The sequence below is a fragment of the Tachyglossus aculeatus genome, chromosome 6, assembly GCF_015852505.1.
Source record: "Tachyglossus aculeatus isolate mTacAcu1 chromosome 6, mTacAcu1.pri, whole genome shotgun sequence".
NCBI classification, from domain to species: domain Eukaryota; kingdom Metazoa; phylum Chordata; class Mammalia; order Monotremata; family Tachyglossidae; genus Tachyglossus; species Tachyglossus aculeatus.
In genome coordinates this window covers 33,423,002-33,495,090 of record NC_052071.1, presented here as the reverse complement: position 1 = coordinate 33,495,090, position 72,089 = coordinate 33,423,002, and positions in this window count along the sequence as shown.

The window sequence follows — 72,089 nt, the reverse complement described above, 5'->3', positions numbered from 1 at the left end:
CATTCATTCATTCAATCATATTTATTGAACACTTACTGTGTGCAGAGCACTGTACTAAGCACTTGGGAGTACAAATTGGATGGGTAAGAGAGAGGGAGAGAGGAAGAGGTCAACAGTGCTGGTATCATTTTTTTATGGTATTTGTTAAATGCTTACTATGCACCAGGCACTATATTAAGCATTAGGGCAGATAAAAGCTAATCAGTCCATGTCCCACACGGGGCTCACAGTCTTAATTCCCCATTTTACAGATGAGGTAACTGAGGTCCAGAGAAGTAAAGTGACTTGCCCAGGGTCACACAGCAGACAAATGGGTTGGGTCTGGATTAGAACCCAAGTCCTTCTGACCCCCAAGCCCGTGCTCTATTCACTAGGCCATACTGCTTCCACTCTTTCACCTGTCTTTATTCCACTCTATCTTTCCTCTCCCTTCCCTGCTCCCTCACCTCACACCCTACCCAAACCTTTAAAATGCAGCTATCACATCTCAATCCAGCACCATAAAAAGTGGTGAGACTTGGTAAGAGGGAACAAAAGCATACACTTGCTTCTGATATTTCTTGGCATCTGAACAGGCTCCTGATTTAGTGACTTAAACCTTAAAAAGAAAAGATGCCTAAATCAATCTATTTTGAGAGGTTTGCATTCAAAATCCAAGAGAGTTTAGCTGGCCCAAAATTCATTTTCAAATTTCAAATATAGTATGTTTAGAGATCCTGAAATAGAAAATCTTGTACATTTTATGAGGGAACAGGAAACCAACTTTGCTCATCTCCAATGGGCAGGCAAATGAGCAAATCCTGGATCAATAAAACTCGAGAGCGGCGTTTCTCAATCCTCCAGAGGAACACTTCCAACACTCAGGAAGTGATAAGGGCTGGAACAGCAGTGCTCCAAACTACTGTGAGGTGTTGGGGGTAGCGGCATAATTCCTCCCCAACTTGATCAGCACCGTATTCCTCTTTCCCTGGACTCTTGTCTATGACTGCCTACTCTTCTTTCTAACTTTTCCCCCACATGACCCCTAGAACCCACATGCCCAACCCTCTGAGCAGTAATAGAGCCAGGATTAGAAGCCGGGTCATCTGACTCCCAAGCCCATGCTCTTTCCACAAGGCTGTTCCCTAGTTAGGCATTTACTATGTGGCAAGGTCTGTATTAAGTGCTAAGCTAAGTTCATCAGGTCAGACATGGTCCCTGTTCCACAGGGGCTCATCATCTAAGTAGGAGGGAGAACAGGCACTGAAATCCCCATTTTACAGATGAGAAAATGGAGGCACAAAGAGGTTAAGTGACTTGCCCAAGGTCATATAGAAGGCAAGAGGCAGAGTAGGAATTAGAACCCAGGTCCCATGACTCCCAGGGCCATGCTCTTTCTGCTAGATCATGTTGCTTCACCATGGCCCTCTGTAGTGATGGGGGTCTTACCATGAGTGAAGTTTGGGAGGTCACTCTCTCTGAAGTTTGAGGTCACTTCTCTACCACCACCCATTTTTGATGAGTTTTTTTCTTTTTTTCGGAATGCAATCTCTTTTAAAATAGGAAGTATGCAGCACTTGAAGGTCAACTTGGTTTCGAGAATCATGTGGTCAAATCTTTGATGACAGCAAAGGAAAAGGGAACATGAAAGCATTTCTACAAGTATTTCTACAAGTATTTCACAAAGCCTCCAGGTGTGTAAAAGCAGCTGATGTGTGAGAACGGACACACTGGCAATAGTGACAGAAATCGATAAGCATCCTAGGTCCTCTGCCAGGCTTGAATCGAGTGGAGGAAATGGGCCCAGGAGAATAGGATCAGAGCAGAACCCCTCTTGCAGGAGGGCCCTGCATCCTGCAGAAAGACTTTGGGCTATAGAAGGGCCCACTTCCTCTGGAGATTCAGAGGACAACATGGCTTCTCATCTACCATAGGTCAGCATGTCCTTGTCCCCTACTTTTGGGAGAAATGAAACTCAAAAGCTTGGAAGGGTGACGCAGCAGCACAACTCATTTACAGATGAAACCAGGGTGATAACAGTATATTAGTCAGCACATCACTTGCCTTTTTATACTTTTAGGACATTTGGATACTATTTTTGGATGCTCCACTTGAAAAAAGTCAAAGCTCTTACTTCTAATTAAGGCAGAGCAACTGCCATCCTGTATCGTGTTCCTTCGCCTATCACGCTGTCTGTTCTGCTTACTGTCTGCCCCAATGACCACATTTGTCAAAGTACAGGGTGAGCTACCTACTTGTTGTACAATTGTCCGTCTCCATGTTAATCAGGGTATTGATGAGAGAGAATAATAATAATAATAATGCTTTTTGTTAAGCACTTACTATGTGCAAAGCACTGTTCTAAATGCTGGGGGAATACAAGGTGATCAGGTTGTCCCATGTGGGGCTCACAGTCTTAATCCCTATTTTACAGATGAGGTAACTGAGGCACAGAGAAGTTAAGTGGCTTGCCCAAGGTCACACAGCTGACAAGTAGCAGGGCCAGGATTCGAGAAATGTGGGACAAGTGAGGGGCAGATGCTAGAATGGGAACTTCATTACAAAGGACCCCTGCATCCTGTCTTTTCCACTGTAATGTTCATAATTAGGACACATTTCAGAACAGGTGCTCCTTTTAGAATGGGGTGCACATATGCCCCAAATGGTGAGCAGGCTTATTAATATCAGAAAGCTGGCATGATTCCTTCAGAGAAGTGGAGGCTGCTTGGTTAATGCTCATTCAAAATCTGACAGCAGGGCAGTTTTGGGCCCTTAATCCATGTGCAGAATATCTTAATGTAAGTTTGTGCAATATGGTGGGCTTTGGTCTGTTAAATCTTGAGAGCCTGTTCCAGTTAATGAGTACATAACTTAGATAGGTTCTGTGTACTGATTTACTGAGAACACTTACTCTGCAGTATAATTTTGGATATTTTACCAGTTCCTCCTCTTCTTTCCTAAATGTTATCTTGATAATTCCCATTTTGCTATCTGAATCTTATTGCAGAGCCAACAGAAAGGCATATATAACTCCTCTGCATTATTTACTTCTATTTTATCATTATGTTCCCACATCCATTTTAGAGATTTATACTCATTTCTTCCCTCATGCTCATTTTATAGTAGTACAGTGCCATCATTTAGAATGGCCAGAAGCAGGCAAGAAAATTAGGAAATTAAAATGCCAACATGTTCATAATCCTTTCAACATCCCTGTTAGAGGTTAGGGAAAGTTGAAACAATAATAAATAAGCAATGCCTAAGTGTCCCAGAGTCTTACCCATGCTGGGCTCTTTTAGGGTTTCCTGCAGGGCTGCCTCTGGCTTCAGAACCCTTCAACCTATCTCTCGCCCCCAAAAAGAACAGAGAAACAACTCCATGGGCTATCACTATAAGCTCTCTGACCATCCTCCTGGCAGGCCCCAGTTTCATGGATTATTTAACTTTCCTTTTCCAACAAAAGCTTATGGCATTTCTGCTCTCATGGCAATCAAACATTCTCATGCACTCTCCTTCAATATTTTTGATACCTACTTCCAAAATGTCATTATGAAAAAGAAAATAGTGACCTAGAATCCTGGGCAGAAGGCAGGTAGTACATAGGTGGCTCAGGACTTGCAATCATACATTTTTCTTCCCTGTGAAATTTAATTCTGTACGGTAGATTAGTCTAATAGCACATAGATCTGAAAACAGACTATCACTAACTTTATCCTTGGGACTAAACATTTTCGAAGATGAGGATGGTGTTAATGAGGGCGTTTATGCTTACACTGCAATTCAATGTTTTCTTTAAGGCACTATACAGTAATCTGATATTAAAGACAACAGGGACCCCCAGAATGAAAGTGGAGGAGAGAAAATCATCAGAAGCTACTTCATGCAAACTAAAAACAGCTTTGCAGAGAGATTTTTCTGCATCTCAGATTTTTTCCACGCTTACCCAGCCAATAACAAAGAAAAGATGAATGTGAGAGTAATGAGAAGCAGCAGCACTACTGGTTGACTTTAGTTCCATTTTTTTTATTGAGCTTTTTAACTGCAGAACCTCTAATCATGTCCTTACTCAACTCTTGATTTCCTTTAGGTTCGGCCTCATTTCTTCCTGGCTCTGGGCTCTTGCTAATTTACATGGTTGAATTAAATAAAGCATCTCTAGCAACCAGAAGTTAGAAGTATTTAGACAAGAGAACAAACCACTGGTAGCAACTACTTTAATAGGTTGTGTGTTCTACTGCAGTCTTTATAAGTGCTTCTCAATCCCAAACTGTTCAGAGTCTGGGGGAAGTGTAAAGCTCAGCATTATGAAAAATTGCATGCCAAACCCAAATGGGCAACCATTTCTCCATTCTTTACTTATCTGCCACTACCCAAGATCACTCTATTAAATCTCCTTGGCAGCATTTCATTATCACCACCACCATCTATGGCGATGTAGGGAATTCAGCTCCCTGCTCTGTTATTTTTAGATGTTACTAATGACAGACAGCTCAAGTACCTCTGTAAAGCTAAATACAGTCAATGGTCTACCAGGTTCTATAAAATAGCTTAGTGCTCCCTTGTATCCATCAATTTGTCCTGTCCTGGGAGATAGTCATGTATCATGAGTCCCTACTAAAAACAATTCACTCTACTGTTAGTCCAGTGGAAACAGCAGAGCTTTGGGAATCAGGAGACCTGGGTTCTACTCCCGGTTATGTCTGATGGGGCTAGGCCATCAGTGGTGAAGCTTTCTGACCAAACAACAACCCATGGCATTCCATGAGTTGGACAGATTCAGTAGAAATTGTGAATTTTTTCTCGCTAAAAGGGGCAGTAAAAACTGCAGCAGCTACCAAGCAACAACCTCCTGGGCTCTGGTGCACAGCACAGCATTGGTGCTTTGCTTTGGTCGTCTTGCCCGTAACTGGGCCCTCCGATCAAAAAATACTTTCCAATGTGCCGCTCTCTGGTTCCCCTTCTGCCTTTGGGAATATGACCTGCATAGACCAGAGAAGGCAATTCGTGCCATGCAAACCATTAGTATTCCAATTGATTCTTCCCCACAGGTTCTTGGCCTTGAAGTCTAAGACCAAAGCTTGTTCATTATTCCTGGCAGGGGCCTTTATAATCATCAAAATCACAGAAGCCGCATGGCCTAGTGGAAAGAACACAGACCCGGGAGTCAGAAGTTCTAATGGTTCTAATCCCATCTCTGACTCTTGTCTGCTGTGTGACCCTGAGCAAGTCACTTAACTTCTTTGTGTCTCAGTTACCTCATCTGGGAATTAAGAGTGTGAGCATTTGTGTGACAGGGCTGGTGTCCAACCTGATTATCTTTTATTTACCTCAGCATTCAGTACACTCCCTGGAACATAGTAAGTGCTTAACAAATACCACAGTTATTAATAATAATTATCATCATCATCAGTAGAAACACTATCAGCACAATCTGTGATCTTGAGAACTGGAAAAGTTTAAAGTTGTAGAAAACACAAAAGGCGACAAAGTGATGTCGAATGATGAAGTTTCCATGTGAGGTTGGAGTAAAAACATTAAATTTCTTCAGGCTGGAAAAATGACTGGGCAGGGCATGAGTGAAGTCTGCAATATAATGAAGGTTATAGATTTTGTTCACTGAATCCCACAGCAGGATGTACAAGCACTCGAAAAAGACAAAAAAACAGGACATCTTTAAATATCAGGTGGCAAAAATATGGCACTTATTTCCCTAGGGTATTGTGCAAGACAAAAATATCAGTAGCTTCAAGAAGAGTTTGGATAAATTCACGAGTGAGAGGTGCATAGAGAAAGTTAGTTATTTACTCAAGCTTCTCTCCTCTTCAACTTATTCTACCTATAGCTGCTCCAATCATCTTAAAACACCATTCCAAATGCATTTCTCCCCTCTTCAAAAACCTCCAATGGTTATGTATTTCTCTTTACATCTGACGAAAACTCCTCACCATTGGATCTAAACCTCTGCACAAGTTGTCTCCACACATGCCAAATTTTCATTTTGCATGCACAGATAGAAAGGGATCAGGGATCTACCTTATTAGATGGTAGGCTCCTCAAGGGCAGGGACTATGTCTGTCAACTCTTTTGTATTGTACTCACCCAAGCTTCAGTGAAACAGTTTCAATATATGCCAAAGCCTACAAATATGGAATGCAGGGACAAACCAAAAGACATAGAAGAGCAATGTACACAGGTGACTCATTGGTCTTTTCAGTCACAACCTATACCCAGAGTAGGAAATCACCGAAAAGCATATTATCATTCTGAAAATAAAACCTAGGTTGATTTTATGTTCAGCAGTCTAGTTTCCTCTATTGGATCATAAGCTCCTTAAAAGGGCAGACATCATGTCTTTTCTTTGAAGTTCTTCTAATATCTTGCACAATGCTATAGATTCTGTAGGCAGCAATAGACAGAAGATGATAGTGATGATGATCTTTGACCAAGAAATGGCAGATATATAGGTGTGAAGAAAGAAGATTTGTATTTTCAGTGGGGACAGCCTATGAGGTCTTTGTGGTTCTGGTCAACAATCCCCAAGATTTATCTCTAGAGGCAACTGGAAGCAAGATGCCTCTACATCTATTGCTAGGCTTAGTGGCAGGAGCACGGGCTTGGGAGTCAGAGGTCCTGGGTTCTAATCCCAGCTCCACCTATTATCTGCTGTGTGACTTTGGGCAAGTCACTTAACTTCTCTGTACCTCAGTTACCTCATCTGTAAAATGGGGATTAAGACTGTGAGCCCCACATGGGACAACCTGATTACCTTGTATCTACCCCAGTGCTTAGAACAGTGCTTGGCACATAGTAAGCCCTTAACAAATACCATTATTATTACTATTATTAGCATCTGTACAATTATGTGCATAATAAGTATTTTTGCAAAGGAGCACATTGGGATCACTGGTCAGTTAATCATATTTGTTGACTGCTTATTGTATGTAGAGCACTGCACTAAGCGCTTGGGTGAGTACTATACAACAATAAACAGACACAGTTCCTGTCCACAATGAGCTTACAGTCTAGAGGCAGTGAGGTGGAAAACATATGGAAGAGGCTTATTGGAGGGGTAGCCCTTGTACCATGATGATCAGCCTCTGGTTACTCAGTCCTGATAACAAGCACATAGGCATCCCTGCCGCTTGACACATTCTTACTGGAAAGACACAATTCCCTCTGTTAGGTCAGACTACATCGTCTTTCAACATAAGGACTTGTTTATGTAGTATATTTTTATTTTTCCAATTTCTCACCCTTCCTATTTCAGGCTAGCCGCTTCACTGGAAGTCATTGTTATATTTGAGTGCCTACTGCCAGATAGCTCATTCTTTACTGCGGTAAACTCCTAGCTATTGTTGATGGACCTGCCTTTTTATACATCCTCATTGTGTGCTCAGCAATCATCAGCGGGAGAGCCACCACTTTGTTAGGAAATGAAAAGTGCAAGGAATAAGTTCCAAAAAGTCATCCTGCCCCTATCACCACCCAATATTTTGGAAAAGCCACCAGTTCTCTCCAGGTTCATTATCATTGAGAAACATTACTGCCATTCTCGCCATAATCCATCCTTCCATCTCACAGTAGTCTTGGACAGAACTCAGGAATTTTGGAGTATTAACATATGTCTCCCCCTCTAGACTGTAAGCTCATTGTAGGCAGGGAATATATCTACCAACTCTGATGTGCTGTACTGTCAACACAATAAGTGCTCAAAAAGTACCCTCGATGGATTGACTGATTCTGGGACCCTTTCTAGTAGGAAAAAATCAGGCGTGACATTGGATTTATTTAGTACCTTAGCTCCAAAGTGACCAAATAATAGGGATGGTTATTGAACATGGAGAAATTGGGGCTGCATTACAGATGTTCAGGGATTTATTCAGGGACCAAGAGCCAACCCTCACACATTCTTCACAATGGGCTGCACCCGTTCTGCCTACTCGTTTGCTGCACTCTGTGCCCCACAAAGAAAATGACTGGCAGGGATAAGAGAGAATTAGTGGCTCTGTGCAAAGTACTATCACAGTAATCAATAATTTCACAAAGGCTCTTAGCCTGCCCTGAAGCTCCCTGATCAAGATTTCATTGTCATCATCATCATCAAGTCAAGACTAGAATCCAACAGACTCACTTAAACTCAGTCTTACAAATCATGAAACAACTGCCTTGTAAGTTTCTTCAAGCGCTTAGTACAGTGCTCTGCACATAGTAAGCGCTCAATAAATACGATTGATTGATTGATTGATTGATTTCTTCACTAGATTGTAAGCTCCTCGAGGGCAGGGATCATTTCTACCAACATCTATTGTGTTGTACTCTCCTCAACAGCTTAGTACAGTGCTCTGCACACACTAAGTGCTCAATAAATACCATTGATTGATTGATTGACTGAGCTATTTAATGAATAACAGCATTAACTGTTCAAGTCTGTCAGTCTTAATGGCAGTTTCAGTATTGTTGGTAAAGTGTTCTTTACCCCATCTTACTGGCGTAGGATTTCTATAAGTAATTATGTTACACTTCAATAGGGATAATTTACATAATTTGGTGAACAATGACAGAATTGATTCCTATGGGTTATATCCTTAAATATGAATATAACACACTGAAAAAAAGAAATGCCTCTCTGTGTCCCAAGATTGCCATGAATTGAGGAGAGGAAAAATTAACTGGTCAAAGTATGAAATTGGTAGATTTGTTAGTGTTACTTGGGGAGTATATTATTTCTTCCAAATCTGTTAAATAAATCTGACCAGACAACTTTTTATTTTATAATAATAAATGAAAATGGGAATATTTTATAACTCATAATTTAGCTTTCTTATTTAAACCGTTACAATGGAAGTGAAATATGAAGTGGGAATTAAGACTGAGGCTGATATAGCAATTTAATTTTAAATTTTTTTTAATTTAAGATTTCCCACTAATATATCCAATTAGCAAAAGTGTTGCTATACACCATAGCCAGGAATGCCTTTGCAAAGTGATGTCATGTTCAAGAATTGCAGTTTTCTTTACATCCTTTAGGAATTAATCAGACAAATTATTAATGTGTTCTGCCTAAACAACAAAATAATGGTATGAACCTGTAATATTTTTAATCAAACTATATCCCAGAGTGTTTCATTAAAATCATTTTTCAGCAGAGAAAACAGAGAGAGACTGAGATAACTGCAAACTCAGTGGCAGGTTCAGAATTAGGCCTTCACTTTCTCTAATTATTATGGTATTTTTTAAGCATTTACTATGTGTTGGGCACTGTTCTAAGCCCTGGGGTAGATACAAAGGTAATCAGGTTGAAAGCCATCCCTGCTCACATGGGGCTCACCATCTAAATAGGAGGGTGACAGATATTGCATTCCCAATTTACAGTTGAGGAGACTGAGCACAGAGGAGTTCAGTGATTTGCCCAAGGTCACAGCAGGCAAGTGGTAGATCTGGGTTTAGAACCCAGGCCCTCTGATTTCCAGGTCTATCCATTTGTGCTGATGTCTGTCTCCCCACCTCTGGCCTGTGAGCTCACTGTGCACAGGGATTGTCACTGTTTATTGTTTTATTGGTCTGTCCTGAGCACTTAGTACAGTGCTCTGCACATAGTAAGCACTTAATAACTATGATTGACTGAATGAATGAAAGGTCTGTGGTCTTTCTACTAGACCATGCTGCTTCCCAATTAACTCCTCCAATTCCATTCTTGCTCCTGTACATCTGGTTTCTTCCCATTCCAATCTCTAAGCTCACCAATGACCTCCTTCTTACCAAATCCAAAGGACTCTACTCTATTCTCATCCTTCTCAACCTCCTGGCTGCCCTTCGACACTGTGGACCACTCACTTCTTCCAGAAACAGTCTCTAAACTTGCCTTTACTGATTCACACTCCTCTTATACCTCTGACCTATCCTTCATGTTTCACAGGCTCTTCCTCTGCCTCCCACCCCCTCACTGTGGGTGTCTCTCAAGATTCCGGTCTGGGTTTCCTTCTCTTCTGAATTTACTCCCTCTTCCTTGGGGAGCTCGTCCACTACTCCAGTTTCAAGCTCAATATGTTTAAAGTGGAACTCAATCTTTCTGACCAAATCATCTCTTCCACCTCATTTTCCCATTAGAGTTGACTATTCTCCCCATATTTAAAAGCAGCGCCTTTACCTTGTCCTCGACTCCTTCTTTTTCAATCTTTACATTCAGTTTATCACCAAACCCTGTCACCTTTTCCTCATCAACATTTTCAGAATCCACCCTTTCACTTCATCAAGATGGCCATCACACTGGTCCAGGCACTATTCATACACTGGCTTGACTACTGCTTCAGCCTCCTCACTAATCTCCCTGTATCCAGCCTTTGCCCTTTCCAGTTCATACTTCCCCCTGCCCATACTGCTTAGTATAGTGCTTAGCACATAATTAAGGGCTTGACAAATACTATTCAGTCAGCTCTCTCCCTCCTATTTATCCACTCTCTTTGTTCACTACATCCCAGCTTAAAACCTAGGTTCCTCTCAAACTAACCTACTCATTGTGCTTCATTCTCATCTCTCCCATCCCTGACCTGCAGCTTCATGGAACTTCCCCCCGTAATATCTGATAGGTCACGACTCTTTCCATTTTCAAAGACTTTCTGAGATCACATGTCCTTCTGGATACCTTCTCTGAGAAATCTCTGATCTCCCCACCTGCCTCTTCAGTCAGTCCCCCCAAACCTAAGCACTTCAGTTTCCACAGCCCCTGTAAGAACTTAGAGCATATAAGGTTTGTGCCTTTACTCCCTGTACCTGTCATTTATTTAGGAGTTTATCTCCCTTGCTAGACTGTAAACTCTTGAGGGCACAGATTGTGTATTCTAACTCTTTTGTGCTCTCTCAAATGCTCAGAACAATGCTCTGCACACAGACAATTAATCAGTCAATGGTATTTATTTAGGGCTTACTGTGTTCAGAACTCATTACTAAGCACTTAAAGCAGCATGGCTTAGTGGAAAGAGCATGGACTTGGGAATCAGAGGTCATGGGTTCTAATTCTGGCTTCATCACTTGTCAGCTGTGTGACTTGGGGCAAGTCACTTCACTTCTCTGTGTCTCAGTTACCTCATCTGGAAAATGGGGATTAAGACTGTGAGCCCCACGTGGGGCAACCTGAGCGCTTAACAAATACCATCATCATCATCATCATCACTTGGGAGAGTACAACACAACAGAGATGGTAGATGCAATCCCTATTCCTCAAGGACCTTACAGATTAGAGGATGCAATCGATCGATTCATTTCAGACTCTATGCTATCTACACACATGCATACTCACTAGTACACCTTTGAAGAGAAAAGAGCTATACTCATATAATCATGCCGCTAAGGTGCCATTCAATGTTTAAAACAATGGCAAGTAGATTCAGGAACAGGAGGCTAAGGAAGGGAAATGCTTATTCAAGCTACTGTACCAGAGTTGCTGCGAATCATAGCCACACAGGGAGAAAATTGTCTCTCTGGGCTGGGTGCACTGCAGAATCAATCCTCAATTCACCCCAGGCACTTTGGCTGTACTCTATTGACCTGCTTAGAATAATAATTGATTCTTGTGTTAATCCTTTTGGACTGCTGCATGGTTGTATTATTTTACTGTTTGGTTGCTTGTAAACACCTCAGTGAAGCTGCAGCCTCTTCAACCATGTATTAAACTGTGTCCTGAATTACTGTTATTGGGTCAAAAGAGGTGGGGGAGGTGGTTCCCTATGTGAAGAAGCTGTGAGATGAAATGGCACACAAATCATCTCTAGTAAATCAGATTTAATACTTTTCCACTATTACAAGGTCCATTGAAAACAGTGCAAAAACTCTCAGTAAATCAGTCCCTAAGTGCCTTATATCAGTATTTGATTTATCTTCAGAAATGCATTCATTTACCCATTCCAGGGTTTGTTTGGGATTTGTTTATTCTCAATATTAGGGTTTAAAACTTGTGCAGGCTCTACAAATAGTTCATTAATTCAGTAAATTTTTCTGGTTTCAAATAGAAATTCATCCACATGGAAACAGTGACATCTTAAATAGGTGAAATTTAAAATATCTTTACACCCACCCCGGAGCTTAAATATATGTCAGCCATTAATAATCGAATGCCACCCAAAAAGTCAAAATTTCCCAAGATAAGAGAAAGTGATTTGGTTTTAGTATGCCTGGAAGGTAAATCAGACTGTCAAAATCCCGTCATTTATATGAGAAATTTACATAACTCACGTTAAACACATCAGATCAGCTGGAAAATGAGAGTAATTAAACATTATATGGTTAGGAATTTTATTAGATGTGCCCTTTTTGACAACTGAGAGCTTAGACTTCAGAACAGAGATTCCAGATATCTATAGAGCTATTATGGTAAAGGATATGATAAAGCTGAACTTACTTTCTGGAGATGGAAAATATATTTGGGAAAAAGAATAGGAGTTAGAAATGTGGAACTGGAGAACGGTGTATCATAAAGTATTCAGGAAAGAACTTGAGAATGATTATTTAATTAAATGTTACAGTCAAATCCACAAACTTTGATGATGTACTTCCTGAGACCTCAGTGGTAATCAGTGGTATTTATTGAGACTTACTATGGGCAGGACATTGCACTAAGCACCTGGGAAAGAACAATACAGTTGGTAGACTCTATCTCAAGGAGCTTATAATTTAACAGAGGTTAGACTGACATGTACATGAGTGTTTTGGGGGTGGGGATGGGAAGATGTCTAAATGCACAGAGGGCAGGACTAAGTATACAGGTGTGGTGGTAGGGAGGGAAAATAGGGTGGGGTGGGTGAGAGTTTAGGTAGGGATGGCTTTCTGGAAGAGGTAAGATTTCAATGGGGCTTTGAAGATGGGGAGAGAAGTGGTCTGTTGAATATGTAAGGGGAGGGAGTTTCACGTAAGAGCAAGGGTGTGAGCAATGGGTTGGTGGGTGAGACCAGAGAAAGAGACAGTGAGTGGGCTGGTATTAGGGGAGCTGTGCTTAAGGAATTGGCTGCTGTCTCCATCTCCACTACAGACAAGAGGAAGTGGACTTTTCCAGACCCAGAAAAGCAAGATTTCTAGGGGATGAGTGGTAAGAAACTTCTGTTGGGGGGTTGCTTCCTCAGTGAGTATTCAAAATGGAAGCGAGTCACTCTGTAGGCTTCCCTTTCATTCTATCTTGTGTTGGAAATGCCTTTAGACAAAATCTTTAAACTAGATAATTAGTCATCAGTGCAGCACACAGCACAATAATACAGATTTAAGATCCTGGCTGTAATACCAGAGGTGGCAGAAAATTCAAGATCGATATAAGCTAGGTTTTCACTCTGGCAGCCTAACCTATATTGAAGCCAGGAAGGAAATTAATTAAGATGTCTAACCCTGAGTCTTTATTCTGCAGTCTGGCTCAAATATGCTGAAGAAATATTATTCCCATTTATTGTTTCAAATGCCAGTTAAATAGCCACAGAGGCCATACTTACCCATGGCCAAGAAAAGAAATGGATTTATGAAAAGAACACAGGATTGTGGTTATGGCACCTCTGCCAAAGAACAAGCATTATTCTACTCCCATTAGCCATCTGTAGAGCAAAAGGGTAAATTAGAGTGATTCACAAAATGTTCATGATGGCCAATGAAAATCTTGAACTATTTTGGGAATGTGTTCCTCAGAAGAAGGGAGTACTGCCACAGCATGCTACCAACAAAATAATGATAATACTATTGATAAGCCAATAGTATTTACTGATGCTTACTCTGTGCAAGAGCACTGTCCTAAGTGCTTGGGAGAGAACCATAGAGTTAGGAAACATGATATCTGCCCTCAAGGATCCTATAATCCAGTGGAGGTGACAGACACCAAAATAAATCATAGGTAGGAGAAAGCAATATAATTTAATGTACACATAAGTGCGATGAGAGGAGGGAGAATACCAAAGTGCTTAGATGATGTCAAGTGGGGAGTTAAAAGATTAATCAGGGAAGGCCTCCTGGAAGAGATGTGATTTCAAAAGGGCTTTGAAGACAGGGAAAGCAGTGGTCTTCTGGATTTGAAGGGAAAGAGAGTTCCAGGCAGAAGAGACGCTGTGGACAAGAGGTCAGCGGTAAGAAAGGTGAGCTCCAGACACAATGAGTAAGATATGTGAGCCAGATATAATGGGAGAGGAACAAATAATACCCTGAAGAGTGGATAAATTCTGTAATGTAAGGATCCTCCTCAATAGAAAATGAAATAACTGCTATTGAACCCTTTCACTGAATTGCTGAGGAAGGATTTCTCCTTGTAAAGAGTTTTATAAACATAATTTGGCATTTATATGCTCATAATTTCCTCAAGCTTCTCAGTACAGACAGACCCATTCCCTGAAAGCATTAACTCTCCAGGATGTTTTGTGCCTTTGTGAACTATTAGGGAACTTTAATCCTTGTATAATGTCATGAGACCCTTTAATGACTTCCCTGGTTATCTACCAAATCATCACTTTATTTATTAAGCTCTCATCAGCAGATTACTTACTAGACAGTAACAAACTTGCCTCTTGTCTTGTCTTATGCTGTTAAATTGTCTCCGAGCCACAGCGACTCCATGGACAGATCTCTCCCAGAATGCCCCACTCTTCTTCTGCAATCATTCTGGTAGAGTATCCATAGGGTTTTCTTGGTAAAAAAAAAAAACCAAAGAGGGTTGCCATTGCCTTCTTCCGTGCATTAAACTTGAGTCTCTGCCCTTGACTCAAGGGCTGCAGCTGCCCAACACAGGTGAGTTTTGACTTATAGTGGATTGCCTTCCACTTGCTATCCACTGCCCAAGCTAGGAGAGGAATGAGTATGCCTCTGCTTGACTCTCCTTCCTGTAGCTGAGTGGTAAAGTACTGGAAACTCTCCAGGTGCGATCCTGAGAGGGGACAAGCTTTCTATTGAACCAGTATTGCTCCAAACCATAACAACCTTTTGTATCAATGAGAGTTGTGTACTTCGAAAATACTTACAAAATAATTTATGTTCTCAAAAATACTAGGAAGAAAGGCTCATATGCTTATCAAAGTGTTAATTTCCTTCACAATCATAGTGCTTTCTGCTAGGCCACACTGCCTCTTATTTAGTTATGCTGTTTATTAAGCACTTAACTATATGTGAAGCATTGGGGCAGCACAAGATAATCAGATCAGACTCAGTCCCACATTGAACTCACAGTCTCAGAGGTAAGAACAACAGGTATCTTATAGCCATTTCACCTGCCAAATCTCCAAACAGTCCTGTAACAGAGGACACATTTTAAAAATACAAATAGTCTGTTTTTCTTTAACTGCACACACCTGGGAAGCATGTCCACATGTATAAATTTGCATGTTTGAGTCACACAGGAGTGCTTCCTGGCATAACTGCAATTACCTGAGGGGAGGAACAGCTGTATCTGAGAAAACATTTGTCCCCCTCAGGCAGTTTCATTCCAAGTTCACCTGTGGGAAAACCACAGCCCTGTTGATTGAATCCCTCTCTCTCTCATCACTGAAATGTATCCATGAGAAGTCTCCACAGTAGCAGTCATTTAATAAACTTTGAAATTACAGATCTGGGCTGGAGCCTGAAGATTGTTATCATGGCATGGATTTCAGAAGGCAAGAGGGGGCTTCCAATTGACTTCAAACTAAAATAACCATGTAATGCCCATAGTAAGCAGGGGCCCATTTTGAATAATCTGCTTGAACATGGGTCATGTGACCGGGCTCCCTCCAGGGGAGAAGAGAATAAGGCATCAAGGAGAAGACCAGTCTCCTGACTGGTGATAGTACAGAATGGGGTCTGAAATCTTTTCTGAAAGAAGAGCCGAAAGAAATGAATCCTTTGAGCAGTTCATACTCAGAGTCAATCATACTATTTCAACACATTTTCACGGAGCTTATTTCATTGTGAAGGTAATGGCTTTAAACACTGCATTCTCCTCTGTAAGTTCGCGATGGGCAGGGAGTGTGTCCGTTATACTGTACACTCTCAAATGCCTAGTACATTGCTCTGCACACAGTAAACTCTCAGTAAATACAATTGACTGACGGACTCCTCCTGGGTATAGTGCCTGCTTGGCAGCACCAGGGTCAAATTAACTCCTCCCCACACCCCCACTCCCCTCACACATTCCACCATGGGACGAGAGCTACTCCATTTTATTGAATTTCCTTAGGAACCATGACATCACACTGGGTAAGCATAATGTGATGACCTCAATGTGTTATGTCATGTAAGGAGGCATAAGATAACACTGTGCTTCCTGTTGCTGCCAGTGGGAGAGGGAAAGGGAAAGAGGGAGGAGAGGGAAAGGGAAAGAGGGAGGAGAGGGAAAGGGAAAGAGGGAGGAGAGGGTAAGGAAAAGAAGGAAAGGTGAGGAATGGGGTCAAGGAGGGGAGGGAAGGGAAGGGGAAGAGGTGCAAGAGTAAAGGAAGGAAAAGGAAGGGATAGGAAACAATCAATCAATGTTCTTTATTGAGCATTGACTGTGTGCACAGCACTGCACTAAGCACTTGGAAAGTATAGCACAATAGATTTGGTAGACATAATACCTGCCCACAAGGATTTTACAGTCTAGCGGAAGGAAGGGGAAGGGAGGGAGAAGAGGAGAAGAAATGGAAGGGAAGGTGAAAAGAGGGTGTGAAGGAGGACAGAGGAGGGGAGGGGCTAGAGGGAAGAGGAAAAAACATTAACATTCATCTCCCCACAGTACAGGCCCAGCCTGATCAAACACTTCTCGAAAGAAGGTTCAAAATGTTTCTGAAGAGCAGATAAGTGTTTGAGAATAGAAAACTCTAATAAAGAAAACTGTCCATCAACCAAAGTTCTTTTGAATCAGAAGCGCTTGACTATCCAAACCTACTACATTTTTTCTTTTTCCTAAGGTTGGAGTCAAAACAACTCAAGGTTATATTGCATAAAGAAGTGTACTAGAGGCTATTTTTGAGGGACTGGGTATTGCAGGAGTAAAGTTTCCCTTTTGAGGAGCATGGAAGATGCAACTTGAATATATTGCATCAATGCTGGTGTTTTACATAGAGTCTGAGACTGTGAGCCCCACAAGGGACAGGTAGAATGTCTAACTTCCACCTGGGTATTCTCTCCCAGTGCTTCATTCAGTGCTGTGTACACAGTAAGCACTAATAAATACAATACTTGCTACAACCAGGGAATAACATTGCTTCATTGTTGCATATCAGTGTTTGAGGCTCAGAAGATCGAGTTAATATTGGGATGTTAGAGTCGGGTCACCTGATGGCAGATTTTGGGGGTTCTGCCCTGCAATTCGAAGGGTTTAAGGCAGGGCCGACACACACCCTGCTTTTGGCTAGAATAGCATGGAGGAACTCTCAAAGCAGCGGGCTAGTAGCCACCACGAGGCAGCAGGAAGAGGAGCAGAGGGGAAGGAAGCCGCCCAACCTTTCCCACCCTCTGGAGGGGGCACGAGCTGTCGTGGCCATAGCTGCCACTATCAACAGGACTGGCTCTTCTTTGAGAGCCAATTTTGGGGAGTTCTCTCAACTAAACATCAGTTTTGACCAGTTGTGTCTGGGCAGTCTTGGATACCCCCGCCCCTGACTCCAGCTACCGAGTTCAGGTGATGGGAGCTACCGAGTTCAGGTGATGGGGGTGGGGTGGTTGGCAGCACCCTCCACTTACCCCCACTCATCCTCCAGCAGAATTGATCCTTCCAGCCCATTCCTGAAAGTAGAGAAGCTGGGCGGCCTGCTGGAAAGAGCAAGGGCCTGGGAGTCTGAGGGCTTGGGTTTTAATTCTGATTTCACTACTTAATAATAATAATCATAATGATATTTGTTGTGTTTACTATGTGTCAAGCACTCTCCTAAACTCTGGGGTAATTACAAGATAGCCAGGTTAGACCCAGTCCCCATGGGACTCACCATCTCCCTGCTGTGTGACCTTGGACAATCATTTAGTTTCTTGGTGACCCAGTTTCCTCATCTGTAAAATGGGGATTAAATAGGTGCTCTCCCTCCTTCTTAGACTGTGAGCCCCATGTGGGACAGGGACTCTACCCACTCTGTTTATCTTGTCTCTACCCTAGAGTTTAGAATAATACTTGGCATATAGTAAGTTCTATGGGAAGCAATGTGACCTAAGGGAGAGAGCCTTGGCCTGGGAGTCAAGACCAACTGGGTTCTAATCCCAGCTCTACCACTTGTCTGTTGTGTGACCTTGGGCAAATCACTGCACTTCTCTGAACCTCAGTTACCTCATCTGTAAAATGGGGATTAAGACTGTGAGCCCCTCATGGGATGTGGATTGTGCCCAATGTGATTAGCTTGTTCCTACCCCAGTGCTTAGTACAGTGCCTGGCACATAGAAAGCACTTAAATACCATTGTTATTATTAAATTTTGGCCTAGGGCCGACTGCTTTTTATAGTAATGGAAACCGGTGGTCCAGAGGGCAGTGGCAGGGTGGTGGAGGTGAACAGAACAGCAAGTGCCCTGGTGAGACACCCCCACACTTTTCACATCTCTCTCCCCCCTTAATCCTCCCTCCCTCCTCTTTATTTCTCTTTCCCTTTCAATCTCTTCCTCTCTCTCCCCCTAATATCTCTGTCCCCTCCACTATTTCAGACCTGCCCTGCAAACCACACCCCTTAGGAATCAATCAGTGGCATTTATCCAGCATCTAAGTGTCCATAGCACTATACCTGACACTTGGGAGAGTACAATAGGATTACAAGACACTGGCATGGCTAATTGCTAAGAATGATTTTTATGAACAGTATGAAAAATGTATTAACTTGCAAACTTTTTACTGACAATTTTACCTTCTGTAAGATAATTGGACATTAGTTGCAGCATTTGTTTGGTCTATAGCTAGGCCCTGCCAGAAGGATCAATGACTGAAGGGTGTGCAAACCCAGGAGAAGAGGGGTGAGGAAGGGGAGGTAGGGGTGCTGGGGTCCTTGAGGTCAACTAGAAATTGTCTAGGAATCTCAGCTTTCCCCTTTCTGCTCCTGCCTGCCTCTTCCTGCCACAGAACATGATGTTGTGTGGACCCTTGAAACTCACCAGAACCATGGCCTCCACCTTCTGGGTCTCCAGGGTGCCACATAGGGTGCCACGTCTGAACCATGGGACTCAAAGGACAGGACCCAAGAAAGAGGGAGCCTGGGCTCTGAAATTATAAATACCACCCGCAAAGAGATTCCCAGTGCCGTATTCATACCAGTCAATCAATGCTATTTAGTGAGCACTTACTGTGTGCAGAGCACTGCACTAAGGTCTTGGGAAAGTACAACACAGCAGAGTTGGCAGAATTGATTCCTGCCCATAAGGAGCTTACAGACTACAGGGAGAGGCAGATATTAAAATAGACTAGGCATAGGGGAAAGAGTAGAGATAAAAATATTTACATAAGTTCTTTGGGGCTGGGGTGAGTACCCAAGTGTTTAAGAGGTACACAGCCAAGTGCATAGGAGACACAGAGGAGAGAGCAGATAGGGGAAATGAGGGCAGAATTAGGGTAGTCCTTTTGGAGGATATGTTATTTTAGGAGGTTTTGAAGGTGGGGAAGAATGATGGGCTATTGGATGTGAAGGGAGAGGAAGTTCCAGGCCAGAGGGAGGCATGGGGAAGGGGTCAGCAGAGACAAAGATGAGATCGAGATACAAAAAGCACCAATTAGGAAACAGACTGTTTGAAAGCTAGTCAAGAATGAAACCGGACACATGGCCACCCGGGGAAGAACACAAGAAACTTTTAAAGCTGGAGTTTTAATTTTTTTAAATGCATCTTTTTATTTTAGTAATTTCTGCCTAGAAGAAATCAATTTACAAATATTCAGCTTTTTTCCTATCCTAGGTATCAAAAAGTAATTTCCTGGACTCACTCCTATCGTCTTCCTGCCCCCCAAGGCTCCATCTGTGCCCTTCTCTTTCTGCTCATTACACAGAATGAAACACCCATTATAGACTTCTGTGTTTTTCAAAGCAGGACCAAAGTTGCCATTAATGATATCAGGATGGGGCCCGGAATAGAGTTTATTAGTTAACTGTGCTGCTGTTGATTTCTACACTATCACTTCTGGAGTCTAACTGGAAAAAAATAAAAGGCTATCAGATTGCGTTGTAAAAGCCACTTTAAAAAATTGCTAAAGAGACAAAATGGAGGGGTAAGATAACCCTCAACAGATTATAACTCTTTAAATGTACACTTAAATCACCTTCACCACAAGCTCTTCATTTTCATTAACTACCAGTTATTCCATTTTTACCAGCAGATCTGTCAAAATAGACCTCTTTCATAATTCGCATTGCTAGCTTTACATTTATGACAATGGATTCTATTTTAATGCCAATCCCTAGAATTCTCTTGGCATTCCTTATGCCTTGTGAGAACTTGGGGCTTGATCTCTATTATTGTTACATGTTATTTTAAGTGGAAGTCTTTCAACTGCTGGACTCCTGGAGTCTTTCTGCTTTCCTGCTGGGTTTTTGGCACACTTAGCATGAATGTTTGCTCCTACTTTAAAATTAAATACTAACCTTAAACAAATCACATGGCTAAAATATGCGTCTTCTGAAACAGCCACCTTCCCACGGTAGGCAACACTGGCTTTCACTTGGACAGGTAATGGATGAATTCTAAGTGCTTACAAATAGCAGAAAGGGTAGCACACCTCTCTCCTTGGGGAACATTCATCCTTGGTACCTTCCTATTCTCTCTTTGCCAAATTTGTTCTTTTTCAGGCCTTTTTTCAAATGAGCATACCCATTCATTGCAGCAAAGAGAAGATTATGAGCAGATTTCAGATTTCTATTCTCCATGTGGCCTGTCGAGGAAAGTAATTGAGCAGCTGGAATAATGATGAGAAAAGTCTTCCTGTTTGCTATCATGATTTCAAATCTGACTTTGAGAATGACAGGTGAAGCTGAGGGTTTTCTGCAATTTCCCCAAACTGGCCCATGAAAGCCTTATAATGAGAGCAAATAATACATTTTGATGGGTGATAAATCTAGAGCAAAACCTTAATGTGGGCAAAGGTCAGTTAAAGGCAGCAGTAAATCCTAACCAATCCAAGCCCCCAGGGAAGAAGGGCGGGGGAATGGTCGGTCAGTCAATAGTATTTATTGAGCACTTACTCTGTGCAAAGAGCACTCCCTTAAGCATTTGGGAGAGTACAGTGGGGAGAGTAGACATTAGCCCTACCATCAGTGAGCTTACAATCTAAGGTGGGAAGAGCAACACTAAAATAAATTACAGTAATCTCCTTGTGCTCAGTGGTGGAGTCTATCAGGTCTACTTATTGTACTCTCCCAAGCTCTTAGTACAGTACTCAGTATACAGAAGGTGCTGAATATTTATTTATTCTCTATTTATTTATTTTATTTGTACATATTTATTCTATTTATTTTATTTTGTTAATATGTTTTCTTTTGTTCTCTGTCTCCCCCTTCTAGGCTGTGAGCCCACTGTTGGGTAGGGACCGTCTCTATATCTTGCCAACTTGTACTTCCCAAGCGTTTAGTACAGTGCTCTGCACACAGTAAGCACTCAATAAATACGTTTGAATGAATGAAGGAATAATTATCGATTGGTTGATTGCTGAACCATTTTTGCCATGAGATTGGATCTTCCAGCATGCCTATAGCTGAGTTTAGTTGAGTAGCTGCTGCTACTCGTCTTGCCACGTTTTGATTAGCATCTGGAAACTGCCCTAAGCAGTAGCAAATATTGTGGCAATATGACTATGGGCCAGGGAACCAGAAACATTATCTGTCAAGAAAGATAATACACTGATGCCCTGGTTTCTGGGACTAGCTAGGAGGCAGAATTGGAGAGACTGATTCCCCCTCAAAATATCTTTATCTTCCATGGGAAAATTCCCAACTTACTCACAGTCGCTCCATCTCATCTTTCTCACTGTCTATCCGTTACTCATGTCCTCTCTCCTTCCTGGAACTTACTCTCCCTTTATATCCAACAGACCACCACTCTCCCCGCCTTCACAACCCTACTAACTAAAATCCTATCTTCTGCAGGAAGCCTTCCCTCCCTCACCTCTCCACCCTACTCTCCCTTTCTTCTATGTCACACATGCACTAAAGTCCATTCCCACTGAGCACTTGGATTCTCACCCTACCCCAAAAACACTCATGTTCACAATTTTCTACTCTGTTTCTTCCCATACCTTCAATTTATTTTAATTTCCATATCCCCAGCTAGATTGTAAGCTCCTTGAAGGCAGGAATCATGCTACTAACTCTAGGGTACTCTTTCCAAACTCTCACTGCAGTATTCTGCACACAGTATGCCCTCAAAAAATGTCATTGATTAATTTGCACAGTTGGGTCTTTCTCCAGGCGAATCAAATGAGAAACTCCTTTCAACAAATACAGATCCAGTGTCATCACTAGTCAAAAGTTTTCTGATTGGTTGGTTGATCGTGGATCAGGCCTACATTCTGCCTTGTCCTTAATACCTTACCTCAGTCTTGGTAAAACAGTACAAAGTGGGAACAGCTTTGTATTAAACAATAACAGCACAGTTTGAAAATACTAGCAATTTTTAGGCCCAGCCTCCAAGGTCAAAGGCCACTAATAATAAGGACAATAATAATACTAATTGTAGTATTTGTTGACAACTTACTATGTGCCAAACACTGTACTAGGTGCTGGGGTAGATACAAGATGGTCAGATTGAATATAGTGCTTGTCTAACACAGGCTAACAGTCTAAAGCGGAGGAAAAACAGGTAGTTAATCCCCATTTTACAGATGATAAAATTAGGCACAGTGAAGCAAAGTGTAAAAGGTTACATGGCAGGAAAAGGGAGGAGCCAGGATTAGAGTTTATTCTCTTTCCACTAGACCACACTGCTTCTCCACTAAAAGTGCAAACTGTAAATGCAGTGCTTATAGCTCCTTCCAATTGATGGGATCATGTTCATTCATTCATTCAATTGTATTTATTGAGAGTTTACTGTGTGCAGAGCGCTGTACTAAGCGCTTGGAAAGTACAATTCGGCAACAGAGACAATCTCTACCCAACAATGGGCTCACAGTCTAGAAGGGGGACACAGACAACAAAACAAAACAAGTAGACAGGCATCAAAAGCATCAAAATAAATAGAATTATAGATACATACACATCATTAATAAAATAAATAGAATAATAAATATGTACAAATATACACAAGTGCTGTGGGTTGGGGAAGAGGGCAGAGCAGAGGGAAGGAGTAGGGGCAATGGGGAAGGGAGGAGGAGCAGAGGAAAAGGGGGGCTCAGTCTGGGAAGGCCTCCTGGAGGAGGTGAGCTCTCTACTGAGGGCTTTGAAGGGGGGAAGAGAGCTAGTTTGGCGGATGTGAGGAGGGAGGGCATAACAGGCCAGAGGTGTCGACGGTGGGTCAGGTGAGAACGAGGCACATTGAGGAGGTTAGCAGCAGAGGAGCAGAGTGTGAGGGCTGGGTTGTAGAAAGAGAGAAAGGAGGTGAAGTAGAAGGGGGCGAGGTGATGGAGTGCTTCCAGCTAGGGATTCCTCAAATCACTGTTCCTTCCCAGCTGGAAGAAAAATGTCTTCCCATTTGTGTTCAGAAAGCTTTCGCTGGGTGAGCCATAGGAATGAAGCTCTCCTACTCACCCAGATCCTCCTTTAACACAGGAAGGGGGCTTGTTACACAAACATCTTGGTGGATCTTGGTTCTCTGGCATGTGGATTATGGCGGCTTGTAGTTATGAGATGCAGCATAGCATAGTGGATAGAGCCCAGTCCTGGGAGCCAGAAGGTCATGAATTCTAATCCCAGCTCCACCACTTGTCTGCTGTGTGACCTTGGGCAAATCACTTCACTTATCTGGGCCTTAGTTACCTAATCTGTAAAATGGGGATTGAGACTGTGATACCCACATGGGCCAGGGATTGTTTCTAACCTGATTTACTCGTACCCACTCCAGAGCTTAGTACAGTGCTTGGCACATAGTAATAACTTAACAAATACCATAATAATAATAATAATAATAATAATGACTCTATTACAATATAAAATGAGGGTAAACATCTTTAGGATCTGAGGTGAAACAGGATTGCTTTCATCCATCTGCAACATAATATCCACGCATCATCAAGGTGGACATCATCAAGGTAGAGCAAATGTTTGGAGTGGAAGGAACATGCTAAGAACTGGATGTAGGAAATGGAAGCCAAAAATCTGGATTACTGAGGGAAAAAAGCTAGAGTCATTAGGCCCATGTTAACTTAGGTCTTAGATTGCCCCACGCTTGAGCTATCTGAAGGGATTTGTCTGATTCTGGCCCATTAGCTCCTACTTTGTACAGAATCTGTTCAAGGAGTTGGTCACTAAGCAGGTGTCCTCTGAAGAGCAAATAGTTCTCCTTTCACTCCAGGTTGTGGAAAAACTAACAAGAGTGGCCATCATTATGCCAGGCAGTTGATGATAATAATAATAATAATAATAATAATAATGGCATTTATTAAGTGCTTACTATGTGCAAAGCACTGTTCTAAGTTGATGCATCTGAAGAAATTTCTGATTCTGTGCCCACACACACACACACACCCCATGATGGATTTTTTAAAACAAAGTAGGAGAGGCAGTTATGCGACGGGAGAAAAACATACTAATCAACTGGGTGAACTTGGGGGTACCTAACTCTGAAGTGAACATTCTTAACTGAGAATGTGTTTCATTGTAGCCTTTTAGATGAAAGCTTGCCTAACATTAAGCCCCACTGTTCCAGTTGGGGAAAATACTTTGCTAATTGACGTCTTTGTTAAGAGGCTCTTGGTTTTGCTCTCCTGCAACCTTAGCTTTCTATCAGAGAGTTGAATGGCTTCTGAATAAGATACATTTTAATCCTGAGGAAGTGAGTGCAACTGGCAGGATTTGAACCATACAGTTAGCTCTCTGAAGTGGATAATTTTCTACTTTCATTTCGCATTTCGTTTACCCTGACCTAGGCTTCCCATTCACAGACCTGCATGGTGGAAGCTGAGACAGAAAGATGACCAAGGTCTGGAGACTAACTTTGACATTCACCAGGAGGGCCTGGACTTCAGTGATGCTCTGCAGTGACCAGGGCTTCAGTGTTCAAAAGTGAATCACTAGCTTCCCAGGTGTTCATTTGCCTGCACAAAAGAGAAACTCCTTGTCAAAGGGAATCTTCAGCTACCTTGGCTTTTCCCTTGTTCCTAAACTGTACTGGTCCAGAGGGAAACACATCTTCAAAGTGAAATTTTGCAACGGTATAGGACATTTTGATGAGATTCACAGACCCACTGGTAATTTATCCCAATTGTTAGCACTTCTTTATCTTCCCCAGTGCCACTCTGCTATACTTCTTTGGATTTTGTAGATCAGAGTCCTTTGGCTGTTAGTATTTTTGTTTCTCAGCCTTGCCCCACTGGAGAAACCTCACTGAATTTCCTAGGAGTCTGGTGAGGAGGCTTGACAATGCAGAGAAAGAGTGAGTGAGTGAAATGTAAAGCTTTTCCGAACTTTTACCTCATAGTTTTTCCAATCATCACTGGAGATTTACAGTGTCCAGTGTAGGATGATTGCCTGCTCTCCAACTCCTTGTCCAGATGCAAATAAATTAATTTTCTGGTCATAATTTCAGTTCCTCTGGGATGTTATCAGGAGGAAAGTAAAAATAGAACATCATTACAGTGTCAGGTAATGTGGATAAGTGTGACAAATAGCCTCAATGTCATTGATTTAATAATCCAATAATGCCTCTGCATGCTCAGTGCTGAGACTCACTGGATGCAGAAAATATTTAAACCTAGCTGCAGCCACAGATGAAAATCAGCAGCTCCAGCTTTAGGGATCACTCTCAGATCTGGACTGTTATTTTGCTAGCTTGTATATTGTATACTTGCTTTCATCTTGTTTTGCCAATGGGATTATAAGATCCATGAGGACAGGAACTATCTATAATACTAATAATAATGGCATTTATTAAGTGCTTACTATGTGCCAAGCACTGTTCTAAGTGCTGGGGAGGTTACAAGGTGATCAGGTTGTCCCATGGGGGGCTCACAGTCTTCATCCCCATTTTACAGATGAGGTAACTGAGGCCCAGAGAAGTTAAGTGACTTGTCCAAAGTCACACAGCTGACAACTGGTGGAGCTGGGATTTGAACCCCTGACATCTGACCTCTTTCCACTGAGCCATGCTGCTTCTCAACAAATGCCTGCGAGTCAGTCATCGACAAATCATCTCTGCTCTGATGGGATTGGTCCAATCAACTATCACTCATGCCCTAATGAGGGTTTTGACAGTTGAGACAGCCAAGGGTTGTTTCAATTTTTAAAGATCACAACAGTTGTAATTTGCCTGCATCTGGAATTTAGGGGTTGGTTTTAGTAGATTTGGATGTAAATTCAAATGACTACCCCCACAGTGGCTAAAAAAATGCATCCTTTTAGTAGACTAGCTGGTCACCAGTGCTGTTGCAGAGAAATGGGAGTGCCTCTTGCCCAGGTCAATCCAGATGCAGCAAACCTAATCTGATTCGTTTAGAGAATTGTTTGAGCCAGTAGTAACCAATGATAGCATCACTTCCCAAGCAATCAATGGCCCTCTAGCTCACTGTGCCCTTTACAACCAGCTCTAAGGCACACCATAAGCTCACCCCATTCCCTACTCTCTCTCACTTAACCATTCTTTTCTCTTTCTACACCTCCAACTCAAACACTCTCTTTCTCCCAAACTCACTTTCTCACTTGCTGTCCCACATGTAACCCCTAGCTCATGTCTTACTTCCTGTCTGGAGCTCCTGTACCATCCCCCACACACAAACACATACACACACACTTTAAAAATCCACCAGTTTACAGCTCATCCCATCTTCAAAATCCTTCTGAGATCCCACCTCCTACAGGAGACTTTTCCTGATTTTTTTTCTTCTGCCCAGGTCACATCCTCTCTATTATCACCTCTGCCTCTCTGCATCATCTTAGCACTTTTGGACTCACTTCTCACAGCATTTTTGTACATATTTTAATAATCTACTATTTGGCCATGTTTTCTTCCTGGTTTTTCGTGATTTTATTTCTGTCTTCTCCACTACATGGTAAATTCATTGTGGGAACTATATGGTAAATTCCTTCTTCAATTATATTCTCTCAAGCACTTACAAACACTGATGCTCAATGTGCAGTATTGACTGATTGAGAAAAAAAGAGAAAAAGTCATCGAGAGAGAAAAAAAGATAAAGTTTAAAGACGGTGCCGTTAGTGGTGAAATTCATCCATATGTGCAGAAGCGCTACAGCAGCAGATGCAGTTTTGACAGTCCCATCCATGTCTCCCCCCTGCCCATGCACACGAACAGAATTCTCCTTTGTGGTAATGACAGGCCTGTTTTTGCAGCACCTGAGGCTATTTTCACTTTGCCTTAGTCTCTCACAATACTCTTCCAACTCAAAAGTGGAAAGTGCTGCTCGAAAAGTGCAGCATACCAAACTGGTTTTTCTACTACATCAAACATAAGGCATCTCCCCTATCCCTTCTCTGTAAGCTTGGACTATTTCAGCTCACCATGCAGCAGCTGTCTGGACAGGCTTCAGTCCTCCATGCTCCTCACGTAGGAGCCAGCTGTGTTGAAGTGAGCAGGGCTTCGATGCAAGACAACGGATTGCACTCCAAAACTTGGTTGTTTATGCTCCGGTCTGCCACTTGACAGAGAGAATGACACAGACAATATGCTGCCAGGATGGGTCAGGAAGCTGGATGTGGCACTTGAGCTGGGCCCAGCCTCTAAAAATGTTATTCTTGTCTCACCACTGCTATAACTAATCAGGAAAAACCAGATAAGGTTTTTATTTTCATGTGGCCTAATCGTTTTAAAAGAACCAAAAACTGCCCCCTCGCCCACCCCCCACCAGATTGGGCCTAAAAGTATTTAGAGAAGCAGCATGGCTCAGTGGAAAGAGCAAGGGCTTTGGAGTGAGAGGTCATGGGTTCAAATCCCAGCTCCACCAATTGTCAGCTGTGTGACTTTGGGCAAGTCACTTAACTTCTCTGTGCCTGTTACCTCATCTGTAAAATGGGAATTAAAACTGTGAGGCCCCCGTGGGACAACCTCATCACCTTGTAACCTCCCCAGTGCTTAGAACAGTGCTTTGCACATAGTAAGTCCTTAATAAATGTCATTGTTATCATTATTTAGGGAAAAAAATAACAACATTTTCCCCTAGCAAAATGCCCATTTTATTCTCTGAAATGAACAGGTCTTCAAGCCTCTCCTTTCCAGCTCCAAATCCTGCCTCATTTCCGGCTTCATCAATCAGCTCCATTTATATCTAATGGAAAACAATTTAATTAACCACGTCCTAGTCCTGAGAATGGGATGTCATTTCACGGCAAACCAAAGAATCGATTGATGTAAGTAAAATCATACAGTAGGAGATTATTTCAAAAATAGAGGCAACAATTAAAATTTGGCTCCCAACAAACAAAATAATTACTCTAAAGCCCATTATCTCCAGAGTAAGATGCACGCAGATCAAGTTGATATTATTGATTAATCCTCTTTTAATTTAACAGTCAGGTACTTTTTCTTCTTAATGGTTCTGGTGACTTTGTGAAAAAATAAACTAAAGCAGAGGAACTTGCATATCCTTTGATATATGATGTGGCTATTCTATCAGACCACATTTGGGTATTACAATTTAATGAACCTTGAAAGGATCTTGGTGATTCCAATAAGAGAGAGCTGAATAATTACAATGTTTACAAGGGGAAATACATAAAGGAAGTTCCAGCTATGGTTAAGATTTGGGAAACCTCACATCTTGATAAGAGAAGCAGAGTTTCAATGTGAGGCTACTACAAATGACTGAAGATGTGGTGGAAACAGCAGACAGATGAAGCAGCATGGCTTAGTGGAAAGAGCACAGGCTTGGGAGTCAGAGTTCATGGGTGCTAATCCCTGCTCTGCCACTTGTCTGCTGTGTGATCTTGGGAAAGTCACTTAACTTCTCTGTGCCTCAGTTCCCTCATCTGTAAAATGGGGATTAAGACTGTGAGCCCCACGTGGGACAACCTGATTACCTTGTATCTACCCCAGCACTTAGAACAGTGCTTGGCACATAGTAAGCACCTAACAAATACCATCATTATTATGTGGATTTCCTAAAGTTCATTATAGTATAGACCCCATCAGTAGGACTGGAATTATTATTGATGCATTTTTTTTTAGTATTGTGCTTTGGAATGTGTCGAAATGGTACCTAGTTCCCAATTGGAAAAAAAAATTAAAAAATCCAACTTGTCCAATGGTAGGGAACTTGGTCAGTTCTTCCCCTCCTGTCTTGCCTCCATGATCCCCTATTACAATCCAACCCACACACTTCACTCCCCTAACACAAACCCACTCACCATACCTTGATCACCTCGATCACAAGGTAGTGATCACCGCTCCTTGCTGGTTCAGTCTCTCATCGTATCCCGACTGGATTACTGCATCAGCCTCGTCTCTGATCTCCCATCCTCCTGTCTCTCCCCACTTCAGTCTATACTTCATGCTGCTGCCCAAATAATCTTTGTGCAGAAACACTCTGGGCATGTTACTCCACTCCTCAAAAATCTCCATTGGCTGCCTGTCAATCTTCACATCAAGCAAAAACTCCTCAATCTCAGCTTCAAGGCTCTCCATCACCTCGCCCCCTCCTACCTCACCTCCCTTCTCTCCTTCTACAGCCCAGCCCGCACCCTCTGCTCCTCTGACACTAACCTCTTCACTGTACCTCGTTCTCACCTGTCCCGCTGTCGACCTCCAGCCCACGTCCCTCCCCAGGCCTGGAATGCCCTCCCTCCACACATCTGCCAAACTAGCTCTCTTCCTCCCTTCAAAGCCCTACTAAGAGCTCACCTCCTCCAAGAGGCCTTCCCAGATGGACCCCCTTTTTCCTCTCCTTCTCCCCATCCCCCCGCCCTACCTCCTTCCCCTCCCCACAGCACCTGTATATATGTTTGTACAGATTTTTTACTCTATTTATTTTATTTGCACATATTAACTATTCTATTTATTTTGTTAATGATGTGCATTTAGCTTTAATTCTATTTGTTCTGACAACTTAACACCTGTCCACATGTTTTGTTTTGTTGTCTGTCTCCCCCTTCTAGACTGTGAGTCCATTGTTGGGTAGGGACCGTCTCTATATGTTGCCAATTTGTACTTCCCAAGCGCTTAGTACAGTGCTCTGCACACAGTGAGCGCTTAATAAATATGATTGACTGAAGGAATGAATGATCATGTTTTTTCTTAAGGCTGAACCCTTGCCCAAAACGTATCTCTGGACTGGAACTCTTTCCTTCTTTCATGTCTGAAAGGCCACTACTCTCCCCACCTTTAAAGCCATCTTAAAAATTACATCTCCTCCAAGAAGCTTTCCCTGAGTAAATATTCAATTCCCCCATTTACCCTCTTTTCTGCATCACCTTATGCATTTGGATCTGTAACACAGAAGCACTCCTATTTTCACCCCAAGCTTACAGCACTTATGAACATATGCATCTGTAATTTATTTTACTGTCTGTCTCTTCTAGTCTGTAATTTCCTTGTGGGCAGGGAATATTTCTACCTACTCTACTGAATTGTACTCTCACGTGTTTGATAATAATAATATAATAATAATGGTATTTGTTAATCACTTACTATGTGCCAAGCACTGTGCTAAGCACTGGGGGTAGAGACAAGGTAATCAGGTTGCGCCTACATGGGGTTTACAGTCTTAATCCCCATTTTACAGATGAGGTAACTGAGGCACAGAGAAGTTAAGTGATTTGCCCAGTTACACAACTGATAAATGTCAGAGTCAGGATTAGAACGCACAACCTCTGACTCCCAAGCCCGTGCTCTTTCCACTAAGCCACACTGCTTCTCTGTTTGATACAGTGCTTTGCACATAGAAAGCACTTAATAAATACCACTGACTGATTGATCAGTGGCATTGAAAGTGTAGAAACCTGTTCGATTTCTACTGAATCAGCCCCTCAGGGACCCATTATCTTGGGGCAGAGTTATAATTTCTCCCTATCTCATGCTTCTTTAGCCTCTAGATCAGTTACAAAAACTCCACTTGCTTATTCACATTACATTGCATTAAATTACACATTATTTACAAATAAATAAATGGAGCTTCATGTACACAACAGTGTGTGGTAAGTCAAGATACTTGGTCATTTGGACTGTAAACTCATTTTGGGCGGGGAACATGCCTACCAACTCTGTTGTATTGTACTCTCCCAAGTGCTTAGTACGGTGCTCTGCACAGGGTAGGCGCTCAATAATACAGCTGACTGATTTGCCTTGGCTATGTCAATTCAGAGGTATTTAATCCTCTTAAAAATCCCACAAGATGAAACACTTGACCTATGAAGTGCCACTCATACCTCCTTACTGTGTAATTGACATCCATCTTAGAGGATCAAGGAAAAAGCCACAGGATCAGAAACAAAGAGTGTTTCTCTCTGCTGTCTGCAATTGGCTCTCAATAATGACTCTCTTTCTCACCTGCCAATGCAAAGGGAGTGACTCTGTGGGACAGCCTCCCCTCTTCCTAAGGGGACTCTTGCAGGTCAAGTCAGGTCTCTTTCAAAGATCACTTAGACAGACATGAAACTATCATTACTTCCTTGGCAAGAAATGAATCACAAATATACCCTGCAAAATATTCTGCAAACCAAAATGGTCTGAATGTTATTCTCCTAGATTGTGCTTATCTCCCAACTGCTGAAAACATTACCCCTGGTTTCAGCTCTTCTCATCACCTCCCCCTGGTGCTGTCACTCAATAAACCCAGCAGCTCAGTGTTGGCCCCATCAGCACGATGCTCTGACTGAATTCCTGCTCTACAGTGTTGTCGCTTCTTGATGATTCATACTGCTTTTATGCTTGCGGATATGAGCTGGTCATTTTTCTAGTCCTAGAAACTGTCAACAGTGAATGAGGATTTAAGACACATGAAAATCACATCAGGAAGCCAACATATCCTTCTGCATTGGGGCCAAATAAATAAAGCGTTGTTCACAGGAATCTGATGCAAGAAAGATTCTGATGAACAATGTTTATCATCTTTATCTCTAGCCTCGGGAGTACTTGGGTGTCACCAGGGAATGATGGCCTCGCAGACACAGCATGGAGTGCTCTGAAACACCAAAAGGCCTCATGCTAACCAAAGCATTGAAAGCAAGAGGCTACATTGCCAATGGAGTCGGCCCTGAAGGATGCTGAAATGTGGAGTCACAAATCTTTCCAAGGGTATTTGCTCCAACTAATGCCCCCTTCTGGTATTACTCATCACTGGCTAGAGAAAATCAATAGAGAAGAGGAGGAAGAGATGGTAATTATGAAGAAGATTTTTTAAAACTGGGGAGCAAATGCCTACGGAGCTAAGCAACAGTGTTGTGGCAGACCACTTCAAGAGTCACCAGACATGCCTATTCAGGAAGTGACATAATGTCCAATGGGATTTTCGCCTATTCAGGAGGTGACATAATGTCCAATGGGATTTTCCAGGAGAAATTTCCATTTTAGCCATGATTCCAAATGGGACAAATCTAATGGTCATCACCAGTCTTCCTTTCACAATTTTTGGGCTCTATTGGGAGAAAAGTGGGCAATAGGAAGCCCCCATCCCAAGACTCTGACATCACCATCCACAGAGACTAAAAGGGGCCACTCTCAAAATGCCCTATGACTCTTTTAAGTGCTAGAAAGGCTCTTCTCCCCAAAGCTTTTCCTGCCTCTTTTTACAAGTCAAAATGCGGGTTTTGTTAATGTGTTGTGATGAAATCAAAAGTGAATCAAAAATTGATGTGCAAATGTGTTAGCCCTCATCAAAGCAAGATTTTGGCACTTTATATCAGACACTTGGCCAGGGACCGGGTGGATAGCAAAACAGAAATAAAATGGGCTGCAAGATCACCAAATGTTTGGGAGAGACTGAGCAGATGGGAATGCGGAAAAAGCAAATATTAAAAGTGATGAAACACTCAGTATGGGACTCATGATTTGGAAGGTGCTACTCGTTGTCCAGTCTACATTAGAAAGAGGTGATTTACGCCACTTGCTGTTGTATCCTGGACACTGGAAAAGGAAAGGGGAGGGTCAGAAAAGGAAGAGCATTTCATTACTGGTGTACAACAGGGGCAGCCACACACGGATCAATTAATAATCAATAGTATTTCTTCAGCACTGACAGGGTGCAGAGCCCTGTGCTGAATGCTAAGGTGAATATGAGAAAGGAAGCTTACCCTCTAGTCTGGGGAGAAAGATAAAAAACATTTACAAATAGGAGGAAAAAGAGACTAGAAAGACAGCTTTGAGGGTAAGTATTTAAATGGTAGAGAAGCAGTGTGGCCTCATGGATTAGAGCACAGGCCTGAGAGTAAGAAGGGCCGGGGTGCTAATCTTGGCTTTACCAAGTTGTCAGCTGTGAGATCTTGGGCAAGTCACTTAACTTCTCTATGACTCAGTTATCTCATCTGTAAAATGGGGATTAAGAGTGTGAGCCCAATGAGGGACAGGGACTGCGCCCAGACCAATTACCTTGTGTCTACCACAGCACTTAGTACAGTGCCTGACAGTGCTTAATGAGTACCATAACTATTATTAAATACCACTAATGGTAGAGGAAATGTTAAGAATCTCCTCTAGAGGAATGAGTGAGAATACAGGACCGAGAACCTATCCTGAGAGAATGTTTCTGTTATGTTATTAGATTGTACTCTTCCAAGCACTTAGCACAGTGCTTTGCACACAATAAGGGCTCAAAAAATATGATAGACTGTCTGACTGATTACTGTGCTAATGATTTGCACATCACACTTATCCCTGCCAATCAATCTGACAATACAGAGCACTGTACTAAATGCTTGTGAGAGCACAATACCAAAGAGTTGGTAGACAATCCCTGACCACAGAGAGTTTATGATTTAGTTGGGGGAGATGGACATGAAAATAATTTCCTGCTGGTAATAAAATAGGCAGGGACCCACCACACTGTGGTGTGGCTTAGTGGATAGAGCACGGGCCTGGGAGTCAGAAGGACCTGGGTTCTAATCCCAGTTCTGCCACATGTCTTCTGTGTGACCTTGGGCATGTCACTTCACTTCTCTGGACCCCAGTTACCTCATCTGTAAAATGGGGATTGAGACTGTGAGCCCCATGTGAGACTGTGCCCACACAGGTCAGATCAGGGACTGTGCCTGACCTGATTAACTTGTATCTGCCCCTGAGCTTAGAACAGTTCTTGGCATATAGTAAGCACTTAACAAGTATCAAAATAATTACTATTTTATTATTATTATTTATAATAATTATTATTATTTTTGTGAAGGGCATGTGCTGTCTCAGCCATTTGGGTCTGTCTCATTTCAGTCTCAGCGCCGTTTCTGGCTGCCTCCTGCCAACTCTGCTCCCATTCATTCCCACATTCAAAATAAAATGGCACCTAGGCAGAGTACCACACATATGTGAGGTAAAAAATTCTTCCTGGATGCATTATTCTAAGTCTCCGAACTGAATTTGAATTTTTAGCCAAGTCTTGTTTTTTAAAGCAATGATGTTTTGAAAGTTAAGGCTGACTGGGTTTTCTGTCAGATGAAGTATCCTCTAGTTTACTACCTGGCTGTGATATTTGGGGAGAAATAAGTATATATTTCTAGACTGTGAGCCTGTTGTTGGGTAGGGACCGTCTCTATATGTTGCCGACTTGCACTTCCCAAGCGCTTAGTACAGTGCTCCGCACACAGTAAGCACTCAATAAATACGATTGAATGAGTGAATGTATATCATCATTCTGACAATTGCTCTGTTGGAGGGTATTTTGTGACAAACTGGCAATGGCGATATAAGGATAGATATGTCTTCATGGAGGTCAGCTGAGTTGTTCAATCAGTGGTATTTGAGTGTCTATTGTGTTCACAGCACTGTACTAAGCACTTGGGAGGGCACAAAACCACAGTTGGTAAACTTGTTCCCTGCTTACAAGGAGCATAAAGTCTAGTCTATTCCAAAGCTTTCCTATGGCTGCGGGCCACAGCAGCAGTAATGGCACTGTGCTAAGCGCTTGGGAAGCACAAGTTGGCAACATATAGAGACGGTCCCTACCCAACAGCGGGCTCACAGTCTAGAAGGGGGAAACAGACAACAAAACAAAACATATTAGTGTGACCTAATGGCAAGAGCAGAGCACTCTGAGTCAGGAGTCCTGGGTTCTAATCCCGACTCCGCCACTTGGCTGCTGGGTGATCTTGGGCAAGTCACTTCACTTCTCTAGGCCTCAGTCTCTTCTGTAAAGTGGAAATTAAATCCAGAGCCCAGGCTTTGGAGTCAGAGGTCATGGGCTCGAATCCCGGCTCTGCCAGTTGTCAGCTGTGTGACTTTGGGCAAGGCACTTCACTTCTCTGGGCCTCAGTTACCTCATCTGGAAAATGGGGCTGAAGACTGTGAGCCCCCCGCGGGACAACCTGATCACCTTGTAATCTCCCCAGTGCTTAGAACAGTTCTTTGCACATAGTAAGCACTTAATAAATGCTATTATTATTATTATTATTATTCTCTGGGCCTCAGTGACCTCATCTGTAAAATGGGTCTGAAGACTGTGAGCCCCCCGTGGGACAACCTGATCACCTTGTAAACTCCCTAGCACTTAGAACAGTGCTTTGCACATAGTAAGTGCTTAATAAATGCTATCATTATTATTATTATTATTGATCACCTACTGTGTACAATGCTCTGTACTAAACACTTGGGAAAGTATAACAGAAGCACTACAGATTCCCTGCCCACAACAAATCCAGCTTCTTTCTAGATTCATGGCTGCAGGGTGATCAAGTAGGTCGGGGACAGTGGAATTTGGAATCTGTAAATGAATTGCTTTCAGATTTCCCAGACAAGGCCTTACATGATTTTAAAGTGATAATCATCAATGAAATCTCCAAGTACTTAATGAGCTGGTTTCAGAGCCATCTTGGGTCAAGCTGGAATCATATTTTTAGAATGGATATTGGACTTGAAAGAATTAAATAGCTGCTGTGAGAAAGAAGGGCCCCTGGGGTATAAAAAGTTATAAAAAGTTAACCTCAAGCTTAATTTCCAACAAAACTGAATAATGGTCAGTGTGGGAATTTGTCTTGGTAGAAGTGACATCTACACAAAGTATATTTAAGAACTTAAAGAACATAAGGAAGACATTAATGTATGATTAAAAGACTAGGTCCTAGAATAGAGCTTCCCAGTATATCTTAAGTCAGTATTGCGTAGAGTTATCTGTTGGCAGTGTTAAACCCCAGGAATTCTGCCCTGGACTCTCTGTCATCATATGGCTAGATTCTAACCCAACTAGGAGTTTCCAGACTAAAAAAGATGCTTTTAGCAATAAAAGCCCTCTTTCATGCCCATAAGCAAATGGTTTTAGATCACAGAAAATAATATCTTATTTTCATAATGGCAATGACTACCTGCTTCCCGAGCCCCTGACATGGCCTTAAGAGTGTAGTCTTCTCACCTTGTTTTTTCTAAACAGTATTGGTTAAGTGCTTACTTTGTACCACCCACTGAACTAAGCACTGGAGTAGATACAAAATATCTACTTCATTGACGTAGTCAATGTTCCACATGGGGCTCACAGTCTTAATCCCCATTTTACGGATGAGGTAACTGAGGCACAAGGAAGTTAAAGGAAGTACCTAAGGTGTCACAGCCAACATGTGGTTTGGAACCCAGATCCTCTGACTCCCTTGGCTGTGCTCTTTCCACTAGATCACCTTGCAGAACTACACCAAAACCAGCTTCAGACAATTAGCAAGGTAAGCAACTGCCTAAGGGCACCTCATGGCTGTTGGCACGGCCCTCCCAAACATGATACTGCATGACTCCTCTCAAAGAGGAAAACACCTCTGCCATCCACAGTATAGTGGAAGGAAACAAGTTATTTGCTAGTATGGTTTAAGTTGGAGTTTTGGACTAAGTTGCCCAAGGTGCTGACAGTAAGACAGTGGCAGCTGTACAAAAATGCTCTTCCACAAAATTTTGCATATGGTGACTAAGTTTCACCTTTTGTATTTGCAATGTAAAATTAGGAGACCATACAGCAGGGGTGGGGTGGCCAATTTTCCCTCGTGAGTGTGGCTGAATGTCTGAAGCCCACTGAAGTTTGGGGGAAGTTCCTCCCAATAATGAATCCCATCACCAACAACCACTTCTTCCCATCATTGAGTTTCCTCTTACCAGCTAACCCTGATACATTGCAGGCTGGTATTTCCATGACTTATTCTCAGTAAGGTTGGATGTTGTTGGATTTGGGAGCTGTAATCCATCAATGGTACTGTACTAGCTGCTTGAGAGAGTACAATACAATACAGTTGGCAGTCATGTTTCCTGCCCACAAGAAGACTGCAGCTAATACAAAAGCTTCTTCCTAATCCTTTCCTCTATACTCCTTACCAAGTTTATTTGAGAAGTGTTCCTGCTGGCTCAGCAGCCTAGATTGGTGACTGAATGAAATGAAGATCTCTCCCAAAGACAACAAAATTGTATTAAGTCCAAAGAATCAAACCTCTGGTGTGGATTTCAGGGATTCTGAGAGAGATTCCTAATACTCACCAATATTTAAATGAAGAAGGGTAGAGTAATTATTAAAAATTGCCCTACAAGCTGATGAACAAACACTGCCATTTCAGAAGCAATGCAAATAATTTTTCAAAAATACCACTCTAAATTTACCTCTTATGGCCCAGAGGATGCACAAATGAGTCTTGGAAGCTACAGAAACAAGGATTGGGAATTACTAATTGATACTGGACCTGCCTAAAATTTCCTCTTGCAGAAACACCATGGCCTATGTGTGTGTGTATTTATTGAGAGCCTATTGTGTGCAGATTACTGTACTAAGTACTTGGGAGAAGACAACACAACAATATAACCAAAATATTCCTACTAGATAGGGCACTGGCCTGGGAGTCAGAGGACCTGGGTTCTAATCTTGCTCTAACTCTAATTGCTTGCTGTGTGCCCTTGGGTAAGTAATTTAATTTCTCTGGGCTTCAGTTTCCCCAATAGTAAATTGGGGATTAAATATTTAATCTCCCTTCTACTTAGATGGTGAGCCCCATGTGAAACAGGGACTGTGCACAACTTGATTTCAATCTGCGCATCAGGCAGAAACTCCTCACCCTCGGCTTCAAGGCTCTCCATCACCTCGCCCCCTCCTACCTCACCTCCCTTCTCTCCTTCTACAGCCCAGCCCGCACCCTCCGCTCCTCTGCTGCTAATCTCCTCACCGTACCTCGTTCTCGCCTGTCCCGCCATCGACCCCCGGCCCACGTCATCCCCCGGGCCTGGAATGCCCTCCGTCTGCCCATCCGCCAAGCTAGCTCTCTTCCTCCCTTCAAGGCCCTACTGAGAGCTCACCTCCTCCAGGAGGCCTTCCCAGACTGAGCCCCCTCCTTCCTCTCCCCCTCGTACCCCTCTCCATCCCCCCATCTTACCTCCTTCCCTTCCCCACAGCACCTGTTTATATGTATATATGTTTGTACATATTTGTTACTCTATTTATTTATTTATTTTACTTGTACATATCTATTCTATTTATTTCATTTTGTTAGTAAGTTTGGTTTTGTTCTCTATCTCCCCCTTTTAGACTGTGAGCCCACTGTTGGGTAGGGACTGTCTCTATATGTTGCCAACTTGTACTTCCCAAGCGCTTAGTACAGTGCTCTGCACACAGTAAGCGCTCAATAAATACGATTGATGATAATGATGATGATTAACTTGTATTTACCCCAGGGCTTAGAACAGTGCTTGACACATAGTAAATGCTTAACAAATACAACAATAATAATAACTAATGATAATATCTCATCCCATATCATTCATTCATTCAATCATATTTATTGAATGTTTACTGTGTGCAGAGCATTGTACTAAGCGCTTGGGAAGTACAACTTGGCAACATATAGAGATGGTCCCTACCCAACAACGGGCTCACAGTCTAGAATAGGGAGACAGACAACAAAACAAAACAAGTAGACAGGTGATACAACCAGCTTCAAACTATTTTTAACTGGAGGACCACCTCCAGCCTCACCAGAGCAACTCTCTAAACACCTATGAAAGAAAGTTAGTAGCTGCTGGCTCTTTGTTTGAGCTACTCCTCTAGACTGTAAGCTCGTTGTGGGCAAGAATTATGTCTACCAACTCTCTTGAACTGTATTCTTCCAAGTACTTAGTACAGTGCTCTACAAACAGAAAGCACTCAATAAATACCACTGGTTGACTGATAACACGTGACATAGCAGTGTGTTGTTGGGAGACTGCTGCTGTAAGAAAAACAGCCTGGTGGACACCAATCAGGATAAAGGTCTCTTTCCTTGCGTAAAGCCTTTCTCAAAGATTGGATGCCAAAAGGCAAGCTCAAAAACAGATACTGGCCCTATGTGGCACCCAAACATTAGCCCACAATGTGGACAGAACTGTCTGTCCCACATCAATCTTTTCAGCCACACCCCCACTCATGGATAGGGTCTCATCATCATAGGACAGCTCATATCCAAGGCAAGATGGTAGGATTCATTAAACATACACTTTGTGCAAGCACTGTTTCTCACAGAATAGAAGAGAAAATTATTGTAGTCTGCTCCATGACGGTAGCTGGTTCTTGGTACTCATTTAAAACCATACAATTATATGTAGTCATTCTTCATGCTTGAAGGTGAAGCCACTCATAGTGAAATTCACCTACAAGCATATGTGTATGCCTGGAAAGGCCAACGTGGTACCCACAGTCCTCAAAGATGGATTTTGTTGTTTTCGTTTTGACCTCAGTACCCCATGATCCTTAAGAAGTTTCTGCTCAAAAAGAGCTACTCCTTCTTTAGTTGCAGTGCCCCACCTTGTTGATCTGCAGCAAATGACTTTCAGTTTGCAGCTGAGTTGCAATACTGACTGAGGTATGTTTTACTGTTTTCTTAAAACATTCCCTCTTTCCTCCTTGCTTTCAGTATCCCAATTTCAGCTCACAATAAAGCAAGCTTTTGGATAGCCTACTGGTGTCCATTCTCTTATCTCCCACACAGTGAATTGTGCTGGAGTTGGAAGGATTTCAATGCTAGGGGACTGACTTTGTGGTCTGTGATCCTGTCTTGCCATTTTGGTTTGAGCCTAGCCTGTCCAGGATGCATATGGAACTCCTCAAGGTGCCAGAATTGATCTCCATGAGGAACCCAGGTATTAAATCCGCATCTTATAGATGAGGAAAGTAAAGCACAGGGAAGTTACTTAGCCAAGGTCACACTGCAGGCAAATGGCAGAGCCGGGAGCAGCCTTGTAGGCTCAGACTTCTAGATGACTCTTCCAGGCGCCCTGCAGCTCTCTGTGAATGGGGAAGTGGTTTCAGCCCAGGGATATGAATACAACAACCTCTACTTCCACTTCTTCCTGGATCTGCCTTCCAACTGGTCAAGTCCAGAATTCCAGCAGCTTTCAAGAATCACACAGACCTGTGGCACCAAGACCCTGGGAAGGGACAACGTGGCGTATTTCTCCTACCCATTCACCTTCGAAGCATCCTTCCTCCATGAGGACGAGTCTGCCAATTCTCTGCCACAGTGGCCCGTGCTCTTCTTTGAGGTTCTCTCTTTGGACTTCTGGCAGAGGTATCGGGTGGAAGGCTACGGGGCTGTGGTGCTTCCCTCCACTCCAGGATTCCACACCCTAACAGCCCCAATGTGGAGGCCTGTGGAGCTGGGGGTGACTGCTGAGCTGAGGAGGTTTTTCCATCGGTGGCTCCTTAGAACTGGAGGACCTCACATATGTACGGGTGCCTGGGACCTTCAAGGGGAACCATCTGAGCCGCTTTGGCTTCCAAACAGAGACGACTGGCAGCATCACCTTCCGGCTTCACTGTCTCCAGCAATCCAGGGCCTTCATGGAATCCAGTTCGTTGCAGAAGAGGATGCAAAGCGTCCTGGACCACCTGGGTGGCTTCAGCCAGCAAAGCTCAATTCACAACGTGCTGGAAGCTTTCCAGAGAGCCCGGTGCCACATGCAGGAGGCCCAGGCAAGCCTTCCCCAGGATCTCATCAGTCCTTGTGCCAACCATGGTCTCCTAGCAAGCTGCACCCTTCCTTGGATAGGTGTGACGTCTTCCCCCTGAAGGCCTGGAGATGCAAGAGAGGCTCTGTTTTGGGAAGACAAAACAACCCCATCCTGGCCCCCTGTCAGCCCCAAGGAAACCCAGATCCTCAGTGGTAAGAGCACGGGTTTTGGAGTCAGAGGTCATGGGTTCAAATCCCTGCTCCGCCAACTGTCAGCTGTGTGACTTTGGGCTTGTCACTTAACTTCTCTGTGCCTCAGTGACCTCATCTGTAAAATGGGGATTAAGACCGTGAGCCCCCCGTGGGACAACCTGATCACCTTGTAACCTCCCCAGCGCTTAGAACAGTGCTTTGCACATAGAAAGCGCTTAATAAATGCCATTATTATTATTATTAATGACTCCCAGGCCTGTGTTCTTTCCTCTATGTCTCGCTGCTTCCTATCTGAAGTACAAGTCTGTTCAAGACCAGGTCATCCTGTGATTCCAAACCCCACGTTGGTTCCAATACTGCTGCCTTCTGGTCCCAAACATTCTCCTAGTTCATCCTTCTCTCTATTTCACTGGCAGATACACCAGGAGACAGAGACTGTACAACTCTGGAGCAGTGGCTTGGATGATGGGGAAGAAACGGTCCAGCAATTCTCATATGCTAGACCTCTGGACAGGTCAGCAATAAAACAGGAACCTTGCCTGTGTCGGCACATAAACATGAACTTGCTTCCAAAGCAGGTTAAATGGGTGTCTGCCTGAGATTGTATCATTTATCCTACCTCAGGTTGTTTAGAGGGCAAACCTTGGGCATCAGTGAAAGGGCCATCAGACATGCAAATAAAGCCAGATTGCCTATGATGGGAAAGCCTTCCATCTCCCTCACCTCAGTCACAAAATAACATAGTGAACACTTATGTGAGTTTCAGCTGTCCCTTAGAAACAAGTCACAAGAGATGTCACCTTGTGGGGTCAAGAGAGTGAGCCTCCAAGAAAGGAGACTGTGTCGATTGCTTTCTCCTTTACTATGGAGGGGCTTTAGAAAATAGATCCTGGAGCTTGGGCAAGTGATTTTTCAGCTAGTGTCTGACATGCCAAAGAGGGAGAAACTGCAGGGAGTCTGAAATGTAAATTGAAAAAACAGATGAGGTGGTGTGGGTGAGACTCCATAGAGACCTGATATTGTACATTAAAAGGAAGCCACATTTCACACACCTGTAACCAGACATATCTGGGGAATTCAACCTGGGCCCCAGAGTGATAGGTCATTTACTGCCAGAGGGTTAGGGGGAAATCCTGCAAGAAGTGAATGAGTTTTATTCTGTTCAGTGACACTGCTAATGGCTCATGCAGGATTATAGGTAACAAATCCCTGTAATGGGGGTTGAGTTGTACCCTACATTATACAACTGAATTTCATGGTATTAGTGACAGTAATTGGTAATGGAGTATGTTAGAAAATTGCTAATATTAGAAAGAAGCTAACATGACACAGTACAATTTCTTGAAGAGTTCTGTACTTTTTCTAAACCATGTTCTTCCATATAGCCAAGAGCACAACCCCTGGGAGAGGACAGAGAAGGGGGTCCCTGACAGCTGCTTGTACATTTGAAGAGCCGATACAAACTTTCTCATGGTATGCTTTCATGGATTGTTACTCAGCTGCAGATGATTGTTACTAAGAGGCAGGTGATTTTTTAATTTACAGAAGCAGCATGTTTCTGCAGATTCTGCTTTTGTGTCTCTAATACTGATGTGTCTGTTGTAGCACTCTGTCTCCGGTTTTATAAATATGATCTGTATGTGTGTCAAAGGTAACTTACTATTGCCTAATGGAGCACAGCTGAGAAGAATGAACACATCTTTGAGGAATAGTTGGGGAAAAGCCCTTCCAACTAGTGAAAAACATCATGTAATACATCCAAATAAAAAGAATGCAAGCTCAAATTCTCAATTACATTTTTTTAAAAATTGGAGAGAATTTTTTAAAAAATAATTAATTCTCCTGTTGAAAGGGTAATGAATTCTTCCAGGAGGGAGGGAAGGAGGGCAGGAAGATCTGTGATGAAGAAACCACAGTTTGTGCAGAGCTGACAGCACAGGAGCTAGCGCTGCCAGTGGGTCCCTGGCTGTTGCTGAAGTAGGGATGTGTTCCTGTGCATCTCTGCAATTGGGCCTTCAGAGGGTTTCCTTCAGGAGTGCTGGATGTGGGAAGAGGGGTCCAGCACCTCTCCTCACCCTCATGAGGATCTGAGAAAGAGTTCAAGGACTAGCCAATCCAATGGCATTCTATCAAGTGAGACATCATGACATCTAAATGATGAAATGGCATCACATGGCTCAGCGGACCCCACAGAAATGCATAGCCTGAAGCCCACAGATGAGTTCACCTGGCTCTGGAGGAAATAGACCAATATGATGATAGGATTTGCAGAGTGGTGAATTCCAGTTCCTTCATTTATTTCTATGGTCATCTAAACCTCCCATTCACTGGTAAGTTCACCATACTTAATTCCTTGTCCTACCACCATCAACAACAAAAAAAAAATGCCTTAGAATCTCATGATCTCCAATATCACATCAATAAAAGCCTGGAATAACACAAAGGGTTATTTCATTCTACTGTCAGGATAATTTTTCTGAAACACTGTTTAGCACAAATCACCCCACTCCTCAAAAGCCTCCAATGTGCCAATGGTTGGCCATTCCTCTTTTCATCAAAGACTTCTGTCAGGTTTAAGGCACTTAATCAGTTCTCTTTTTCCACTATATCCTAGCATTCCTCTCAAGTTAACCTGCTCATCGTGTCTCCTTGACTCTTATATCATTGACCTCCTGCTCACATCCTTCCCACCACCTGTAACTCCATCCCCTTTCATATCTGCCAGACCCCAGTTCTCCTCATCTTCAAAGCCCTTCTAAAATCACATCTTCTCAGTTAATCTCTAGTCACCCATTTTATTCCTCCCAACGGTCATTTCAGCATTTCTGTGACACCTAAATACTTTAGGAAATGAGGGATTATGGGTACTTATTTTATATTCTCTATTTGTTCTGCCCATAATCCCTCATTTCCTAAAGTATTTAGGTGTCACAGAAATGCTGAAATGACAGTTGGGAGGAATAAAATGGGTGACTAGAGATTAACTGAGAAGATGTGATTTCAGAAGGGCTTTGAAGATGAGGAGAACTGGGGTCTGGCAGATATGAAAGGGGATGGAGTTACAGGTGGTGGGAAGGATGTGAGCAGGAGAAATTTAAGTTATTTAAATGCCCTTATCCCCTGGGATTGAAAAATTTTGGCTTTGCTTTGATTTGTAAATGTCCCAGAACCTTGTCTTTAACATCAGAAGACAGTCTTACCTTTTGCTCCCAGGTCCCTTACCAAATCATGGGCCACCTCTTCCTTGGGATGCAAACAATTTCTCCTAACATGTGAGATACAACGTGGCCTAGTGGAAGGAGCATGTGCTGGGGAGGCAGAGGACTTGGGTTCCAATCCCAGCTCTGTCACTTGTCTGCTGGGTGACCTTGGGCAAATTCACTTTACTACTCTGTACCTCAGTTCCCTCATCTGTAAACTGGGGATTAAGGCTGTGAGCCCCATGAGGGACAGGGACTATGTCCACCCTGATTTGCTTGATAAACCCCAGCACCTAGTACAGTCCCTGGCACATAGTAAGTGCTTTACAAATACCATGAAAAAGTGAACAAGGTCTAAAAATAAACCAAAAATACCTTCACAGCTTCTCTCAAAACATAGGCACTTTGCAATCAGATGTGACTTGTATTGATCTATGAAAATCAGGTTTTCTCCAAAACATTAGTTGGAATTACTGTGGCTACTGATGAAGGAAAAACAGATCTTTTTCTCTGAAAATCCTGAATTATGCAGATAACTGTCAAGTTGTCCTTTTCATTTTATGTAGTAGAAAGGTCTAAAAACTAGTCCTATCCTCCTAAACAGTGAGATGGCACCTGGAATGTAAACATCTTTTTGATATACATTAACAGCAAATAAATCTCAGTGACTTTTTATTTTAATGGTATTAAGTGCTCACTGTGTGCTACGCACTGTACTAAGCACACAGTACATAGAAGATATTCAGGTTGGACACAGTTCTTGTCTCACACGGAGCTCATGGTCTAAGTAGGAGGGAGTAGGATTTAATACCTATTTGACAGATGGGGAAACTGAGGCCCAGAGAAGTTAAGTGACTTGCCCAATGCCACTCATCAGATAAATGGTAGAGTTGGAATTAGAACCCAGGTCCTTTGACTCCCAGGCTCTTGCTCTTTTCATAGGCCACGCTGCTTCCCTACTATTGTCTTTGTCCAGAAATGCTCTGGGCATGTTACTCCCCTCCTCAAAAATCTCCAGTGGCTACCAATCAATCTGCGCATCAGGCAGAAACTCCTCACCCTCGGCTTCAAGGCTCTCCATCACCTCACCCCCTCCTACCTCACCTCCCTTCTCTCCTTCTACAGCCCAGCCCGCACCCTCCGCTCCTCTGCCGCTAATCTCCTCACCGTGTCTCGTTCTCGCCTGTCCTGCCGTTGACCCCTGGCCCACGTCATCCCCCTGGCCTGGAATGCCCTCCCTCTGCCCATCCGCCAAGCTAGCTCTCTTCCTCCCTTCAAGGCCCTACTGAGAGCTCACCTCCTCCAGGAGGCCTTCCCAGACTGAGCCCCCTCCTTCCTCTCCCCCTCATCTCCCTCTCCATCCTCCCGTCTTACCTCCTTCCCTTCCCCACAGCACCTGTATATATGTATATATGTTTGTACATATTTATTACTCTATTTATTTATTTAGACTGTGAGCCCACTGTTGGGTAGGGACTGTCTCTATATGTTGCCAACTTGTACTTCCCAAGCACTTAGTACAGTGCTCTGCACACAGTAAGCACTCAATAAATACAACTGATTGATTGATTGATTGATATTGTAGTCATCAGTTGAATGGATAAAGACTGCCTAAATTCCTAATGTTTGCATCCACTGAAAACTGTATTCCATTCATCCTGCTCAGCACTGCTTTCAAAAATAATTTGTCCCAAGCATATCTCTAATCCACAGGTAATAGTGATTTATTTCTAGTCAATTTTTTTCTGTTGTAAAATTGAGTTGTTTCCCACCCACAGCCCCTGTTTAATCTTCAATTCTTAAGAAAAGAAAGATTTTTAGACTGTGAGCTCCAGTGAGTGGGTTAGGGACTGTGCCCAACCTGATTGATTTTGATCTATCCCAGCATTTAGAAAGGTGCTTATCGCATAGAAAGCACATAGCAAATACCATAACAACAGAAAAGAAATTATTCTGTTTGCAACCTTCATTTTAGTGCTTCACCTGGAAGAGAAGAGCAATAGCAAGTGGGCAAGAAGAGAGATTGGAACTGGGCAGACTGGAACAAAGGTAGGTCAAAGGAGCGAAGCCTCACCAATATTCCTATCTGGATTCTTTGTGGTCTCAGCTAATACAACAGGTACTCAAAGTAATAATAATAATAACCATGGTATTTGTTACTATATGCAAAGCACTGAACTAAGCACTAGGGTAGATACAAGCTAATCGGGTTGGACACAATCCCTGTCCTACATAGAGCTCACAGTCTTAGTCCCCATTTTACAGATGAGGGAACTGAGGCACAGAGAAGCGATTTGCTCAAGGTCACAGAGCTGACAAGTGGGGGAGATGGGATTAGAACCCAGGTCCTTCTGACTTCCAGGCCCATGATCTATCCACTAGGCCACTCTGCTTCTCTGTACCAACCCTAAAGTTCCCTCACTAGCCAAATTCTGCCATTCACTTGAAAAAGCTTTACTTGGAACTTGGCCGACCTCTATTTTTGAACTGTAAAACTCATTGCAGCTTTGCCAAATGACATCCCCTCATGTGGGCCTGAGAGGATTCCCCCAGTTATTCACAAATGGTTATGGAAAATTTCTTTAGTGGCCTTGCAAAATAAATTTATTCTTCTGAGGTAAGTGTCCTAAATCATCTGCTTTACCTAAATTATGCACAGCACAACTGGCCACAGAACAAGAGTAAATTGCAACTGTCACCTATGGAAATGTCCTTTGAAAAGTACAGAACATACTCCTTTGATCTGGGGTGCAGGTAAGATACAGAGCTCAAATCAAATTATAATTTTGAAGATTCCAGGAAAGACAGTATGTTACTTCAGCATTTAAAAAAAAATCAGGCTCTGACCTTTTCTAACATAATGGCCAAGTCAACCTTTACATAATAATATGTGATATTTTGAGAGCATAAATATATGTCTTTTTAATTGAATAGAAAAAGATTTTTAAAAAATGAATTTGCCAACCAGCAGCCTTGTTCCTGTCTATTTGATGTCATAATAATTAGTTTATTCTCCTCAGCTCTTGACTTTTCAAGGAAATCATAACCTTGTCAGCCTCCTCAGAGCTCACATTCACTTGAATATTTTTCTGCTGGGTGCTGTGCTCTCCTTCACCATAACTAGAAACATATACTTCCTTTTCCTTCCTTCCTTTCCCTCGCTCTGTAACAGAAAAGTGTTTTCTTGAGAGGTTTTTGTTTGGTTTACAGAGGAACCAAGTGATTTCATTGTCTTGTTCATGTGCAGGTGGCAGGAATGAAACAAGTGGCTTTGGCATTGAAAATATCACCCACTACTAAATGCTGGAATGAGATCACCGTTTGTTCCCTGAGGCTAAAAATGACCCCCACAAAGAGAATTACCACTGTGAAAAGTACATGTAAAATACCGTGTAGATGCACAAATGATCGTTTCATTATCTGGCCAATGTGCAAGTGACAGATACAAATTGTTCCAATCATACAGAGATAAAAAAGTAACGAACAATGAGTTCTTGAATGAGCACAGGAAGAAAATAATGAATTGCACTTTAAATGAAATCAGGAGTCAATGGACTGCATCAGAGACTGTCCTTCAAACATAGGAATTCACTATTAGCTGAACATTATCATTTGGGGAAAATGTCCTTTGAAGGGAAAGGACTTGGGTCAGAGAAGCATATAGAAATAAGAAGCAGTGTAACATGTGGACCCATTTCTAGTAGATGTGTACTTTCATTTATTTTCATTTTGAGGGCTGTTTCCTCCAAATTCAGTGTACTAATTATACATCTGCCATTTACTATTTTCTCTCACCCCATAGACTGTAAGGTTCTTGCGGACAGAAATTACATCTGCCAACTCTGTTGTATTGTACTTTCCCAAGTGCTTAGAACAAGGTTCTGCACACAGTATGTGTACAAAACATAACACTAATGGATTGATTCAGTAAATTATAATTCTTGGGGCACCCAAATCAGGAACCTTCATTATTGGACTTCAATTAACATCCTAAGTTGGAGGGGAGGGGATACAGTGTTGGACTTTTTTTGGTTTCCACTCAACCAATGGTATTTGAGCAATTTCCATGTGCAGCATACTGTACTAAGAGTATGCCCAAGGGGTTTACAATCAAATGGGGTAGACAGACACTAAAATAAATTGCAGGTAGGGGAAGCAACAAAGTATTACTTTTAATGGGACATCCAGTAACTTTTTCTTCCCTTTTCTGGCATGATCCTTGGTGGCAGATATATATTTAAGTAGACTGGGAGATGTTACAGCACAACATTCATAGAATTGGCAGAAACCTGATGTTTTTTCATCTTGAGCTTACACAAGTAATGTAATAGTAGATAGGTTTTGCTTTAACTTGCCAAGTTGAAGAACACCTCATGGACAGTGTCAGCTCAGCTGCAAATTCACTCAGATGATTTAAATTGGAAGGAAGCTTTGTGTTTCTTTCTACCAAAAAAAGAGATGCCAAATTTTTCTGCTATCTAGTGATGTTACTAGTCGTTTACACACAGATGCCCTGGAGCACCGGAGAAGAGATTCACTCATTTTGTGGTGCACAGTGAGAGATTTGTTCTCAACACAATCCATTCCTTCCAGGCTACAGATCTGGTCTCCTGACAGTCCCTTATTCACTCACATTTATGATCTCTGCTGCTGGGGTGGGGAGACCCTACACAAAGTAAGTCTGAAAGCAGGACTGTGGATTTCTTTAGCTGTTGTTGAGGGAAAGGTGGGAGGGGAACAAAGCAAAAATAAAACAAAACCAAAAAACCACAAAAAACAAAACACACAGAATAGAGAATGGATTTTCTTCACCCAGACAAAAATATATTTCTATTTAACAGAAGTTGGCAAAGAAATAACCTCAAGGTGAGTAAAAACTCCATGTGTTCCTAATATGCATTTTCCAAGAGTTGATTTTCTTAAATATATCCTTGTCATTGATCTTTAAAGTTAAAAATGACCAATGAATAATTTCCCGATAAGAATATTACACTATTTACAAGTATTTTATGGATAGATCTTTAATATATTTCTAAATGTCTTTTTTAAAAAAATCAAGACTTTTCAGCTTTGCTCTGTTCTTAACCTTCTGATTTTACCCACATCACACTGGATGCCAATATTTGAGCCCTAGAAATAGCCTACTTGTCAGAGGAACACAAGTTTCACTGGCCATATGGAAAACATGTTAATGTCCTTCATTTTTCTATCAACATATCTCCTAGCAGAAAACTGGCTGGTTACTTTTCAGTACTGTTTGCAAAGCTGCATTATCATCAAGTCCAAAGCAAAGACTTTTAGTGCATTGCCAGAACTCCACGTCCTGGGCAATTGCACCAATCAACCTAGTGATACACGGCAAATAATCTATCCAGTGGACATTCTGTCCTCCCTTTCAGTATCCAAATTTCATTTCAGTAGAGAAAACGCCAGTTACCAGAACTCATTTAGGACACAGACTTTTATCTCAGCAGTCTTCATGAAAAATCCTGCTTGGGTATAAACAGATAGATTGTGATAAGGAGATGGTTAGAATCCCCATCAATAACTACTTAAAACAAGAGGGAAGGAAGAATTCAATTTTAAGAACCCTATGTTAATTTTAGTTCATAAAACACTGTATTGCATCAGCATTTTCCCAGTTATCATGAGTCTAAAAAAATCAGCATTAAAAGCCAAAAAATGACAACTATTATTTATTAAGGAGTCTCATTTTCTTACTATAGATGCACCTAGAGGAGCCTGTGATAACCATGGCCTAGTGGAAAGACCCCAGACCTAGGAGGGGGAGTATCTGGGTTCTCATACCAGCTCTGTCACTTGTCGGTTGTGTGACCATGATAGTGGCAGATTCCTGGTCCACAGCAAGCTTACAGACTAGAGTACCACCTCTATTAACATTTATACAGGAGGGCAAGGGAGAGTATAAATAAATTTGTAGGGCTAGAATTGACTGAAGAGATGATATGGCTTGGGGTGCTGGGACATTAATCAGGGAAGACTTGTTGGAGGACGTGGGAAGAGCTGTGGTCTGTCGGATGTGGGTCGGGGGGAGGGAGGAAGGAAGGGAAAAAGAAAGGGAGAGAAAGGAAGGGAGAAAGGGAAGAAAGGAAAGAGGGATAGATGGAGGAAGAGAGGGAAAGAGAGGTCCACACTGCCATGTCACCATCTGTCTCTATATGTTGCCAATTTGTACTTCCCAAGCACTTAGTACAGTGCTCTGCACATAGTAAGCGCTCAATAAATACAATTGATGATGATGATGATGATCTCACCTAACTGTCCTCTTTTTAGTGGTGCATTCTGAGCAGACTTCCCACTAGCTCACCTGACCCAAGGCCTCTTTGGGTCCCCCACCTAGGCATCAGCAGGCATGCCCTGGTCCATCCTCGCCTGCTTCTGCAGCCAAGCTTGGGTGCAGAGAGATCTGCTGGTCTCACAAACAGAGGGCATGCCGGGGCATTTGATTAGACTTTAAATCTCACCAAGGTGATCATTAAAAACATAATTTTTATTTCTCTCCATAAAAGCTTTGATTTCATACCATGAAATCCTAAAATGCAAGCTTTCAAGGTAGGACAAAGTAGGCCGCTGGTCCAGAATATTTATTCTGGAGAGAAAGAGGTTAACCTGGTACTCTTCCTCCCTCAATGACAAGAAACCAGGGCTTGCTGGGAAGATAATAAAGAGCCAGAAAGTCCCTTTAGCCCATAGGACCATGTTCTCTCATCCACAGAAGAGAGAGAAGAAAGTGTCAGCTAGACCTTGGCTTAATGGGGTGTCCTCTTTGCTCTTGGCAGGGGGAAGAGGAGCAGGTGATGTTTTTTGCCACCCCCTTCAGAGTTGACTACTCCCTGCAGAACTGAACTGGACACCTGCTTATAGGCTGGGAGACCAATCAGCTGAAGAATTTTCCAGAACAGGCTGGAATTAATTCTAGCTTGCTCCATGGGTAACTTGAGGACACGCTATTTTCTTCTGAGCTGAAACTTTCTAAAAAAAAACCCCTCAAATCACTCAAGAGTCTGCAGCAGTTCTCAGATTTGCTATTCCAGGAGAGCTGCTATAATTAATCTGTTAAATTTGAAGAGGGTTGCACTTGGTGGGTGAGTTGTTCAGATGGTATCAGAGTTGGTGATCATTTACAGCACTTTAAGCTCACACAAACCGCTTCTTCTGAGGATCTTGCTATATTCCACTTTTAGGCCTGATACTTCATGCTGCTTTTTCTTTTTTAAGGCTCTGAAGCAGACACACAGGAAGGGCAGCAGGCAGCACACAGGAAGGAAGAGTTTTATTATTAGAGTATTTCTTTAAGATCAGGGAAAGTGGATGTCTGAGCATTCCTGCCCCTACCCAATAATAATAATTATATTTCTTAAGTGCTTACTGGGGTAGACACATTCCTTGATGCACATTCATTCATTCAATTGTATTTACTGACCGCTTACTGTGTGCAGAGCACTGTACTAAGCGCTTGGAAGTACAAGTTGGCAACATATAGAGACGGTCCCTACCCAACAAAGGGTTCACAGTCTAGAAGGGGGATACAGACAACAAAACAAAACATGTAGACAGGTGTCAAAATCATCAGAACAAATAGAATTAAGGCTGTATGCACATCATTAACAAAATAAATACAATAGTAAATATGCACAAGTAAAATAAATAGAGTAATAAATCTGTACAAATATATACAAGTGCTGTAGGGAGGGGAAGGAGGTAGGGCAGGGGGGATGGAGAGGAGGAGAGGAAAAAGGGGGCTCAGTCTGGGACACATGGGGCTCACAGCCTAACTGGGCGTAGTAGAAAAGGGATTTTGCCCCTGTTTTACAGGTGAGGAAACTGAGGCACAGAGACATTAAATGGCTTGCCCAAAGTCCCACAGGAGGCAAGTAGCAGAGCCAGGATTAGAACCCAGGTCCTCTGACTTGCAGGCCTGTGCCCTTGCCACTAGGCCACGCTGCTTCTCCCAGGAAGCCCATGTGTGTTGGGGAAGCAGCATGGCAGTGCAGGTCTTCATTGGACAGGGTAAACACAAAATAATGACTCATTTCTGAAAGAATCCTAAATTAAGTGCTTAGGGTACATCTTGCCCTCCCTCCCCAATGGAAAGGTAAATATATGCTCCAAGATGGGATGTCAAAAAATGAATTTCTGTTCTGCTAAACAAAGCAAAGCAAAAAAAACACAAAAGCAACTTCTGGGTGCAAGACTACCTGAGAGCCACTGGAATCCTCTGATGTTCATTTCACAACCCGCCACCCAGATGCTGTGGTAAGGTAGGCTAAGGAGCAGTTTTCAACAAAGAGCACCAGGACGAGGATGAAAGAGAAGGAAGACTTTCCACACTGGTCTCCAAACTGACCTATTTCTCTCCCACCCCTTCCAACACACTCCAACCCAGAAGAAGAAATATTCAATGTGCCACTGGAAGGGCAACTGAGGCAACCTCTATCATGGTATGACTCCAAAAACCTCATCAGGATTGTCCACAGGAGGAGAGAGACAAGAGCCTGACCTAATGATGGTTTTACAAACAACCAAGTTCCTATTTTTTTTATCCTCATCAACAACCAGGGACTGGTTTTACAATAGGAACTGCTTAGAATGGGACCAAGCTATCTGGAAAATTTTTCTTGACCATGTCATTCAGAAAAAAAAAAAATCCCAAATGTTGAATTCCAAGTTGCCAAAGTAAAAGAATTTCTTCTATGGCCTTCCACATTTGACTGTGTAGCTTCAGGAGGTATGAATAAAGTTTACTGTCCCAGGCAGCCTTAAGAATTGCTTGCTAATTCCCGGAACTTGGGTAGCTCAAGTATTCTTAGTGTTCTGCTTTGGTATTCCTATAACCCTTTAACTTTATAAAGTTCTTTATGGTCATTTTTATTGGTTAGGCTCCAGCAGCCCATCTCCCTTCCAGAGAATGGCCGGCAGCCAGTCTTCATCTCATCCTCTCCAGACTTTCCCTCAGGAGTTTCTTAAATTAAAAAAAAAAATGTAATAATAATTGAAAACATCTCCAATGTCCCAAATCACAGCTCAAAATTCAGAAACAAAAAGTCCCTTTCTCTCCCCATCATGTAATTTTAAAATAGATAAGCCCAAGAGGAAGAACACAATATAGGAGACTTAATTTTGCCTCTCTAACATCATCCACCACTTTTCTTTCTGAAGGGGAAACTGAAGGATGTTGGCATGGTAAACACAATTATATGAGGAAACCTGGGGGGAAAAAGACAATATTCTCCATCCTAACAAAGGGGTATGAAAGTGCCTCATATTACTTGAATTTATAATAATCTTTAGTTTTTCTCTCCTCTCACCCCCTCCCTAGTTGCCCCTCTTCTCTCTTCCCAGTGTTCCTTTCCAACTTGTCAGGATGGATCTGTATTGCTTTCATTTTGTCCTCCAGGTTAGCTGAGGTTTCTTTTTCAGGTACTGTTTTCCAGAAGCTTAAGAGCCTCACCTGCTCAGGCAACTATCCTCCAATGAGAGCTCTTCCACTACACCACTCCCCACCGTGGCCCATGCACCCTTTAAAATAGGCTGTAGGATCTACCTGGGATCCCATGTTTGAAGACTTTTACAGGAACGCAATCACTCTGGATGCTACGCAGTTTTCCATGACTTTAACTGCAGGGGTTACTTCCTCACAAGTTGGGGCTAAGGTCATACCTTCACTTTTGGCCAGTTTTCTATGTCTAGAAGTATCTCCATCTGAGTGATGGAAGGCGTGGGCAAGAGTTCATATTAGCACCCTTGTCATTCTGTGTAGGGTCCCCTCTTCATCCAGGATGACAGTGGTTCAATCTGCACCCTTCAGTGGTCTTTAGTAGTGTGCATGGGGCCATTTAGCGATGAATAGTCCTTATTTGGGTGGCCATCTGCATTGTACTTGGATTTCTTCAGTTTTGGCATCCTGCCATTAACTTTAGATGTTTCTTAGCCCAAATTGCGTATCTTGTTGTGGGTCTGGTTGGCCTCTATTTTCATTAGTTGTTTTTTTTTCCACTTTTATCAGACCAGTCTTGATGTGGCTCTTCGTCGTACCCACAGTCTGACAGATGCCCACGTGCTGAGCAAGGTGATACCTGTAGCTGAGGTTCCTTGTTCCAATTAGGGCTGTCTCGGAGCACCACATGGCTTTCTGTTTTCCGGGAGCACTTGCACGAACTTTTCCTCAACATATAAAACACTGTGGTGATGCTACTAGACTTCAAAGATGCCACCTTAATCACCATTTTCAAGAATAAAAGGAAGAGAGCTGACTGGAAACTAAAGGAGAATGTGCTTTCCATTTTCCATTTCCAGGGAAGCAGCATGGCCTAGTGGAAAGAGCCCGGACCTGGGAGTTAGAGAATCTGGGTTCTAATTCCAGTTCCACCACTGTGTCTGTGGTAACCTTGGACAAGATACTTCACTTCTCTGTACCTCAGCTTCTTCATCTGTAAAATGGGGATGAAATTCCTGTTCCTCCTTCTACTTTGACTGTGAGTCCTGTGTGGGACAGGGACTGGGTCTGACCTGATTATCTTGTATCTACCCCAGCACTTAGTACAGTGTTTGACACACAGTATGCACCTAAGAATACCATTATTACAATTATTATTATCACTGCAGGTGAGATTCTAGCCAGAATTCTTCTGAACAGGATACTCAAGAACACAGTCAGCTGTGTCTACCTGAATCCTAATGTGACATCAGACCTAGGTGTGAACTCTCAGATATGCTTTTTGCAGGATGACTAATTCAGAAAAAGGGCAGAGAGCAACACAAATTTCTATACTGGGTTCATTCACTTAAACAAAGCATTTAACAGGCTGGGACTCTAAAAAAATATTAATAAAATGTGTCTGACCTGATTAGTTTTACCTACCTCAATGCTTGGCACACAGTAATAGTAATAATAATGATGGCATTTGTCAAGTGCTTACTATGTGCAAAATACTGTTCTAAGCGCTGGGGAGGATACAAGGTGATCAAGTTGTCTCACTTGGGGCTCACAGTCTTCATCCCCATTTTACAGATGAGGTAACTGAGGAACAGAGAAGTTAAGTGACTTGCCCAAAGTCACACAGCTGAAAAGTGGCAAAGCCAGGATTTGAACCCATGACCTTCTGACTCCAAAGCCCATGCTCTTTCCATTGAGCCATGCTGCTTCCCCAGTAAGCATTTAAATACAGCAGTTATTAAGTTGGAAGTCTATAAAGCTGTTTCCAATATCCTATAATGGTGGTAAGACATACAGTACAGAAGACACATCCAGCTTCTGGAGCAGCTTCACCAGCAACATCTACGAATTGTACCAAAAATTAAATAACAAGACAAATTACCAACCATGAAGTCCTGAAACAGTCAGCTCATCAGCAATGCACACCATCCTGCTGGGCAACTCATGTGAAAAGAATGGAAAAGCTCTCCATCACCTCGCCCCCACCTGCCTCACCTCCCTTCTCTCCTTCTACAGCCCAGCCCGCACCCTCCACTCCTCTGCTGCTAATCTCCTCACCGTGCCTTGTTCTCGCCTGTCCCGCCGTTGACCCCAAGCCCACGTCATCCCCCTGGCCTGGAATGCCCTCCCTCCACACTTCCGCCAAGCTAGTTCTCTTCCTCCCTTCAAGGCCCTACTGAGAGCTCACCTCCTCCAGGAGGCCTTCCCAGACTGAGCCCCCTCCTTCCTCTCCCCCTCGCTCCCCTCCCCATCCCACCCACCTTACCTTCTTCCCCTCCCCACAGCACCTGCATATATGTATATATGTTTCTACATATTTATTACTCTATTTATTTTATTTGTACATATTTATTCTATTTATTTTATTTTGTCAATATGTTTTGTTTTGTTCTCTGTCTCACCCTTCTAGACTGTGAGCCCACTGTTGGGTAGGGACCATCTCTATATGTTGCCAACTTGTACTTCCCAAGCGCTTAGTACAGTGCTCTGCACACAGTAAGCACTCAATAAATACAATTGATTGAATGAATGAATGAATGGAAGACAGTAGGATACCTAAAGTAGCTTGTGATGCAAGAAACACAAAAGACTTGGAGTTTGGGGCCTGAGTTCTAATCCCAGATCTGCCACATGTCTGCTGTGTGACCTTGGGCAAGTCACTTAACTTCGCTGGGCTTCAGTTACCTCATCTGTAAAATGGGGATTGAGAGTATGAGCCCCATGTGGTACAAGGACTGTATCCAACCTGATACCTTGTATCTACCCCAGCACATAGAAAAGTGGTTGGCACCTAGTAAGCAGTTAACAAGTACCACAATTATTATTATTATTATTATGGTAGGAAATCCAGCACTCCAGTCAATCAATCAATCAACAGTATTTATTGAGCACATACTGTGGACAGAGTACTGAACTAAACACTTGGGAAAGCATAACAGTTGATAAATGTGATTGCTGTCTACATCCATGTTATTATGGGCTGCACAAAGATTTGGTTAAGAAAAAATCAGAAATAGTTCTGCAGCTCTCCTGATTAAAAACAAAAAACAAAAACAACCTCTGAGTTCTTGCCATCTTGAGCATGAAACACTTCTAGGAATGTAAAACAATCACCATCAAATGAACTAGAGGGTTGCAGAGAAAATCTTTGTGAACAAATGCTAGGGGCAAAACCTTTACCAAATGCAAAGCCTCCAATTTGCAAAGAGGAGGTGAGCTGATATTTACTATGGTACTACTATATTAAGGACTCTTCCTGGCCCAGGGAGAAGAGGCTTCCAAAAAACTGCAATCAAACCAGATCAAGAGAGTTTCAAATGATGGCACATCCAAACTGGTTGATTGTGTATTTCCTTTTTGGTGCTTTACAGTATTCCTCAGAAAAAAAAATCTGCTGCATGAACAGCTAAACGCTTTTCATTATAAATTTCTAGACTTTGCCAGCTTGCAAAGCACTTACAGTATTTATATCCTGTTGATCTCAGAGGCTAATTTCAGACATTTGTTCCACAGCTATGTAATGTTGCTTCAGTCAACCTTTATATTTCTAATCATGTATTTTGCCATGTGTCTTGATATTTTCTCTGCATGTCGACAATGCTCGCATGGAACAGCAAATGGTGTTTGTGAAGCTCACTGCTGTTTTACAGGGTGTCACCCATTTAAGACTAATAGTTTCCAGCATTCAACCAAATCCAGATGGAGGGGGGAGATAAGCTACAAAAAAAATTTAGCTGAGACCACCAAAAAAAAAAACAAATCAGTAAGAAATAAATATATTTTTGTAGAACATAACATTGCTGCTGAAAAGAAAATTGACCAACGTGGGTACTGAAACCCAGAAGAAAAGAACATGCTAGAAAAGAGAGAACATAGATCAAAAACCCAGAGAACTCCTCTACATTATTCAGTAAAAGCAACCACTTTATGCTTTGATTTAACGCATGGGGCAGTAAACTAAATACGAAGTTAAAGTCATAAGAGGACCAACCCAACCAGAATGATGCACCCAGATCCACTTGATTTTTCAGATGCTCAGAATACTTTCTATCACTCCTCACTTTCAGAAACATCCTTCCTAAATATCATCTCCCTAATTATCATCTTCTCACCATTGGCTTTAAAGCATTCAATCACCTTGCCCCCTCCTCTCAGCTTGCTACTCTCCTACTCAGCCCAGCCCGCATACTTCACTTACCTAATGCTAACCTCCTCAATGTACCTCTATCTCATCTATCTTGGTGCCAACCTCTCACCCACATCCTATGTCTGCCTGGAATGCCCTCCCTCTTCAAATCTGACAGACAATTACTCTTTCCCCCTTCAAAACCTTATTAAAATCACCTCTCCTCCAAGAGGCCTTCCCTGACTAAGGCCTCCTTTCCTCTTCTCCCTCTCCATTCTGCATCACTCTGACTTGCTCCCTTCATTCATTGCCCCCATCCCAGGCCCAGAGTATTTATTCATTCATTCATTCATTCAATCGTATTTATTGAGCGCTTACTGTGTGCAGAGCACTGTACTTCCCAAGCGATTAGTACAAGTTGGCAACATATAGAGATGGTCCTACCCAACAGTGGGCTCACAGTCTAGAAGGGGCAGACAGAGAACAAAACAAAACATATAAACAAAATAAAATAAATAGAATAAATATGTACAAATAGAATAAATAGAGTAATAAACACATACAAATGTATACACTGTGAGCCCACTGCTGGGTAGGGACTGTCTCTATATGTTGCCAACTTGTACTTCCCAAGCGCTTAGTACACTGCTCTGCACACAGTAAGCGCTCAATAAATACGATTGATGATATACACATATATACAGGTGCTGTGGGGAGGGGAAGGAGGTAAGGCAGAGGCGATGGAGAGGGGGAAGGGGGAGAGGAAGGAGGGGGCTCAATCTGGGAAGGCCTCTTGGAGGAGGTGAGCTCTCAGTAGGGCCTTGAAGGGAGGAAGAGAGCTAGCTTGGTGGATGTGCGGAGGGAGGGCATTCCAGGCCAGGTGGATGACGTGGGCCAGGGGTCGACGGCGGGACAGGTGAGAACGAGGCACGATGAGGAGATTAGTGGCAGAGGAGCAGAGGGTGCGGGCTGGGCTGTAGAAGGAGAGAAGGGAGGTGAGGTAGGAGGGGGCGAGGTGATGGAGAGCCTTGAAGCCGAGGGTGAGGAGTTTTTGCCTGATGCGTAGGTTGATTGGTAGCCACTGGAGATTTTTGAGGAGGGGAGTAACATGCCCAGAGCATTTCTGGACAATCTGGGCAGCGGCGTGAAGTATGGATTGAAGAGGGGAGAGACAGGAGGATGGGAGATTGGAGAGGAGGCTGATACAGTAATCCAAACGGGATAGGATGAGAGCTTGAACGAGCAGGGTAGCGGTTTGGATGGAGAGGAAAGGGCGGATCTTGGCGACGTTGCGGAGGTGAGCCCGGCAGGTTTTGGTGTTGGATTTCGATGTGAGGGGTGAACGAGAGAGCGGAATCGAGGATGACACCAAGGTTGCAGGCTTGTGAGACGGGAAGGATGGTAGTGCTGTCAACAGTGATGGGAAAGTCAGGGAGAGGGCAGGGTTTGGGAGGGAAGACAAGGAGTTCAGTCTTGGACATGTTGAGTTTTAGGTGGCGGGCAGACATCCAGATGGAGATGTCCTGAAGGCAGGAGGCGATGTGAGCCTGGAGGGAGGGAGAGAGAGCAGGGGCAGAGATGTAGATTTGGGTGTCATCAGCGTAGAGATGATAGTTGAAGCCATGGGAGCGAATGAGGTCACCAAGGGAGTGAGTGTAGATCGAGAACAGAAGGGGACTAAGAACTGAACCTTGAGGAACCCCTACAGTAAGGGGATGGGAGGGGGAGGAGGAGCCTGCAAAAGAGACTGAGAATGAATGACTGGAGAGATAAGAGGAGAACCAGGAGAGGACGAAGTCTGTGAAGCCAAGGTTGGATAGCGTGTTGAGGAGAAGGGGCTGGTCCACAGCGTCGAAGGCATTTATGTACATATCTGTAGTTTATTTATTTATATTCATGTCTGTCTCCTCCTCTAGACCGTAAGCTCATTGTGGGCAGGGAATGGCTCTGTTTATTGTTATATTGTACTCTCCCAATGGCTTAGTACAATGCTGTGCACACATTAAGTGCTCAATAAGTATGATTGAATGAATGAATGAATGAATCTCAGCACTTTGGGTCCTTCTGAGCACTTTGGCTCTTACTTGTTCCCGTGGCACTTTTGTACATATTCATTTCACATACTCTACCAATTGAGTATTTCTTGCTCCTGTTTGTAAGTTATTTTAGGTCTTTCTTCCCTACTGGATTATAAGAGTATTAAGAAAAGGGATCATACCTTCTCTCACTATACTCTCCCAAGCATTTAGTGCAATACTCTGCAAACAAAGACCCTCTAAAAATACTACTGTTCGGTTGAAACTCAATTCTGCCTTGGTTTCACTGACCTGGATTTACCTGGTTCTCTTCTAACACCTCCGGACCATTCCATATGAGTTCCATGCACTAGCTCTTCTTCCACCAGTCACCCTTGGATTTGCTCTGGGTCCCTTAGAATATTTCTCAGGTCTGTCCCTTCCTTCACCACCCAAAGAGCCCTCATCCTTACAATTGATTAAATAACTATCATTCACCTCACTGATTTTCTTGCCTTCAACTTTCCTCCTCTTCTGTCTATACAACACAGCCTGGATCCTCACTCATGTAGTTACTTACCTATCTTTCCCTTCTCTTTTTCCTCTTTATTATAAATACTTTTGTATAGTTGTCATGGCATTTATTGCCCCACTGTGTGCACGAAGCACTTTCCAGTGCTTATTACAGTGCTTGGCATATAGTAAGTGCTTAGCAAATACCATTGTCATTAATGGGAAGTATAAAAATGACAAAGTGAGTGCTTGAAAGAAGACCTGAGAAAATGTTTTCTCCAGTGATATTTCTTCAATGCATTATCTTCATTAACATTTCCTTCTGTCTTCCCATTTAGTTTTAAGATCATTGTGGACAGGGATTTTGTATTTACCACCTTTGTATTCTCTAAAGAGTTAAGTACAGTGCTCTACACACCCAAGGGTGCTTGAAAAATACTATTTATTGTTCATAGTAATAATTGTGGTATTTATTAAGCATAATGAGCTAAGCACTGAGTCAATAGAGTAGATACACTATAAGCAAATCAGACATTGTCCCTGAGCATTTATGAGACACGTAGTTGGAGAAGCAGCATGTATCAGTGGAAAGAGCACAGGCATGGGTTCAAATCCTGGCTCTGCCAGTTGTCAGCTGTGTGACTTTGAGCAAGTCACTTGACTTTTCTGTGCCTAGTTACCTCATCTATAAAATGGGGATTAAGACTGTGAGCCCCCCATGGGACAACTGACCACCTTGTATCCTCCCCAGTGCTTAGAACAGTGTTTTGCACATAGTAAGTGCTTAACAAATGCCATTATTATTATTATTATTATTTTAGAAATTCTACCCAATCTTCACATAGTATTCCTGGGACTCTTACTTTCAAAAACATTTTGAGGCATAAAAGCCCGTCCAAACTCAATGCCTGCCCCAAATTCTGCATCCTCTCACTTCAGACAATAAATTAGGATTTTAGTGGTTCTAACAATGACTGTTACCGTTCCTTTAGGCTAGATGTTCAGAAAACCTCTAAATTTAGGTGCAAAAGGATATAGACTATAAGCTCTTGTGGCCCAGGAACACATCTACCAATTTGGTGGCACTGTACTCTCCCAAGCCCTGAGCACAATGCTCTGTCCAACATAAGCCCTCAATAAATACCTTTGATTGATTGATTAAGCCTTGTGGGCAGGCCCCTATGATCCAGTGTCTGCCCTAATCAGGGTAGAGGTAGAGTTGGTGGAGGTGAGATTCAATTTTCTATATATGTATGTAAGGTAGGCAGGACTAGGAGCGACAGAGCTAAGGGATGGAGAGGGCTGGAATGGAGTCCTGCAAGTGAATATAACTGTGTTCTGAGTTATTCAAGCCTGTTTGGAGGTAGCCTCCCTGCACTCAACCGTAAGTATACGGGAGATCCGATCCATGCAGAAAACAACACTGAGGAACACCTGGCATTCTGACTGCTTGATTTAATAAGACTGAATAAAATCTCTCTACACATGGCTGAGTGATCCATTCCATGGAGCTTTGCTGATACATTATTTAACTTTCAGAGAATATAATGTTCTGAAGTGAGCTCAAAAATCAAAGTTAAAAGAATTGCAGCAGCGAGAATGAACTGGCTTAAATTTGATAGAATAGTAACCTGAAAGGCTCTAATGGAATCAAGAAAGGCGCTGAGTCCCCTTCCCGGGGTTGGCAAAGTGACCCTCCTCCTCCTCCTCCTCCCACCCAGGCAAGAGAGAGGTTGAGTAGTGGTCCCTGGAGACCCTGTCTGGTAAATATAAATGAATTTTAGAGGTCAGAGTAGCCAAAAATTTAGAAATGACATATCCTGTAATTACATTTGCATAATCCCAATGCAGCAGAGATCTATAATGTTAACAGCGGTTAATTCATCATATTAATTCAAAAGAAGCCAATTAGTTCAAAATCAGTTGGATTAAAATAGAAAACTGTCTCTGAGGATGGTTCAAAGATTAAAAAGTATTTACTTTTTTCTTTCTATTTGGTTCGGAGAAACCTTCTTTTATGATGCTACCCTAATAATCAACTCCTCAAACCCACAGTTTTCCATTTGTTTGAGGTTGAATGAAAGGCATTGCTCAAGCATCAGTCAATTAATGGTTTTTATTGGGTGCTTACTGTGAGCAGAGTACTAAATGCTTGGAAAAGTAAATAACGTCAGTAGGGACAATCCAGACCCTACCCTCTAGGAGTTTACAATCTAGTAGGGGGAGACAGACATTAAAATAAATTACGGATAGGGGAAGCAGCAAAGTATAAGACTAGGTACGTAAGCACCTTGGGGATGGGGGATGGAGTGAGCATCAAAGTGCTTAGGGGGGAAATAGACCTAAGCTTCAGGTCTTGAGCTTCAAAGACAGATGATGGGCAGGGAAGTATCTCTTGCATTTACATAATTTTATGATTAAGGGATACAGGTACTAAGTATACCTCATGGAATAATTTCTAAAAAAGGAAAATCCTTTAACATGAATTAGTGTCTACCGCTGATTACACCTGGTGTGATCAGAATGAAAAACAGTGTGTGCATTTTTTCAAGTTCATATGTGACATTCAGAATTACCAAGTGCTGTCTGGAGTCCCGTCTACCTAGTTATGGAGTCATTATGAGATATGGGTTCGGTCAAACACTAAGTGACCAGCTGGTGAAGATTCCATGGCCCTTTGCTTGCGATGGGATTGGGACCTTCTTGATTCAAGGGGGTTCAATTGGGGAGTCAATAAGATCCAAGACATCCACTGTGGTCAGATATGAAAGATATGATATCAACTATCATCTCTACGCTGATGACACCCAAATCTACATCTCTGCCCCTGCTCTCTCTCCCTCCCTTCAGTCTCATGTCTCCTCCTGCCTTCAGGACATCTCCATCTGGATGTCTGCCCACCATCTAAAACTCAATATGTCCAAGACCGAACTCCTTACCTTCCCTCCCAAACCCTGCCCTCTCCCTGACTTTCCCGTCACTGTAGACGGCACTACCATCCTTCCCGTCTCACAAGCCCGCAAACTTGGTGTCATCCTCGACTCCGCTCTCTTGTTCACCCCTCACATCCAATCTGTCACCAAAACCTCCCGGTCTCACCTCCGCAACATCACCAAGATCCACCCTTTCCTCTCCATCCAAACCGCTACCTTGTTGGTTCAATCTCTCATCCTATCCCGACTGGATTACTGCATCAGCCTCCTCTCTGATCTCCCATCCTCCTGTCTCTCCCCACTTCAGTCTATACTTCACGCTGCTGCCCAGATCATCTTTGTGCAGAAACACTCTGGGCATGCTACTCCCCTCCCCAAAATTCTCCAGTGGCTGCCTGTCCACCTATGCATCAGGCAAAAACTCCTCACTCTCGGCTTCAAGGCTCTCCATCACCTCGCCCCTTCCTACCTCACCTCCCTTCTCGCCTTCTACAGCCCAGCCTGCACCCTCCGTTCCTCTGTCACTAACCTCCTCACTGTACCTCGTTCTCACCTGTCCCACCATCGACCCCTGGCCTGGAATGCCCTCCCTCCGCACATCCACCAAGCTAGCTCTCTTCCTCCCTTCAAAGCCCTACTGAGAGCTCACCTCCTCCAAGAGGCCTTCCCAGACTGAGTCCCCTTTTTCCTCTACTCCTCCCCATCCCCCCTGCCCAACCTCCATCTCCTCCCCACAGCACCTGTATATATGTTTGTATGGTTTTATTACTCTATTTTACTTGTACATATTTACTATTCTATTTATTTTGTTAATGATGTGCATTTAGCTTTAATTCTATTTATTCTGATGACTTGACACCTGTCCACATGTTTTGTTTTGTTGTTTGTCTCCCCCTTCTAGACTGTGAGCCCATTGTTGGGTAGGGACCATCTCTATATGTCGCCAACTTGTACTTCCCACTCTGCACTCAGTAAGCACTCAATAAATACGATTGAATGAATGAATGAAAACAAGTCCCCAGAGTAGAAGAGCCAAATAGGATTTGGCAGGACAACTACTAGCATTCCAGGTCTTTGTCTCCTCCTGTTTCACCTCCTTCTACAGGAGAAACAGCCTCTCTCCCAATTTTCAAGAAAGTTACTACCACAGTTAGAGTCATGAGGAAGACAATAGTCCCTGGACCTGAAGGCATTCTTGCTGAGTTTAATGGTGCTTTGTTCAGACAACTGAGTGGATTTTTCCTCATCATACAGAACACGGAGGAAAGTTACAGGATTACAGAGATGCCACCAGCAACACACATCTTCATGAAGAAAGATGAGAGAGATGGCTGAAAAGAACATGAACCATCACCTCCAGGAAACAATCAATCATTGGTGTTTATTGAGTGCTTACTAGGTGCAGAGCACTGTACTAAGCACTCGGGAGAGCACAATACAACAGAATTAGCAGAAAAGTTCCCTGACCATAATGAGTTTACAGTCTAGAAGAAGGAGGCAGACATTAGTATAAATAATTTATCCCATCGTGTTTAGGGCTCAGGTGATGAGAAAGTTGGAAATGCATAGGATGGGCATGAAATTTGGGGTTCTGTCCTACCTTTAAAACATCTTGATAATCCAGGAGGAGATTAATGGAACTCCAAAACCATGTAGTTATGAGTATCTCGAGGAATATGTCTTACTCCTACTTGTAAACTCTTTCCCAGTGTGTAGTACAGTGCTCTGCATACAGTGGACACTTAAAAATACTATCGAGGTGCAGCATGCCCTAGTGGGAAGAGCCCAGGCCTGGGAGTCAGAGGATCTGGGTTCTAATCCCAGCTCCACCACTAGTCTACTGGGTGACCATGGGCAAGTCACTTCACTCCCCTGTGCCTCGGTCTCCTCATCTGTAAAATGGGGGTTGAAGACCTGTTATTCCATGTGGGACAGGGACTGTGTTGTACATGATTAACTTGCAAACACCCCAGAACTTAGAACAGTGCCTGGTAAGTGCATAGTAAATGCTTAAAAATACCGTAATTATTACAACCATTACTGCTACCCAACAGACATGGCTGAATTATGTGGTTTACACCACATTCCAAGGGGCACAATACAATAATGGGCCCATTAGCCACAGATTCTCACCACATCACTATGTGAGCGCAAAGAATTCCCAGGCTGTGTACAATTACAGGACAACACCACCAAGCTATGGAACCAGATGATGAGCCAGGTAGAAAGTATCTATGCCCAGAGAAATATGGTGAATATGTCTCCTGAAACCTGTCTGAAGCAGTTCAACAAGGAACAACTCACATGCTACTAAAGGGGTGCTTTACTCTCCCTATTTTACTACTGCTATTACTACTACTGTTGCTACAACTAATAATGTTATTTGTTAAGTGGTCACGATGTGCCAAACGTTGTACTAAGCACTGTGGTAGATAAACCAATATATGGAACATATTGGAGTGCTTAATGTGTGCAGAGCACTGTCCTAAGCGTTTGGGAGAGAAAAATGCAAAAAAGTTGGTAGACACATTCCTTATTCACATGAATTTATAATATAGACTATATATTATAAATTATTTATTTATATCAATGTTTGTCTTCTCCTCTAGGCTGTAAGCTCATTATGGGTGGGGAATGTGTCTGCTAACTCTTCTGTACTGTACTCTCCCAAGCACTTAGTACAGTGCTCTGCACATAGGAAGTGCTCAATAAATACCATTGAGTGAGTGATTGACCAATTGATTGAGAGAAAACAGATATTGCTTCCTCATTTTACAGAAAAGGAAACTTAGGTGTAGAGGAATTAAGTGACTTGCCCAAGGTCACGCAACAGGCAAGTGGCAAAACCGGAATTAGAACACAGACCTTCATGCCCCACCCCCCGCCAACCGGCCAACTCCCAGGCCTATGCTCTTTTCACCAGTCTGTATTACTTCTCTTCAAAAGCCCTAATAAAATCACATCTCCTCCAGGAAGTCTTCCCTGACTAATCTTTCATCTCCCCACTGTGTCACCAATGAAATTGAATCTTCATTCCTTAAGCACTTGGCTACTCATCCCTCAAAAGCACTAAAGTACACTTCTTTGAACTCTGTTGCTTCCTCCTACCATTAATTTGTTTTAGTAGTTGTCTTCCCTGATGGACTGAAAACTCCTTGAGGTCAGGCAACTTGCCTATTCTTCCAAGTGCCTAGTACAGAAGTCTCCACACAGTAAGTGCTCAATAAATACTATTGATGATTGATTGAACCAGGAGAGTAGGAAAGACTCCATGGGAAGTCTCTAAATCTGTGCTTCCTTCTGGCACTTTAATATCAGGTTGCCCTGTGGGATGATAACAGCCTTGCCCTTAGCTGGGCACAGCCAGAGTCCTGGTGCCTCTCCACCTTCATCATCCTCGCTCTGTCATTCTCCAATTTCTCCCACCCCAGGAATCACTTTTATCGAGCCTCTCCATCTGTAGTTTAGCTTCATGGTTTCACTGTTGTTTCTCTATCAGCAGTGCAGCCATATCTATTCAAGTTGTAACTTTTAATCTCTTAGTGGTAGCCCCTCTTTAATGGTCACTGTGGCCAGATAGTCTGGTTCCTAATCCCTTTCAGTCACTTGTCTGCTGGGTGATTGAGCAAGTCATTTAATTTTATGTGCCTCAGCTTCCTTAATCTATAAATTGGGAATAAAATGCCTGCTCTCCCTCCCCATTAGACTGTGAACCCCATGTGGGACAAGGACTGTGTGAGAGCTGACTATCTTTTATCTACCCTAATGCTTAGCACAGTGTTCCACACAGAATACTTAGCACAACTATTGTTATCATTATTAGAGCCCTACATTCAGAGGCAAGAGGAGAAACTCCAAAGCTAGGGACTAAGCCGGTCATCACCCAAATATAATAATAAACAGGAATACCATTAGTTCATAAGCTCTTTGGAGGCAGGAAATGGGTCTATTAATGATATAGCTTTCACCCAAATGCTTAATAATAACGATAATAATAATAATAATAATAATAATAATGGCATTGGTTAAGCACTTACTATGGGCCAAGCACTGTTATAAGCGCTGGGGGATATACAAGGTAATCAGGTTGTCCCACGTGGGGCTCACAGTCTTAATCCCCATTTTACAGATGAGGTAACAGGCACAGAGAAGTTAAGTGACTTGCCTAAAGTCTCACAGCTGACAAGTGGTGGAACCGGGATTAGAACCCATGACCTCTAATTCCCAAGCCCGGGTTCTTTCCACTGAGCCATGCTGCTTAATACAGTACTCCTCAGAGTAAGTTCTTAAAAAATATTATTGTTTGACAGGAAGCCCCTTATTTATACATTAACATAGAGACAAATAACTATCTGTGTAAGGTACCAGTCAACTAATACAGTGGTGGCATATAGTAAGTGTCCGTTTCCCACCCCCCAACCCAAGACTGTGAACTCATTGTGGACAGGGAATGTCACTGTTTATTGCTGTATTGTACTATTCCAAGTGCTTAGTACAGTGCTCTGCACACAGTAAGTGCTTAATAAATACAACTGAATAAAAGTACTTAACAAGTATTAAAAAAATCACCTGTCTGATGGCTCCGAAAGGAACAGAACTACACAAAGGAAAGGAAAATCCAGTTATGAGGTGGTCCTCCATCCATGGTTCTGTTATTTCCTTCCCTGTTTGGGTCAGCCAGGCCAATCACCAGAATGGATTCACGCTTTGGGCAGCACTACATACAGCACTCACGAAAAATAGGAATCCTCTGCTTCTTTTGCCAGCTGTCCAAACCTACCCAGCAGCACGTATGTGTGTGTAAGACCCATACCCACTTAAGCCTGGGACTCCGCACTCAGAGGACTTCCTTCACTTCTCCCTGGGCCCCTTTGCCCCTGTGTTGGGTCAGGTCAACTGCTTCAGTAAAGAAAATTCACAATAAATTCATGGTTCATCTCTAACCCCATTCCTGCCCTCTGGCTCAGTCTCCCAGGATTTCAACCTACAGAGAACTTGGATGGATTATGGTGGCTTGGGATTGCAGGCCAGATGCCTTGTGTTCCAACTCTCTTCAAAACACCATAAAGTCATCGGCTTATTTGGAAACATTTTCATTTAGCTAGACCAAAATTGCCAAATGAACTCAACTATATAACCCAATTATCTGAGTAAAAAAGCATCTGTGAGATAACTTTATTAATGCTTTGAATTAGTATAGCTTCATTCCCAAAGTGCTTTTATCTCCATTTGATTTGCCCAACATTTCTATGAGGTAGGAAAAGGCAGGGATCACTGCTTGTATTATACAGTTGAGGAAACTGAGGCCCAGAGTGATGATGCAACTCGCTCAAGGTGACAGCAGTAGCCAGGTCTTCCGATTTCTAGACCAATACTCTTTCTGTGAGACCAGGCTGTAAAATCCATGCTTAGTACCCCTTCTAAAAACAGGCCACGGTTCCACCTATCCATCCCTTACATAATGCCGAACAATTCTGACCAGTGGTTCATTAAATGCCACCTCTTCTTGCACTGACATTCCGAGTGGGCACTTTTTCATAAGACTTTTTCCAAAATATCATTAAAACAATCCTTATTACCTAGTATGTGCCTTACCTTTAAAAATGTTGTCTCAAGAGTGCACTGCACATTAAACTTGACATCACAGCCTCCTTCCTTGTTCAAATATTTTAAAATATACTAAATATATGGGGATCTTGGCTTCATGCCCAGGATCATGTCTTTTAGGATAAAAGTTTAGGATGACACTTCCAATTATAATTTCTCCCTGTAGAGGTCCTCTCCAAGTCAGTTCAATAATAAAGTAGTTACCTGAGGCAGGCAGTCTGCGGATTTCACAAAAGATTTTAAGAGCCAAAAATGTGCACAGTTGATAATTAAAGCCATCATATGTCTGACCTAAATCTTTCTTGGACTCCAAGAGGTTTGCCTGTATTACTTTTTACTCATTAAATGGCACAGAGAGAGGAATTACGGAGGTGGGCAGGGAGTGAAAGTGGTCTGAATTACTAAAATCATCACAATCAAGCGATGACCTCCTCAAAGTTTTTCTTCTTGAAGAGCCAGCTTTTTTATGGCAACAAATAGTCAGCTCATCAATGAGACATGATTTCATTACACAATTTGAATACAACACAATGGAAGAATTAAAGAAAGTTCTTTCCACAGCACGAGCCAGCAGACAGTAAGTTCCTTCACGGCAAGGAACATTTCCACCCACTCTATTACATTGTACTCTCCCGAGAGCTTAGTACAGTGCTCTGCACATAGTAGGGGGCTCAATAAATGCTACTGATTGATTAAGCACCATCCACAAATTCGTGTAAAAAGATTCTGTGACGGGAGAAACAGTTGTGCAAATGCATATGGCATTAGTCAAGGCAATAATGCTGTTGTGCCACCTAGTCTTCAATCAATCACTCTTCTGTACTTCATTGCACCACAGAGGTCTTTGTGTTTTCAGGAGTTAATACAGCAAAACAACCGTGAGTGGCAAGGATGCAAAGCATTCAGTTAATGGTGGACATAATAACAATACAGCTATGCCCCTTGATATAACTGGATTACAGTCCTTGAGAATGTGGTCGGATTGTGAATAATTCCCTTTTTCGGTTATCTTTCCCATAGACTACCATCTTATTAATCACTGTCCATTCCAAAACCCCTGGAAAAGTAATATGGGAATCCCAAAACTCTGTGTACTGCAAGGATCATTAAACTGTTGTTCAATCTTTACTAGACTATTTTGAATCATAACATACAAGCAATGTGGACTAGTGAAAAGCCTGGGCCTGGGAGTCAGAGGAACTGGGTTCTCATCCCAGCTCGGCTGTTTGTCTGCTCTGTAACCTTGGGCAAGTCACTAACTTCTCTGTGCCTCTATTCCCTCACCTGCAAAATGGGAATTCAATACCTGTACTCCCTCTGACAAACTGAGATCCCCAAAGTCACCCCTCCCCCTTCTGCATCCCCCTACTCTCAACCCTCTCTTCTACTCTCCCATCCTTCCCAGCAGTATCTTCAGATGGGATCTCCTCCCTCCTCTCAAGTGCTACTCCATCCACCTGTGCTTCAGACCTCATTCCCTCTCATCTTATGAAAACTCTCACCCCTTTCCTCCTCCCCTCCTTAACTTCCATCTTCAACCACTCACTCTCCACTGGTTCCTTCCCCACTGCCTTCAAACATGCCCAAGTCTCCCCCATCCTAAAAAAACCCTCTCTTGACCCCACTGCCCCTTCTAGTTATTGCCCTATCTCCCTCCTACCTTTCCTTTCCAAACTCCTAGAACGAGTCATCTACACTCGCTGCCTCAAATGCTTCAACTCCAACTCTCTCCTAGACCCCCTCCAATCTGGCTTCCATCCCCTACACTCCATCGAAACTGCCTTCTCAAAGGTCACCAATGGCCTTCTTCTTGCCAAATCCAATGGCTCCTACTCTATCCTAATCGTCCTCGACCTCTCAGCTGCCTTCAACACTGTGGACCACCCCCTTCTCCTCAACACGCTATCCAACCTTGGCTTCACAGACTCCGTCCTCTCCTGGTTCTCCTCTTATCTCTCCGGCCATTCGTTCGCAGTCTCCTTCGTGGGTTCCTCCTCCCCCTCCCATCGTGGTCCCCTTCTGTTCTCTATCTATACTCACTCCCTTGGTAAGCTCATTAGCTCCCATGGCTTCAACTATCATCTCTACACTGATGACACCCAAATCTACATCTCTGCCCCTGCTCTCTCTCCCTCCAGGCTCGTATCTCCTCCTGCCTTCAGGACATCTCCATATGAATGTCTGCCCGCCATCTAAAACTCAATATGTTCAAGACTGAGCTCCTTATCTTCCCTCCCAAACCCTGTCCTCTCCCTGACTTTCCCATCACTGTAGATGGCACTACCATCCTTCCCGTCTCACAAGCCCGCAATCTTGGTGCCGTCCTCGACTCCGCTCTCTCATTCACACCACACATCCAATCCGTCACCAAAACCTGCCAGTCTCACCTCCACAACGTTGCCAAGATATGTCCTTTCCTCTCCATCCAAACCGTTACCTTGCTGGTTCAATCTCTCATCCTAACCTGACTGAATTACTGCGTCAGCCTCCTCTCTGATCTCCCATCCTCCTGTCTCTTCCCGCTTCAGTCTATACTTCACTCTGCTGCCCAGATTATCTTTGTATAGAAACACTCTGGGCATGTCACTCCCCTCCTTAAAAATCTCCAGTGGTTGCCTGTAAACCTACAAATCAAGCAAAAACTCCTCACTCTCAATCAATCGTATTTATTGAGTGCTTACTGTGTGCAGAGCACTGTACTAAGCGCTTGGGAAGTACAAGTTGGCAACATATAGAGACAGTCCCTACCCAACAGTGGGCTCACAGACTAGAAGGGGGACACAGAGAACAAAACCAAACGTACTAACAAAATAAAATAGAATAGATATGTACAAGTAAAATAAATAAATAGAGTAATAAATATGTACAAACATATATACAGGTGCTGTGGGGAAGGGAAGGAGGTAAGATGGGGGGGATGGAGAGGCGGATGAGGAGGAGAGGAAGGAAGGGGCTCAGTCTGGGAAGGCCTCCTGGAGAAGGTGAGCTCTCAGTAGGGCATGAAGGGAAGAAGAGAGC